The sequence below is a fragment of the Alexandromys fortis genome, unplaced genomic scaffold (genome assembly GCF_014885135.2).
Source record: "Alexandromys fortis isolate MF-2015 unplaced genomic scaffold, M_Fortis_MF-2015_v1.1 scaffold_263, whole genome shotgun sequence".
Lineage (NCBI taxonomy): Eukaryota > Metazoa > Chordata > Mammalia > Rodentia > Cricetidae > Alexandromys > Alexandromys fortis.
In genome coordinates, this window is record NW_026068165.1 from 279,472 (window position 1) to 350,566 (window position 71,095).

General features: G+C 39.2%; 6 protein-coding genes and 1 pseudogene across 6 annotated transcripts; 3 read left to right on the forward strand and 4 right to left on the reverse strand.

Annotated features, from left to right (window-relative positions):
* Positions 1–4,565: 4,565 nt before the first annotated feature.
* Positions 4,566–5,504, reverse strand: LOC126492022 (olfactory receptor 6C3-like). Its single transcript, XM_050128116.1, has one exon. It carries the CDS (start codon positions 5,502–5,504, stop codon positions 4,566–4,568), a length of 939 nt encoding a protein of 312 aa, XP_049984073.1.
* Positions 5,505–9,899: 4,395 nt separating this feature from the next.
* LOC126492081 (40S ribosomal protein S27-like) lies at positions 9,900–10,158 on the forward strand (annotated as a pseudogene).
* Positions 10,159–22,040: 11,882 nt separating this feature from the next.
* On the forward strand, positions 22,041–22,976 carry LOC126492050 (olfactory receptor 6C2-like). The gene has a single exon (XM_050128154.1). The coding sequence runs from the start codon at positions 22,041–22,043 to the stop codon at positions 22,974–22,976; it is 936 nt and encodes a 311-aa protein (XP_049984111.1).
* A 6,463-nt stretch (positions 22,977–29,439) lies between these two features.
* LOC126492044 (olfactory receptor 6C2-like) lies at positions 29,440–30,393 on the forward strand. Its single transcript, XM_050128147.1, has one exon. It carries the CDS (start codon positions 29,440–29,442, stop codon positions 30,391–30,393), a length of 954 nt encoding a protein of 317 aa, XP_049984104.1.
* Positions 30,394–34,891: 4,498 nt separating this feature from the next.
* Positions 34,892–39,256, reverse strand: LOC126492045 (olfactory receptor 6C4-like). Its single transcript, XM_050128149.1, has 2 exons — positions 38,345–39,256; positions 34,892–34,912 (listed from the first exon to the last, which is right to left on the reverse strand). The coding sequence occupies exons 1-2, from the start codon at positions 39,254–39,256 to the stop codon at positions 34,892–34,894; spliced, it is 933 nt and encodes a 310-aa protein (XP_049984106.1).
* An 11,684-nt stretch (positions 39,257–50,940) lies between these two features.
* LOC126492017 (olfactory receptor 6C2-like) lies at positions 50,941–55,534 on the reverse strand. Its single transcript, XM_050128109.1, has 2 exons — positions 55,508–55,534; positions 50,941–51,885 (listed from the first exon to the last, which is right to left on the reverse strand). Exon 2 carries the CDS (start codon positions 51,877–51,879, stop codon positions 50,941–50,943), a length of 939 nt encoding a protein of 312 aa, XP_049984066.1. The 5' UTR covers positions 51,880–51,885; positions 55,508–55,534.
* Positions 55,535–62,193: 6,659 nt separating this feature from the next.
* Positions 62,194–63,129, reverse strand: LOC126492052 (olfactory receptor 6C2-like). The gene has a single exon (XM_050128157.1). It carries the CDS (start codon positions 63,127–63,129, stop codon positions 62,194–62,196), a length of 936 nt encoding a protein of 311 aa, XP_049984114.1.
* Between the last annotated feature and the right edge of the window lie 7,966 nt (positions 63,130–71,095).

Here is a 71,095-nt window from a genome sequence, read left to right on the forward strand (position 1 = left end):
CCCTATCCTATAGCAATACTGACGAATATCTTCCATATCACCATAGAACCTTCATCTGGTGATGGATGGAGACAGAGACAGAGACCCACACTGGAGCACTGGACTGAGCTCCCAAGGTCCCAATGAGGAGCGGATGGAGGGAGAACACGAGCAAGGATGTCAGGACCACTGATCTATTAGGAGCTCACCAAGGCCAGCTGGACTGTGACTGAAAAAGCATGGGATAAAACCGGACTCTCTGATCATGGCGAACAATGAGGGCTGAAGAGAAGCCAAGGACAATGGCACGGGGTTTTGATCCTACTTCATGTTCCGCCTTGGTGGGAGCCTAGCCAGTTTGGACGTTCACCTTCCTAGACATGGACTGCTCTTTGGACTGGAGAGGCAGGGGGAGAGGAGTGGGGGAGGGGGAGAAGGGTGGGAGGAGGCGGAGGGAAATGGGAGGCTGGGAGGAGGTGGAAACTTTTTTTTCCTTTTCTCAATAAAAAAAAAAACGGAATATGGCAAAACAAACAAATGGAACAAAAAGCTAAAAATAAAAAACTTCAAGAAACACATATAGATGGAGGGACACACATGTTCACACAGAGAGAAATGTTTAGCATTCCTGGTTCCTCTAGTATTTATCTATAAATACAAGGACTTCTACAGGGCCTACCTGGTACTGTGGACAGTGTGAGATCCCAGGGAAGACTATGGAACTAATGATCCTTGATGGGAACCTATTTTCTTGAATTTTCATATTACTTACATTTTTGCTATGGGGTCTGGGCATCTGGAGTTAAGTTAATGTTTGTGTCTTTTGATAAGATTTTAAGCCTACTCAGTTGTACCCCCAAAGATGAAGCTACAGACTTGGGATCTTTTATAAAGTCCATAGGAAATTAAGCTGAAGAGAGCAGGTCTATCCAGAACCACATGGGCAACTAGAGAGTGTCCAGAGGGTGTATAGTGGTCTGGGACGTTTGGATGAATCCCCAGGGAGTGGGACAGAGTGAAGTAAGCCTCTTATCACCCACGTGTACATCTACAGATAGTTCCAAGGTACAGTGGTAGGGTGAGTATCTTCAGATTATCCATAGGGGAAATATCTGTGGGAAGCAGTTCTCCCACTGACGTAAACTATATGGACTAGGTACATAGAAAATATCCTGAGTCAAAGATGTCTAGAGATAAGAGTGAAGCCTTGTCTGGCCTCTTTCTAGGAGCCAACCATGAGAGCTGGGCACTGCCTAGAGAATCAACAGTATTAACAAGTATGGAGTCCTGGTGAAGGAAAATGAGGTCACGCACAGCCTAGGGAAAAGAAAAGAGAGGACCCTATCCAGCAGTATAGCATGATCAGCACAAGATCTGGGAAAGGCAATCTTTTGCAGCCTAGAGAGGAAAAAAGAGAGAGTCCTACCAGTCTTTGCAGGATCACTAAATGACAGGCTAGGTCTCAGTGGCCTAGGTAGGAGAATAAGGAAGGAAGGGCCAACCTGGTACTGTGGGTAGGGTGGGATCCTAGAAAATTTGGGTGGGATCTTGGGTGGATGAGAGAGAAAAAGGTGAGGACTCTACCTGAAAGCATGGCTAGCATGGTGTGCTAATGTCCAAATGGTTAGGTATTTAAAAACTGGGTCTCTAGTTGGTAGCACTGCTGGAAGGCTTCGGAAATGAAACCTTGCTGGAGGATGCATTTGAGAGTATATGGCAACTTTGAGAGTATATGGCTCTTCCCTACTTCCAGTTTGTACTCTCCTTCGTTCACATGGTAGAATATGTGAGTTCTCAGCTAACTGCTTAGACCATGACGCCTGCCTGCTGTCCTGTCTCCCAGCCATAATATACTCTTTACCCTCCAGAGCTAAGCTACTTTTGGTTATGTGATTTGTGACAGCAACAGAGAAAGAAATTAATATGCATGCATGGTGTGGGAGGTGTTTCTGTCTATGTGTTTCTTTTGTAGGTTAATGAATAAAGAAACTGCCTTGGCCTGTTGACAGGGCAGAATTTAGGTAAGTGGGAAAAACAGAACTGAATGCTGGGAGAAAGAAGGGCGGAGCTAGAGAAGCCATGGATCTGCTGCTGGAGGTAGACAGGCTGAGACTTTGCTGGTAGGCCACGAGCTCGTGGTGATACACAGATTAATAGAAATGGGTTAAAGTAATATGTAAGAGTTAGTCAATAAGAAGCTAGAGCTGAGACAAGCAGTGATTTAATGAATACAATTTCTGTGTGGTTATTTTGGGGCTAAACTAGCCAGGTGGCCAGGACAAACAAGCAGGCCCTCCTACACATGCGGTCTGGGGAAAGACGCACAGGATCCAGTAAGGCCTGGAGAGAGGGGGAAAGAATCCCTAAACAGCCCTGTGGTCAATATGAAGTCCTGTTAAGAACAAATGCGATCTTGGGCATCTAAAGGGGAAAAAGAAGAGGACTCTGTCTGGAAAGGAAGTACAGTGGGTACACTGTGAAAGAAAAACAGGATCTTTAGGATCCTAGGGAGTTAAGAGAGAGGGTCCCATCCAGCGATGTCATCTTTACAAGGCCCTGAGGACTCTAGGTTTAGTCTTGGTGAGCCTAGGGAGCAGAAAGGAAAGTCATATTGTCTCTTCATTGTTTTCCCAAGTAGAATGAGCTCTCATGACTTCCATTTAAACATTCTGATCTTAATAACACTCACTCTGCCAGTCATGGAACAAAATGTGTGATTCCTTCAATCTTTGAGTATATCTACCCCAAGTATGCATTCTGGGACTTGGGAAATAATCATGAGATGAATTTGGGGAGCACACTGCACTATCTGTGTTTTGGTCCTGGAATAAAAGTCCAAATAGATCCCCTGAGTGCCACAAGCACTTGCTTTCACTGGAAGGCCATAAGGCTGTCTGAAATCTCCAAGAATCAATGTCACTCTAGAGACAACAATGGGCCCTGAAGAGTCTGACTATTCCATTTTCCCCAATATAAAGGTCCATTAAGAAAGATGGGAGGTGGGTGGTCCTTGGACTTCCCACAGGGCAGGGACCCTGATTGATCTTTGGGCTGATGAGGGAGGGGGCTTGTTTGGGGGAGGGGGAGGGAAATGGGAGGCAGTGGCGGGAAAGAGACAGAAATCTTCAATAAATAAATAAATAAATTTAAAAAAAAGAAAGATGGGACAGGCAGTAATAGAAAAATAGAGGGGAAGTGCCACGATCTGGACAGCTTACTACGGACTGATGGGAGAAGGGGAATTAGAATCTCTCAGGGATGTTCCATATCGGTGGTCCAATTCAGACAGATCAGCCTTGAACACATAAACAACAAAAGTGGACTCATCAGGTTCTACTTATATATATTCATACATAAACACACATATATGTATGTATATATATAGATAGATATATCAAGTATAATCAAAGAAAATGAGGCTAAAACTTAAGAGGGGTCATTGGAGTGGTTTGAGAGAGTGTGTCTAGGAGTATCTGGAGGGAAGAAAGGGAAGGAGAAGTGATATAGTACTACTTCAGTTAAAAATATTAAGAAATATTATTCTATAGGTACAGGCAAATATCCTAGGTACTGCAAATTTGCAGTGAAGTGGGCATGGAAAGATGGCTCAGTGGTTAAGATTGCTTGATGCACAGTCAGGAGGTGAAGATGTTGGCTATAAGTAAACACATAAAATCTGGGCATAATTCCCTCAATGTCTATAACCCAAGAACTGAAGGGTACATCAACAAGTGGATCACTGGGACTTGTTGATGGTAAACCGAGCCGAACTTCAGGTTGATGAAATATTCTGCCTCAAAGGAACAAGACAAGAGTAGAAGGGGACACCCAGCACTGACCACCATACACACCAGCATGCACGTTCACACACACACATGTGCAAACTCCCAAATATGCACACCATCCCAAATGGACACACAGAAAGGAATAGCCATAATAGGATGTACAATCAAAATGAATATAAAACATAATAACATTTGTATCAAGGTTAGAAAGGGAAGATTGAAAAACTGTGCCCAATGAAATAGAGAAGAAAACAAGTAAACAATGAAACATGTGAAAGCATTTTACCATCGGTATCATATTTTTGTCGACAGAGACAGCAACAAAAAACAGGTTCTTATTCCACAATAATGATGACTATCAAATGTTCCATAACATTTTACAGTAATCCCCCATCCTCCAGGGTGGAATGTTTCAATGCAGATGAAATGTTGGACAATACCCACACAGGTTTAATGGAAGACAAGACATAGTAACTTGAAAATTAAAAAGAAGGTTGAGGGAATGGAGAGATGGCTCATAGGTTAAAAGTTATTGCTGTCCTTTCTGAGTACACTTGGTGCAATTCCCAGAACCCACATGGTGGCTCACTACCATCTGTACTCTACTTCCAAGGGACCCAATGCCCTCCTCTGGTCTCTGTGGATATCAGGCTTACAATAGGTACACAGGTATACAGACAGGCAAAACACCCAAACACACAAAATACTTAGTTAAAAAGATGGAACCAATGAGCTCATACTGTAAAGTTTCATTCATCCTATTTTGAAAAGGTCCAATGATATTCATGTTAACAATGGCTTTCATTTGTTTCTATGAAACATTACTTTATTAATCAAATCATTGAAGGCTTGTTTGACTTGTTGATTTCTCAACGTGTAAATAAAAGGGTTCAACATGGGAGCAATTGAAGTGTTGAGAACAGCCACCCCTTTGGTCAGCGATGCCCTTTCATTGGCAGAAGGTTTAACGTACATGAAGATGCAGCTTCCATAAGAGATGGAGATGACAATCATGTGAGAGGAGCAGGTGGAGAAAGCCTTCTTCCTCTGGCTGGCAGATGGGAACCTCAGGATGGTGCTGATGATGCAGATGTATGACAAGATCACTAGGGCCAGTGTGAACAACAAAGTGATAAAAGCAAAATAAAAACCAATTGTTTCTAAAAACCATGTATCTGAGCATGACAGCTGTAAAATGGGGAAGTAGTCACAGCAGAAATGGTCAATGACATTCGAAGCACAAAAGTCTAACTTGAGGAATAACATGAGCAGTGGGAAGATGGTCAGAAACCCTCCCAGCCACGAGGTGAGGACAAGAAGGGCACAGACTTTCTGACTCATAATGACGGTGTAATGCAGTGGCTTGCAGATGGCCACATAGCGATCATAGGACATAGCGGTTAGAAGAAAGAACTCAGACACTCCCATGGAGATGAAGAAAAATAACTGAGCAAAACAGTTGTTGTAAGAGATTGTCTTGACTTGAGTAACTATTGACTCCAAAAATCTAGGAATGGAAACACTGGTAAATATAATTTCTAAGAAGGAGAAATTCCGGAGGAAGAAATACATAGGCGTCTTTAACTGAGAGTCAAGCAAGGTGAGGGTGATGATGGTTAGGTTTCCACACACACTTAATATGTAAGCAATGAATAAAAAGAAAAAAATTACAGCCTGAAGCTCTGGTGTGTCTGAAATGCCCAAGAGCACAAACTCGGTAATCATAGAGTGATTTCTCATAATGATTTATTGTTCATAGAATCTATTGATAAAAAAGTGCAAATTTAATGTTGATGAATTAAAGTTTAAATATTGGTATTACTACATCCAGTAAAATGAAACAATATCTTTTCATTCCTATTAAACAATGAAAACATCTTTTTGAAAGAAAACATTTTTAAATGGGTTATAAAGCTCCCTTCAACAATTATACACAAAACCTTTACATACAGTCATAATTTCTATATGTGTAGAGTGCTTTTGAACTATAGATTTCTGCAACAATATTTTAATATTGTCTTCGTTTCCAATATAAAACATTACTTTCTGGTTTCATACATGATATGCTTTCATAACTGAATACATAATTTTTAATTTCAACTATAATACTGTTTTCCAAACTTCTGTAATTTATTGGTAGAAACTGAGCACCTAATCATATTTACTAAACCTAAATGCTGTCATGGTTATTTTCAAACTTAATATATGTTATTTTAAAATGACCAGAAAAACAAATGTGTTTGTGAACACTGAAATTGTCAGAGACCAGCTTTGACAAAAATACCACTTACCAGGGTAGGGGAATGTGGGTTAGAAAAGTAAATAAAGAGAATGAAATCACAAGTGAAAATAATAAAACAGAAAATATAGAATAGCGCCAGCAGGGAGTTCCAATGAATGCTGAAATTCGCCTGCCTTTAATTTTACATACACTTTTATAACCCAGTATGACAGGTGGAAGAAGACAAAAGACTGCTTTAACACGGTACAAAGGACAATTAGAATAGTTACTTCCTTTGATATTTAGAGCCATGAAGCCATTAATCCATGGGAAAGCCATTCTGTTGTTTAGGCAGTGAACTAACCTAGACCAAGTATCCTGAAGGCAGTCACTCCCTAGGTCAAACCACCTATTTCAAAAAAAGGAGCAGAAGTATGCAGAGTGACGTGGATGGATCTGTATGGGACGTCTTAATGCCCAAAACACAAGAAACCACACCTTGGGTCAGGATGTTTAACCGTACTTGTTATCAAAAACTTTGAGTGAGCTGAAACTCTCTGACCTTCAGATAAGATGAAAATAGGCTCACATTTTTGGGCCTCCACAAGAAATGAGGCTGGATTTTCTATTATTATAATTTGTGGGAATTAAAACAATAGCAAGGAAAAATAATTTAAGCAAAGCCAGAGGTCAATAACTACTTTCTATGAATTTTAAGTCACTTACAACATTTCAACATCTTCTTTTTACTCAGTTCACTTTGTAATCTTATCTTTAAACATTCTTGAGGACAAAAAGAAGATTTTTTTTACGTCAAAGCAAAATAGTGCCTCCCTTCTCAAAGAATCAACAGAATAAATAACAATATCTGTAGGATTTCCTTCATCAAACCACATCCTCTACACTGTTATCTCCCATCAGTCCTACTCTCTCCTGAGAGCTGACAGACAGCACAGGATGTGTGGTGATCACAGTGTGATGGGCTACTTTCTAGGCAGGGAGTCAGCAAGGGATAAGTACCAAAGCTGATAATGGGCACTATCCATCTTTTTCTGTCTTATTTTCTGAGTATCTGTGATTTTTCTCTTTAGGAATAGACATATATTTTTCATCATTATGTCATCAAAATGGACAGATAACTGTTATATGGTTTACATGATATTTTAAAATATAAATAAATTCAATGTTAATAGTAATAAACGTACTTAAGTGATAATTCGGGGATCCTTGCATTTTTCCAGTAAAGTAAATCTTCCAATGATAGATAAAAATTCATTTCTTAACAAATGTGAAATACAGTTTTGTGTATATGATAATACCAGTTAGATACAAAACCCTACAGTCTACAAATATGACTTAATTTCTGCCACTTAAAACACAAAATTATATTAATAATATTCTCCAAAAGTTTTTCTTATTCAGGTCGCTCTTGACTAAATTTTGCACTGAATCCTGTCACATTAAAAACTTCACACTGAATTGCTTGTGAAATTGCTAATGGCCTCAGTGTTTGAAATCTGCACAAACATAAATACAGCCTTACCCTTTCTGGCCAGAGTGTAAATCCCTGATACACTCAGCTAAAGAAGAGAAAGATGCACACAGAAGCTCAAGACGTGTGTGGAGATGTCGTGACTCCTCTTTCTTGAAAACCAAACACTATAGAGAGAAAGAGAAAAAGTGAACCCTCAACTGATAACATTCGACCTGGCTTCCCTTTGGTCAAGTAATTTTCCTAATAAGTGCATGGACTTGGTCTATGCTCAGGGGATGATTCTTTCTCTATTCACTTGGGATTAAACTCAGGACTAACCTGTCCTACAATGGGCTCCTCATTGACATTCTTCATGATAGTTTACTAATTAGTAAATTCTGCCAGTGCAGAGGAGAATAGAGAACTAAAAATAAAAATTACTTTAATATCTCCAAAAGTTAGGATTATATCTTTTCTTGATTTTTATTTTTCCACAATATGAGACCTAGAGGCACAGCAGTGTATGGGGACCTATCCTCTCCTTACCCTTGCATTTCCTTCAAACCTTTTTATTAGTCAAAAGAAGATATACCATAACAAATCAAATTGTTTCTATGTATCACATAAACACATTCACAGGTTCAGTTACTGTGTTGTATTTTTATATTTTATTGTATTTTACATATTCTAAAAACACAGACATTGTGAGATTTTACTGTACAAAATGTTCTATAACTTTCCTATCCTGTTTTCTTTCAGTTAACACTGAGAAATGGATGTTATTTTTGTCAAGTTCTCTAGAATAAAATCCATCCTTTTATATCAATTACATGAGGTGCCCAAGGAGACTTGTACAATAATTTATTAATTTGATGGTTGGTTAAGATTAAGGTTGGAACCAGGTGGTGGTGGTGCATGCCTTTAATCCCAGCACTTGGAAGGCTGAGGCAGGTGAATCTGTACTTTCTCTTGTGCTAGAGAGGATGTGGAGCAAGGGGAACACTCCTCCACTGCTGGTAGGAGTACAAACTTGTACAGTCACTTTAGAAATCAATATGGCAGTTTCTCAGAAAACTGGGAATCAAACTACCTCAAAACCTAGCTATACCACTCTTGGACATATATCCAAAGGATGCACAATCATATGACAAGGACACTTGCTCAACTATATTCATAGCATTATTTGTAATAGGCAGAACCTGAAAACAACCTAGATGTCCCTCAACTGAAGAACGGGGTAAAGAAAATGTGTATATTTACACAATGGAGTGTTGCTCAACTGTTAAAAACAATGGCGTCTTGAAATTTGCAGGCAAATGGATGGAACTTAAAAAAAATAATTCTGCATGAGGTAACCTAGAACCAAAAAGAAAACATGATATGTTCTCACTTATATGTGGATATTAGCTGTAAAGTAAAACATTGCCCTGGTCTTCAAACCCAGACAGGCTTTAAACCCAAAGAGGAATTAGAGAGGAATGGATGGATCTCACTGGGAAGGGGAAATAGGTTTTTGAGGGTGAATTGGAGGCAGGTGGAGTTGGGAACTGAAGAAAAAGCGGTTGATCTTAGTGTCCTCTGGAACATAAGGGAGCTAGGTCCTGTTTGAGTTACCATATATGAGTGGGTTTCTTGAACTGGAAGAGTAAAAGGTTTAAGATGAGACAGGTGAATCCAATGTGGGAGGCCCTTGAGCTTGGCAGCTGTGGGAATTACAAGAATTACTATAAAGGGCCCCTGCCATTTAGGGGAAAAAGGTAAGGGGCGTTGGTCTGGGGAGGGCGGAGAGAATAGTATCTGATCTCCTATTTTTATTTTATTTACTTATCTATTTTAATTTATTAGATTTTTTAAAAATACCAATCCAAGTTCCCACTCCCTCCTCCAATTCCCTCACACACCCTCCCACCCCACCCCCATCCAACCCTCAGAGAGTATAAGGCACATTGCTTTGGGGAAGGTCCAAGGCCCCTCCCTACTATATCTATGCTGAGCAAGGTATACTTCCAAAGAGAATAGGATCCCAAAAAGCCAGTACATGCAGCAGTGATAAATCCTGGTGCCACACCAGTAGCCCCTCAGTCTGCCCCAGCAATTTAAGAGTCAACAACTTTCAGAGGGACTAGTTTGGTCCTATGCTTGTTACTTCCCAGTCTGGCTGGAGTTGGTGAGCTCCTATTAGCTCATGTAAACTGTTTCAGTGGGTAAACCATTCATGCTCTTGACTTTTTTGCTCATATTCTCATTCCTTCCACTCTTCAACTGGAAATTGGGAGCTCAGTTCAGAGCTCCAATGTGTGTCTCTGCCTCTATATCCATCAGTTGCTAGATGAAGAGTCTATGGTGATATTTAAGATATTCATCAGTCTGGAGCCGAGCACTCGCCAGCAAGCACCTCACCTCAGAGATCTGGAGCATTGGTGCTGGCCGAGCCGTCACCATGCCTCTGGCTAGAGATCTTACACACACCCTTCCTTGGAAGATGAAAAGAAAAAACATAAGAAGAAATGGCTGGTTCAGAGCCCAAATTCTTACTTCCTGGATGTGAAATGTCCAGGCTGCTACAAGATCACTACAGTTTTCAGCCATGCTCAGACAGTGGTTATTTGTGTAGGTTGTTCAACAGTCTTGTGCCAGCCCACAGGAGGAAAAGCCAGGCTCACAGAAGGCTGTTCATTTAGAAGAAAGCAACACTAATCATCTATACAAGTTCCCGAGTTTGCGTTTTTCACAGAAAGCCTTATCAAGTTTAGTGACTCTACCAAGACAATGTAACTGTTTGATTTTATAAAGTATACAACAGTGACCTCCTATTTTGGTGTCAGTTTTTCAATAAAGTTTTAATTATAAAAAAAAAGATATTCATCAGTCTGACTACAGGGCAAATCAAGATCAGGCCCCCTCTCCTCTATTGCTTAGGGTCTTAGTTGGGGTCATCCTTATGGATTCCTGGGAAATTTTCTAGAGCCAGGTTTCTGCTAACCCTATAATGGCTCCCTCAATCAAGATATCTCTTTCCTTGCTCTCATCTCTTTCCTTCTTCCATCTCAACCATCCCATTTCCTCAAGTTCTCAACCCTCCTCTTCTCCCCTCCTCTTCTTTTTCTACCCTCCCATCCTCATGCTTCCAATATTATCAGGTGATCTTGCCTGTTTCCAATTTCCAGGTAGATGTATATATGTTTTTCTTTGGATTCACCTTATTACTTAACCTCTCTAGGATTATGAACTATAGGCACAATGTACTTTGTTTAAAGCTAGAATTGACTTATGAGTGAGTACATACCTTATTCATCTTTTGGGGACTGGGTTACCGCACTCACTCAGGATAGTGTTTTCTTTTTTCAATAAATTTTTAAGATTTTATTTATTTATTATGTATACAGTGTTCTACCTCCATGTATGCCTACAGGCTAGAAGAGGGCACCAGATCTCATTGCAGGTGGTTGTGATCCACCATATGGTTGCTGGGGATTGAACTTAGGAGCTCTGGAAAAGCAGCCAGTGCTCTTAATTGCTGAGCCATCTCTCCAGCCCCCAGGATAGTGTTTTCTAATTCTATCCATTTGCATGCAAAATTCAAGATGTCATTTGTTGAGAGGAGCTGTGGGCCTCTTCCCACAGCCCGGCTCCTGGCCGCTTGGCTAGCTTATTCCCCAAAATAACAACACACAAATTGTATTCTTTTAAACAGTGCCTGGCCAATTAGTTTCAGCCTCTTAACCCATTTCTAATAATCTATGTAGCACCACGAGATGCGCTTACCAGGAAAGATTCAGCATGTCTGACCTGGTGGCTGGCTACATTGCGTCTGCCCTGGAGAGAGCTGCATAGCGTCTGAGCTCACTTCCTCTTTCTCCCATCATTCTGTTCTGTTTACTCCGCCTATCTAAATTTTAACCTATCAGGGCCAAGGCAGTTTCTTTATTTAACCAATGACCTTCCTCCATCAGTCATTGGTTTTTACCACTGAGTAGTACTCTAATGTGTGGATTGCCACAATTTCTTTATCCATTCTTCCGTTGAGGGGCATCTAGGTTGTTTCCAGGTTCTGGCTATTACAAATAATGCTTCTATGAACATAGTTGAACAAATGCTTTTGTAGTATGATTGAGCATCTTTTGAGTATTTTTCCCAAGAGTGGTATTGCTGGATCCTGAGGTAGGTTGACTCCCAATTTCCTGAAAAACCACCACACTGATTTCCAAAGTGGTTGCACAAGTTTGCATTCCCACCAGTAATGGATGAGTGTTCCACTTACTCCACATCTTCTCCAGCATAAGCTATCATTAGTGTTTTTGATTTTAGACATTCTGACAGGTGTAAGATGGTATCTCAGAGCTGTTTTGATTTGCATTTCCCTGATCGCTAAGGATGTTGAACATGTGCTTAAGTATCTTTTGGAATTTGAGATTCTTCTGATGAAAATTCTCTGTTTAGAGCTGGAGAGATGGTTCAGTGGTTAAGAGCATTGACTGCTCTTCCAAATGACCTGAGTTCAATTCCTAGCACCCACATGGCAGCTCCCAACTGTCTGTCTCACTCCAGTTCCAGGGGATCTGACACCTTTACACTGATGCACATAAAATGAATCTAAATAAATTGTTTTAAAAAAAAAGAAAAATAAAGAAAATTCTCTGTTTAGTTCCATACCCCATTTTTAATTGGGTTATTTAGAACTTTAATGTCTAATTTCTTCAGTTCTTTATATATTTTGGAGATTAGTCCTTTTTCTGATGTGGGCTTGGTGAAGATCCCACTTAGTAGGCTGCCTTTTTATCTTATTGACTATATCCTTTGCTTTACAGAAACTTTTCAGTTTAAGGAGGTCCTATTTATTTATTGTTACCCTTATTATCTGTGGTACTGGGGTTATACTTAGGAAGACTACTTTCCACTTTTCTATCAGGTTTAGTGTGTTCAGATATTGTGGTCTTTAATCCATTTGGACTTGAGTTTTGTGCATGGCAATAGATATGGATCTATTTTTATTTTCTACATGTTATGCCAACACTATTTGTTGAAGATACTTCCTTTTTTCATTGTATAATTTTAGCTTCTTTGTCAAAAATCAGGTGTTCATAGGTATGTGGATTATTATCTGGGTCTTTGATTCGATTCCATTGGTCAACGTCTCTGTTTTTATGCCAGTACCAAGCTGTTTTCATTACTGTAGCTCTGTGATAGAGTTTGAAGTCAGGGATGGTAATGCCTCCAGAAGATCCTTTATTGTATAGGAATGTTTTGGCTATCCTGGGTTTTTTGTTTTTCTGTATAAAGTTGATTATTGTTCTTTCAAGGTCTGTGAAGAATTGTGTTGGGATTTTGATGGGATTGCATTGAATCTATAGATTGTTTTTGGTAGGATTGTCATTTTTACTATGTTGTTCCTACCTAGCCAAGAGCATGGGAGGTCTTTTCATTTTCTGATATCTTCATCAACTTCTTTCTTCAAAGACTTAAAGTTCTTGTCAAATAGGTCTTTCACTTCTTTGGTTAGTATTACCCCCAAGATATTTTAAGTTATTTGTGGCTATCATAAAAAGTGATGTTTCTCTGATTTTCCTCTCAGCTTCTTTGTCCTTTGTATCTAGTAGAGCTACTGATTTTTATTTCAGTTGATCTTGTATCCTGCCACATCACCAAAGGTATTTATTTATCAGCTGTATGAGTTCTCTGGTAGAGTTTTTGGGGTCACTTATATACACTATCTTATCATCTGCAAATAATGAAATTTTGACTTCTTCCTTTCAAATTTGAATCTCCTTGATCTCTTTTTTGTTGAAATAGGAGCGGCGGCAGGGCTGCGTCCCCGGCACCCGGCCACCCACCCGCATGGCTAGCTTATGCCCAAAATAATTACACGGAAACTGTATTCTTTCAAACACTGCCTGGCCAATTATCTGTAGTCTCTTATTGGCTAGTTTTTACATATTGCTCTAACCCATTTCTAATATTCTGTGTAGCCCACGAGCTGGCTTACCAGGGAGGATCTTAACCTGCGTCTGTCTGGAGCGGGAGAATCATGGCGACTCCTCCACTAAGCTTCTTTCTCCCAGAATTCTCTTCTGTATACTCCGCCTACCTAATTTTCTATCCAATGAGGGCCGAGGCAGTTTCTTTATTATTAAGAAATCACTCCCACATCATTTCCCCTTTTTCTGTTTAAACAAAAAAGAAAGGCTTTAACTTTAACATAGTAAAATTACATATAACAAAACAGTTATCAAGTAAGAATTACAGTTACAATATTTATATCTATTTTATCTCTTATCATAACTAAGGAAAACTATAACTAACCATTCTTCAACTCCATCAAAGACTCCAGAAGGATATAATATTACCTATCAAACAAGAAATAAGAAAACTCTAGAAATGACAGAGACATCTCGCTGCCTGGACAGTCACCCAAAGTTCCTCTGTACCGTTGGGGCATCCATCTTCGGCCTACAGGCCCATAGTATCCAGCAGACATTCTCATCAAGCAAGAAATTCCAAAGACAGTTCAGTCACTTTTTGCTGTGTCCTGCAGAATGTCTCACAGACTCTTTCATGAAGCAGGAACCCCAAAAGGTCATCTCACCTTTAGGCAAGTTCAGCAGTCCTCTCTCTGCGGGTTCTCTGTGTCCAGTTTATGCAACAGTCCAGGCAAGAGCAGTTTCTTGCCCAAATGGCTATCAAACTCCATAAGGATTCTCTTCGATGCCCATCTTCCTCTTGAAATAGATTGGTGCTGCCAGGAGCAAATGTGTCTCATTGTCATGAAAAACCCTAAGTTATTAAAATATCTTAAATGCCATATTCTGCAGCCTTTGAAAGATATGAAGAATGCCTATCTAACTAAAATATCTCTCTATATATCTAGAAAATCTAACTAACATGACTACAAGCTTAAGTATTAGCGATGATTATCCATTAACAACCTATATTTCCTAATTATACATTACATTTTTAAATGAACTACACAATCACAATACCTTAATCAAGATCAAAAATACATATACATATAACAAAATTGACCATAAAATCCATACCAATGCAAATTATTCATATCTATATCATATCCCCCTTTAAATGTAAAAGAACATTTATAAACAATATTTGGGAACATGGGCGTAGTTTTTTCTCTACAAACTGCTTCCTGCTGAATAGGGGCGTCGTTAATTAGGTTGTTCATGATATAACCTGTATGCTAGTTTCATCTCAGTTGGCAATTGAGCGAAGCAATTTTTTGAGGGTATTCACAGCAACCTTTCAGGAGGGCGTGGTCTATCATACCAAATCGGAATAGATGCAATCCACAGGGTCTCATCCTCTGCAAAAACAAAAGAAGACCCTCTCCAAAGCATCATATCCTTAGACCCAAATTCTGAAATCATAATACCCTTATATCCATTTTGGTTTAGATTGGCAGCCCATGTAATGAAATGTCTCTCTGTACTTAGCTCCTTCACAGTCAAAAATTTTAAAGAAAACACAATGTACATAATCCAGACTCTCTGTGAATTTTCCATTTTTACGTGGCTTATATTTCTTTATTTCTTTTAATCTATAACTCTCTGTACTTCTGTACTCTGTCTCTTTAAAGACTTTACCCTTTTTCTTTTTAAGACATTAACTTTATTCTTTATATTCTTTTTCTTCTCTTTCCCAAGCCTACGTACATTTATCCAACAGTGTCTGAATCTGTTTTATTGTGAATCTGTAATTTCTTTACTATACAGGAGCATTTCTTAAAATGTTAAGCATTTCTTAAAAACTTAAGTTGCACCATTTACAGGTAATACGGTACTGCCTGTGTCCTGCCCAGTCTAAACCTTAACTGCACGGTTTTAAGGTAATTACGGTAGTTCCTGCCTGAGATCAGCACAGTTCAGCATGGAGCAGCCGCTCCTGCCTCAGAGTCATTTGGTGCCCCTGAACCATTCACAGTTTCAGGCACACAGCAAGTCCACATTGGAGCCGCACTCAGCAGTTTAACTCTGAGACTGAGTGTGCAGCACAGAAACTCTTTTCATCCAAGTTACAGCCAAATCTGACATGCAGAGCACTGCGCAGTCTGAAAATGCGTCTCTGTATAGCGGCAGGAATCCGCCATGCTCTTCCGCCTGCCTAAGCCTGATTCTGCCTTCTGCCCAGGTGCAGGCGGGGAGCTCTGAGCCATCTGCACGGTCTCAGAGCACTCTCCTCCGATCCCAAGCGGAACACAAACATCCAGTCCCATAAAAGCCTTGAAATGCTTTAAAGCCAGAGTTCATGCTGGCAGCACAGCCCCCAGGAAGCCGCGCTTTAAAATGATGTAGCTTATTTTTCTGCTGTTGTAGCTGAATCAGGAATCTCTCTACAGCACGCCACCAACAAAACAGCAAAAATCTGTGTTAAACTCTCTCTCCCTTATTTTTAAGCCTTCTCAGGTTTTTAAGTGGATTTAGCCCATCACGTCTGGGCGCCATCTGTTGAAATAGGAGCGGCAGGGCTGCGTCCCCGGCACCCGGCCGCCCGCATGGCTAGCTTATACCCAGAAATAATTACACGGAAACTGTATTCTTTCAAACACTGCCTGGCCCGGATAGTTCCAGTTCCTTATGGCTAGCTCTTACATATTGTTCTAACCCATTTCTAATATTCTGTGTAGCCCACGAGCTGGCTTACCAGGGAGGATCTTAACCTGCGTCTGTCTGGAGCGGGAGAATCATGGCGACTCCTCCACTAAGCTTCTTTCTCCCAGAATTCTCTTCTGTATACTCCGCCTACCTAATTTTCTATCCAATGAGGGCCGAGGCAGTTTCTTTATTATTAAGAAATCACTCCCACATCACTTTTTGATGTCTTATTGCTATTGCTGAAACTTCAAGAACTATGTTGAAGAGTTATGGAGAGAGTGGACAGCCTTGTCTTGTTTCTGATTTTAGTGGAATCACTTTGAGTTTCTCTCCATTTAATTTGATATTGACTTTTGGCTTGCTATATATTGCTTTTATTATATTTGGATATGTTCCTTACATCACTGATCTCTCCAAGACCTTTATCATGAATGGGTATTGGTTTTATCAAATGCTTTTCAGCATCTATTGAGATGATCATATGGTTCTTTTTTCTTGATGGATTACATCGATAGATTTTCATATGTTGAACCAGCCCTGCATCTCTGGGATGAAACCTACTTGATCGTAATGGATAATTTTTTAATGTGTTCTTGCATTCCGTTTGCCTGTATTTTAGTGATTATTTTTGCATCTATGTTCATTAGTGAGATTAGTTTGTAATTTTCTTTTTTTGGTTGAGTCTTTGTGTGGTTTTGGTTCAGGGTGGCTGTAGCCTCATAAAAAAGAGTTTGGCAATGTTCCTTCTGTTTCTATTATGTGGAACTCTATGAGGAGTATAGGTATTCGCTCTTCTTGGAAGTTCTGGTAGAATTATGGACTAAAACCATCCGGCCCTGGGCTTTTTTTGGTTGTGAGGTTTTGATGACAGCTTCTATTTCTTGTAGTTCATAGGTATATTTAAATTGCTCTCAAAAAAAATTTTAAAAAAAAATTGCTCTCCTGGTCTTGATTTAATTTTTGTATATGGTATCTATCTAAAAAAAATTGCCCATTTTCATTTACATTTTCCAATTTTGTGGACTATAGGTTTTGTAGTATGATCTAATGATTCTCTAAATTTCCTGTGTCTTTTGTTATGTCTCCCTTTTTATTTCTGATTGTGTTCATTTGGATGTTCTCTCGCTGCCTTATGATTAGTTTGGATACAGATTTATCTTGTTGATTTTCTCAAAGAACCAGTTCTTTGTTTTATTGAGTCTTTGGATTGTTTTCTTTGTTTCTATTTTGGTGATTTCAGCTCTCAATTTGATTATTTCCTGTCTTCTACTTGTCCTGGTTGAGTCTGCTTCTTTTTGTTCTATAGCAGATGGAGGCCATCACAGAAAACGGCAACAGGACACAGTGCAAGAATAAGCGATTGTAGAGAGCTCATCTCCAGTGGACACATCCACATCACAGCTCTCGTGTCTCAGGAACACCATGGAAGATGGAGCAGAAAGAGTGTAAAAGTCAGAATACTGTAGCTCAGCTGTGAAACAGTCTCTCCTAAAAATGTAAGCATACACAAGATTGGGAAAATGGCAATATCAAGGGACAAGTTACATGTGGAAGGGGGAAAATTTCATGGGTCCCATCCATAGAAAAAAATCTGTATGCAGCTAGAGACTGCTGGGAGGATAATCAGCCTTTCCCAGGGATGAGCCCCCTCACTGGTTGTCCAATGTAGAGTCGTCAGCCCCTAAACAATATACACAGAAAACAGATTCAGGAGATTTATTTTTATATATTCATGAATATGAATACGTACAGCTATACATATGTAACAATAATCAAAGAAAAAGTGGCTACCAACTTAAAAGGGAGCCGTAGGAGAGGTTCAAATGAGGGTTACTGGGCTGGGTTAGAGGCAAGAAAGGGAAGGGGAAGTTATATAATTCTATTTTAATTAAAATCTTATTAAAAATAACTTCCAGCCTTCAAAAATGTTAATAAACAAAAATTCAAAATGTGGTACATGAGTTTTTTTTAATCATATCAATTGATATTTTTCCTTGGTGGGATGGATTTTGAACTCTTTGCCTCTTTGTGATGTTTCGTGGAAAGAACTGCATTGATGGGAAAAGACACCACTTGCAGTCCTGGTTCAAACCTGTGAAAAAGCAAATCTACAGTTTGTGTTGCTCCAAAGGAGTTTAGACCACCTTTGGGGGCGTTTTACTCACAGCTACATTGAGTTTAGCTATGCAGTTCAATTTCCTACAGTTCAGCAGCTCTGTATTAGGAAAGACAGGGTTGGATCCTTGCCGTAGTTTCCTAACTTTGTCAGAGAACTTAAAGTGCAAAGCTATCTCAGCCCTCAGACTCATAGCTCTGTCCCCTTACTCTTTCTCCCAAGTCATTGGCTCTGCCCAGCTTTGGGCTCTGCAGAACGTCTCTCCAAATGGTGTTCATCTGAGCAAGTTGTGGGGGCAGGGATAGGAGCCCTCCCTCATCCCTGTCACCCTCACCCATCAGCCTTAAGAGAGTTTGCCACCAGCTCCCCGTTTCACATATCAGTCCCATTTCTATCTGTCCATGGAGGGTTTCCAATGTCCATAGGGCCATTGATCTGCTGGGTACAGACTCTACTCTCGCTCCTCTCTCAGTGCTAGTGTGGAGAGGGAAGAGAGGGTATAAGCCAATGTCGGACCATTCCTCCTGACCTTAACAAAATGAGTTTTGCCAAAGTCTTTAGCTTCCAGGCATCCCCACCAAATATGTATCCAGGCCTTGGTCATCCAGCTAACTATTAAATGAAGCGTTTCTTATAATTCCCCTGATCTCCACCAAGCCACTGGTGGCAGCTGGATACTGTCCACAGCCCCTCTCGTCTGTTTCCTGAAAAAAAAAAAAGGGAAAAAAAAGAAAAGGAAGGAAGGAAGGAAGGAAGGAAGGAAGGAAGGAAGGAAGGAAGGAGAAAAGGAAGAAATCTCATCTGGGGCTGATAAATTCACTTACAACTATCATTTCTTTCAGGGATAAAAATTTCTATGTGTATCAATCATCCTGCCTGTTTTCTTTCACCAAATCAAATGGATGTGATTTCTAAATGCCTTTTTACCCAGAGGTCTTTGAGTATTTTTTAGGCAGTACTTAAAATCATGGTTATACAACTGTAGAACAAAATCTGAAATAGTCACCACTATAATAAAATCAGCAATTAATTATTTAATTTTCTGTATTTTCTCCGTTTTCCTTAAACCATTAAAATTTCTCAAATATAATAAGTTATTCATATAACAAGCTTTAATAATGTTTTATTAGGTGTACCCATAGATTTAATTTCAGTTTAATGTATTATATGTTTGTTTCTGTATTTATGTATTATGTCTAAGTCTACAGATTAGTCTATAATAAGATTCTTCTACAGTCTTAATAGACTTTATTCAATACTGTATCCTTCTGTCTCCATAGACACTGTCTCTAAAGAAGCAGAACTCGGTATACTTTGTAAACCTGAAATTAGGTAACTCGGAAGGTTCATTAGTGAATGTACATCACTAGGGATTTGCTTATTTAGTTCATTGCATTTTTATTAACAAAGTCAAATGTCACCAATGCTCATTGTTCTAAGTCAGAGCAACAACGATCGTAAGTGGAGATGATTGCTGTCAGCTTTGTTTGTTTTTTCAGGAAGGAGGCTAAAGTAGTACAATAGGGAAGCCCAAGAAATAGGATAAAGATAGATTCTACTGAGGTGTGTATGCATCCTCAAGCTGTTATGAACTTGACAGTGGCAAAAGTGGCTATAAGTTGATATGAGAATCTTCATCTCAATTATCATTTTAATTTAGAAATTTTAAGACATCAAATTTAAACAACCATTAAAATCTATGTTGATAGTCACAATGGTAAGCAAATCAATTTTCTTGTTTTTACTATATCTACTTTGTTTGATCTCAGTTTTGTATACCTTGGAAAAGATTACCTCTTAAAATGGGAAATAAATATGAGTGAAAATTTCTATATTTTCAAAGCACTCCTTTTTTCTATAGAACATAGCTTCTTTTCATATATAAAAATATAAATTTATAACAATATATAAGTATATGCATAAAATGGAGAGATTTTATGTACAAGAATATATTTGCACTTAAGTGTTCAACTCAGCTGATGGCACATGCCTATAATCTCAATGCCAGGAAGGCTCAAAAGAAGCAATAAATGAATGTTAAAATCTGATGACGGTTGAGAAATCTATTAACTACATTGAGAACCAAACATGAAACAAATAAGATCTATGTGCACACGCTTAGGTAAATACCTGGTCATTCAAAGAAAGACAAATTGTGAACATTGAGGAATCATTAGAAATCTCTGTCCTCATTTGATTTTGAAAATAAACAAAAATCAGTTAGCTACACTGATAGCACTAACAGCCAATGGTGACAACACTGATTAACCTTACTCAGAAGACCGATCTCTGTGTCACCTCTGAGACTCGAGGTAGAGCTGGGAGAAGGAATTTTTGAGGACATCTGGGGAAAAGAAGGCAATTTCTCTGTTGTGACCTATGAATATAGACAGAGCAAAATATTAGTCTCTTTAAGAACCAAAGTATCCATTTGTAGTGAAACATGTTTATAATCTCAATAGGAGGCTGAGACAGGAGGATTGAGGTTTGAAGTATCCTGGATTATGTACCAAGATCCTGTCTACAAACAAAACAATTTTAATCAAAAAATATACTTAATCATCAATTCATATAAAATGTAGTTATACAAAGTCAATATGGAAATGCTTTGCTTTAGAAGTCCATTTAAACAGGAAAATACCTTTATAGACAACTGATTGGAAAACATGTAATAGATAAATACACTTAGAAGCATTTGATAAACAACCAGTTGCATGTGGGTTTGACTGAGTTGTGCCAATAGTGAAAAAAGGTTTCCGTTCCAAGATTTCTGAATGAGTGTCCTTCCTTGTATATTAATCCCCATAATGTTCTCAAAGGTTGCAGAGATGGGGGTTACCAGTACCATATTTTAAACACAGGAACTGTTGAAAATACTGTAATTTTCTTAAGTAAAGGACGATAAAGGAAACACCAATTTCGATAATTTTGTCAATGGTTTAAAACATAAAAAATTCAAATTGACTTTTGCGACCTCAGAATTTGTAGAAAAGCCATAGTTTCTAAATAAATACATACTTATTGAAATTTAGCTACCACTGTTTATTTATGTAAATGTCCTCAAACAAGTTACAATCTTTCTCCTAGACTGGATTAGCCATTCTCCTTATTCTTTTATTCCATTTTTTATATTGAGGTTGAGACTGGTCTGTGCGGGAAAAGCAAACTAAAATGTGATGTGCATGGGATGATAGAGGATCATCACAGTCAGGCTCTTGGAAATATATCTATCAACATACATGTTGATATGAATGTATGTTCTCTGTATAATTATATCCTGCTCTAAGACCTTCTGTGTCGTGTACCACCCTGAATTGCTAAGTGGTAGCTAAGGGACAAAGAAACCCAATAAAGAGGCAGTATCAAGGGAACAACTAGGGAAGTGTGTGTGTGTGTGTCTGTGTGTGTCTGTGTGTGCACATAGCTGAGCTGATATCTCTGCGTACACTGTACATTCATGATTGCTAAGTCTGGAAGTCTTCAGGATGAAAACACACACTGCAGCAGACAAAATGTAAAGGTTTTAGCTCTAGAGTTGGGACAGAGACCGGAAGTGATTACCATGCATAGCCATCCCAGGTGGTCTGACTTGCGTCGGCACTTCACAAAGGAACCGTATGCTTGGGAAGTGCGTCACAAAATTCCAGGCAATTCTGATAATTCTTGAGCCAAAAGATACCTTTGCTTCCCATGAAATAGCAGAACCACAGGACATAGAAGTCCTTATACACTAGGCATTTAAAGCGTAATTGTTTTTAAAGCTAGAATAAATAAGAGAACTCTGGCAGATTTAAAACTAGGAATCTATAACAAAATATCTCTGAATGTTCTGTGCAGATCTAAGAGAGACCAGGAATCAGTAATGAGGAACCACACCATCACAACTTTCATCTTACTGGGACTGACAGATGACCAGCAGCTGCAGGTTCTTGTCTTTGTCTTTCTCTTCTTTACCTACTCACTGAGCATAACTGGAAATCTGACCATCATTTCCCTCATCTTAGTGGACCCTCGCCTTAAAACAGCCATGTACTATTTCCTGAGAAGCTTTGCTCTCTTGGAGATCTCATTCACATCTGCCAGCATCCCCAGATACTTGTATAGCATAGCAACGGGTGACAAAATTATTACCTATAATGCCTGTGTCGGCCAAGTATTTTTCACTGACCTTTTTGGTGTGACTGAATTCTTCCTTCTAGCTGCCATGTCCTATGACCGCTACGCGGCCATCTGCAGGCCACTGCACTATGTGACTATCATGAACCCCACAGTCTGCAGGAGTCTTGTATTCTGTTCTTTGGTAGCTGGCTTACTTATTTTAATCCCTCCACTTAGCCTTGGCCTAAAGCTGGAGTTCTGTGATTCTAATATCATTGATCATTTCATCTGTGACGCTTTCCCTCTCCTCAAAATCGCGTGTTCAGACACGTGGTCCATGGAGCAGACAGTCCTCATCTGCGCTGTGTTGACTCTCATCATAACACTGGTGTGTGTTGTTCTCTCCTACATTTATATTATCAAGACAGTTCTTAGATTCCCTTCTGCCCAACAAAAGAGAAAAGCCTACTCTACCAGCTCTTCCCACATGATTGTGGTTTCCATCACCTACGGCAGCTGCATCTTCATCTACATCAAGCCTTCGGCTAAGGAGGAGGTGGCCATTAACAAGGGTGTGACAGTTCTCACTACTTCCATTGCCCCTGTGCTGAACCCTTTCATCTACACACTTCGGAACAAGCAAGTCAAGCAAGCCTTCTGGGACTCAATAAAAAGAACTGTAATAGTTCCCAAGAAATAAGATGGTGAAACCTAGCGAACATGGGTGGTAAACTTCCCAAACTTCTGGGTCAGGTTAATGTTTTCTGGACTTTTGCTCATTGTGGTCACCTGCGACTCCAGCCCCCGTGAACCTCTTTTAAGATCACATCCTTCCAGGTGTCCTTCCAGGTGTGTTAAAAGCTTTCAGAACTCATTACCCCCTCTTCCACTTGAAAACTAAGAATACCCACAAAATAACAAAATAATGCAAAACAATAGAGAAGCAATTGCCAAGAGAGTTTTACATCTTCAGCAAAAATTAAGTCACAATTGTTTCTTCTAATCCATAACTTTCAATTGGTTTATTCACTAATTCATTTAATGGATATCAGATCAATATGTTCTTTCTTTAAGGCAGGCACTGTTTGGGCCCTGAAAACAGAAGAAGACACACACAAAAAAAAAATCTACCCCATCCCATATGTACTCTCAGTGATAGAACAGAGAATGGGAACAGGCTAATGAGTGGCTAACCAAAATGTTGTACGTGCACAGCAGGAAATGCTTTTAATCATAAAACAGGATGAAATTCTATCATTTGTGATAGAGGTGGGATAGGACAATTGTGCTGAAGTAAATCAGGCACAGACAGGCAAGTATTTCCCTCTTATGTGGGTTATAGAAGGGCTGACCTCAGAGAAGTGGGGAACCAGAAGGTATTTATCAGGAGCAGGGAGGAAGAGAATGCTGGGGAATGTTTAACTAAATTGAGGACGGGCAGAAGTCAGATGCTCCAGTTACTGCATACACGATTGCTGCAGAGATAATGGTACCGAACAATATCATTCAAAAGCCTGACAATAAATTCTGAATGTTTTTATCATACAGAAATTATTAATGTTTGAAGAAATTAAATTTGTATCTTGTGTGTTCTTGTATCAAGACATCATGTGATACTTCATAAATATGCACACTTGTTATGTTTTAAGACATGTCTAAAAATTAATATGTAATAACTTTAAAAAGAAAAACTTATTCTGAAATAAATGTTTGCCATGAATGAGAATGATGTCTTTTGATCTCATTAAATCTATCAAAAATGCTCATATATATAAAAAAATCATCATTATTATCTGGGCATAGTGGCACACACCTTTAACTCCAGCCCTTGGGAGGCAATGGTCATCCTGGTCTACAGAGCATGTTCTAGGGCAGTGAGGGCTACACAGAAAAGCTCAAAAAAATTAATATTATTAACTATAGTGTTTGGTAGGGGAGGGTAGGACAGAACATTTATTCATTTCTTCCAACAACCTTATTTCTTCCCTTCTTTTTTAAAACTATTTCCCCTTTATTGAGAAGATTCTTCTCACACACTATTTTGGGATTATGGTTCCCCTCCCTCTGCTACTCCCAGTTCTTCCCCTTTAGATCTACTCCCTTTCGGTCTTTCATTAGAAAAGAACAGACTTCTAAGAGATAACAGCTAAAAATGACAAAATAAATATAATAAAATGAAGCAAAAACCATCATATCAAAGATGGACAAGACAACCCCAAAGAAGGAAAAGAGATCCCAAGAGCAGACCCAAGAATGAATCAGAGACCCTCATTCTCACACTCAGGAGTGCCACAAAAATACTAAGCTAAAAGTTATAATACATATGCAGACCAATATCGGCCCCGTGTTTGCTTCTTCAGTCTCTGAGTTCATATGAGCTTTTCTCAGTTGATTTAGAGGGTCTTATTCTCTCTCTGCATAATATCTGGCTGACCCAAGTGTACATGATGAGAGGCTATGGAATGTGCAGCCCCAGGAGATCATTTTGGAAACAGGGATGGATTCTAAGAGCCTTAGATGGTGGACGACTACAAGGAAATGGTGTTTCCTGGTTTTGTCATGACACTTACATGTACGAATTCAGCATCCAACACTACTCAAGACTTACGCAGGCTCAGGCAGATAGAATTCCAACATGGAAAGTTAGTTTCCTTTATGGGTTCAGTCTTTAGTGACCTTACCGCCCTCCAGTGAAAACCACACATCCAAGAGTGTATGGACAGCCCAAATTGTACATTGTGAGTTTCAAAAAAGAGACACAAAGTTGGGTGGGTATAGAAAGGGGAGGATAAAGGGTAAATCTGATTAAAATATGTTGTATAAAATTCTTAAAGAACTAATAAAATGAGGCAAACTAAGAGTGGTTTAAAAATAAATAGAAGTTGAAAAGCATATAGTGTGCATTATAATATATGATCTTGGTCAATTTGTTATAACAGCTTAAATTAAGTGAAAAAGGAATTTATTTCAGTAAATAATAGAAAAACATAGTTCTAAGATTTTAAATTTTTGCAGCCATTTACAATAAAATATTAAGTGGAAACTTCCTTCAAGTTTGACACTTTTGTGTTATCAACTTAATGCCTGATAAAAAAATAGAAGTTACAATATATTTAATCTTTCATCTTTCATTAATGGTGAGGGGAAAACACAAGCTGGTTCTTGACCATCTGAATTTTTCCTTTTCTTTCGTGTCTCGGCCTGTTCCTGTTGCTATGGCTGCATCTTTGGGTCTCTAAGGACAATGCCCCCACTGCAGCATCTTTCAGGACTTTTAGCTCAAGTTCATTACAGAGACTAATTAGTGATGTCTGAACACAGGTCACTGAGGACTCAGACATTTATTTATTTAGTTTCAGGTTGAAAAATAAAATAAATGCAAATTGTAGCAGAATACCCAAAGAAATCATCATGTCTATGGTTTGAAAAAAAGAAGAGGACAACATTTGTGGCTACATTTTATTTTCAACCAAAGAAATCGAGAATGTGTGTCTAGGATAAAAGAGAACAAAATTCCAGGGTGTTAGAGATGAAAGAATCTTGAGGGACTCTAGGGCTTGACCTTCCCACAGTACAAGAGAGAAAGTGGGTATGGGTGCACTGAAACGAGAAAGTTCTACATGAGCCTTTGCTGGTAGGGTCTCTGCATCAAAATAGACTCCAGGACACTTGCTGAAGAATCCGCTGAAGCTGCTGGTAGCTCTCAACAGAGTAAGTACGGTGGCTACTTCATTCAACTTCATGTCTGGCGATGATTTTCTCTGGTAAACATATTCGGCCTCGCATAAATCAACTGCAAATCAAACAAAATCATCTGTAATTATTTATATAAATTGTTGTATAAAATGCACAGGTAGTTCTGGGTTGTGTTTTTGGGTGCTGCTTTTCATCAAAACCTAACTATAATGTAAATTTTTACAGATGGACAGTGCTGTGATTCATAACCTCACTCTCCTGTTTTAAGAGGAAAGGTGTATGCATTAAAAAGATCACCCAGCATGATAACTTATCCAGATGTGAACAAAATTGGTTCTCTGGATATTTTTAATAAAAAGATGTCTTTGGAAAATGCAATTTTTTTAAAACTTTGCCTCTTGAAAGTTAGGATTATTGCTGTAATAGAATAAATCAAGGTCGTTTTGTAGCCAGGGCTCTCACACAGCAGTAGAAGAACAAGCGAGTTACCACAAACTAACTCCAGGAGCATACACTAGGGGATCTGGGTTGGCAGCTGAGGGAGGCTGAAAAGAATGCATTCCGTTGACCAACATCATCCAGTCTCTAAAGTACCCAGGAATGTCATGGATCTTCAAAAGCCACTGCTGGCTCTCGTTCAGAATGCTGGTGACAGTAAGCCGGCCATGTAATTAAGAGGAGATGTAGCCCTCATTTCTTGATGCAGAGACTGGTTTAAAGGCAAAACAGCAACTGTTCACATAGCATGGGATTTTGTTAAGAAAATGGAAACAAAATTGCTTTCTTTTCAAGAGTAACTCAAACACTGGAGATGGTCATTCAAGCATCAAAATACACTTGGTTAAATGGGCTGCTGATACGAAGTGTCACCTGAGAAAAACAATAGTGCAGCTGTTACTTTAAATCAAAAATTAGTGAATCCCTAACTCTTATTTTCATACACCATTGAAATATCCACTAAAGAAAATATAAGGTAGAAAATGGTAATGAAATCCTAAAATAGAAACTGAAATGCTGAATGTTCCACGATGTAATTTTCTGAATGGAAACCTGATAGGACAGAACCTATATCAAACAAAACCGCCAAAAATCTTAAAGAAAAAAAAAACAAAACAGACGTGGTGGTATTCATCATTAATCCCAGCACAAGGGAGACAGAAACAGGCAGATCTCTGTGAGTTCAAGGACAGTCCAGCAGGCATATATAGTGAGTTCCAGGCCAGTCAGGCGTACATAATAAGATTGTGTAAAAAAAAATAATCTTGAAAAAAAGGTATAATAAACATATTTACTGTGTTAATTCGATAACTGTTCTGTGACAGGGCCACACTGAAAGGTCAAGGAAAAGTTAAGTAAAGGTCATTCGAAGACAACATCCTGGTAGACAAAGGTACGAAATAAATGAAGCTTTTATTCATAAAGGTGACATTTCTAAGAATTAGATAACTGTGCAAAAATGTAAATAGACTTTGCAGACATTTTAACAGTCGCAGAAAATAAAGAGATATGTAATAGAATATAGGAAGTTGTTTTAAAGGCTGGCAAACATTCCTGTTGTTTTTAATAAAGGTGAAACTTTGAAATGTTAACAGTTTATAAAACTAGAGAGAGTTCTGAGCTTTTAACACAAGTGTAGTGTGGTGAGTTAAGTGGACTTCAGTGCATTTATGGAGATGTAAAAATATTTGCTCCATATCACTATGTAAATAGCATGTGAAAGTATGTATTAAGGTATGTGAATTCCTTGATTGAATACATTACTGGCAGATGTCTCAAGAAAACTAAAAACTTTCCAGTAACAAAGTTATAATGACAGCTTACATAGGGAGGAGAGGCTACGTAGCACTTTGAACAGCATGGAAAGCAGCAATGACTTTATTCACTAGTAACTAACTCTTTTGGTTCAAATGCAAATATATATATAATAGAAAAACACAAAATTTTGAAAATGCACTGCATGACAGGTGCTGTGTTAATGGCTCTGTCAGTGAGGACCCAGTACAGATTCCCAGCAACTACATAAGTAGCTGGTGCGGTGGTATATGCCTGCAATCCTTAGGAAGACCACTGGAGTTCACTAGCCGGCCAGCTTTGCCAAATCAGCAAGCCCCAGTTCTGTGAAAGACCTTGTTTCAGAAGGCAAAATGGAGAGCAATAGAGGAGGTACCTGGTGTGGACCTGTGGCCTCCAGATGCATGTGCATTCAGATAAATACCTAAACACCTGCAAATACACACATGTGCACAGATAAATACCTGAACACCTGCAAATACACACATGTGCATTCAGATAAATACCTGAACACCTGCAAATACACACATGTGCACACACCAAACACACAAAGAAAAGTTTAAATCAGTCACCAAACAGTTTGATGATGAAGCCCAGAAAGAGGATAATGCCCCCTTCAGTGTGGAAGCCCATGGTATAGATTTGTATATTCTGCTAAACTATTTCTTACACCTTGATTACTATGTAGAACTGTGTTGGTTCCATCCTGGTTAAAAAGAGTAGAGCTATCCCTGATCTCAGTATGTTTGCATTCTAGGAGAGAGTGTGAAGCAGACACAGGAGACAAATGAGCAATACAAACGACGGACTTTTAGGCTGCTCTTAGTAAAGTGACATTCAAACTAAACGTCAAAAGTAAGTAGTTACTCAGAGTCAGCACATAGAAAGCCTTGTATTATTTTAAACTTGATTTTAAACTCAATAGTAGTGATAAGTTTTTAAAGTATTTTCCATCCTCAATACACTGAAAGCATAAAGGATATTTTTTTCTCAGCTTGGAAGAAACATTTCCTATATATAATCGATTGTGTATTCCAGTAAACAATGAGTATCAACTCCACACTAATGAAGAAATATAAAAATAATCAGAGACATTATAGACCAATGAAGAAATTTCAACTTAAAACAGAAAACATACATCATAAATGCATACTTAATCATCAGGGCATAATATAAAATACAAGTTACAGTTGATGGAACACAGCCTGTTCATGGAATCCAGATGAGTTGTTATATGTTTACATTTTATCGAGGATCAAGTATTCTAGGAAAGGCATGATTGCATTTGAATGTGAACCTTTCAAATGCAGAAGAAATAGACATACGAAGACAATGCTTTCATTGAATCAGAACACATTGTGATTAAAATAGAACACCATAGGAAGATCCAGTTAGATACAGACTACAAACATAAAAATGAAGAATATTAATGTTGCAACAGTTATTTATTTTTTCCTTAAAAATGTATCACAAACTGCCAAACCAATTGACTAAAGTAAGTTGTTGAATAACTAAGCTCACAGGAATATTGACAGTATCAGCTACGACTTACAGAAGAAAGTACACATGAATAAGTTTACTAGAACACTCTCTGCTCACTGCTTTCTGGCTTTGCTACTTTTCAAGTGAGACATCTCTAACTTTTTCATGAAGACTGAATAATTCAGTAGTCAGGGATGAAAAACAACACAGTAACCACCTTCATTCTGTTGGGACTAACAGATGACCCTCAGCTTCAGGTTCCAATTTTTGTGCTTCTATTTTTTGCCTACATGTTGAGTGTAACTGGGAATCTGACAATCATATCCCTCACTATATTAGATTCCCACCTTAAAACACCCATGTACTTTTTTCTACAAAATTTCTCCATATTAGAAATTTCATTTACATCTGCCTGTATCCCTAGATATTTGTACAACATAGCAACAGGAGACAGGTCCATCACTTATAATATTTGTATCATTCAAGTGTTTTTTACTGATGTTTTTGGAGTAATTGAATTTTTTCTTCTGGCCATTATGTCCTATGATCGCTATGTGGCCATCTGCAAACCCCTGCATTATGTAACCATCATGAGCAGCAAGGTGTGTCAGAAGCTTGTCGTCTGCTGCTGGCTGGCTGGCCTGCTGATCATATTCCCACCACTGACCCTGTTCCTAAATTTGAGATTCTGTGACTCAAATGTTATTGATTATTTTTTCTGTGATGCATCTCCTATCTTGAAGATCTCATGCTCAGACACTTGGCTCCTAGAGCAGCTGGTGATTGTCTGTGCGGTGCTGACCTTCATTCTGACCCTCGTGTGTGTTGTTCTGTCCTACGGACACATCATCAAGACCATTCTGAGATTCCCCTCTGCCCAGCAAAGGAAAAAGGCCTTTTCCACCTGTTCTTCTCACATGATTGTAGTTTCAATCACCTATGGAAGTTGTATTTTCATTTACATCAACCCTTCAGCAAAGGAATCTGTGGCTATCAATAAAGGTGTGGCAGTTTTAATGACATCAGTTGCTCCTATGTTGAACCCTTTCATTTATACTCTGAGAAATAAGCAAGTGAGACAAGCCTTCAGTGATTCCTTCAAAAAATTTGCCATGATCTCAATGAATAAAAAGAAAGTTCAAATATAGAAATAAAATATTAATTTAGAATAAACCATTAAAGTCCATATATGTTTGCCTCTTCTTGATTTGATCTGTGTTTGGATGAACTTTCTTATGAATTTTTGAGAAACAGCAGAACATATGTTATATAAAAAACAGAAGTGATGAAGCTGGAGAGCTGGCTCAGAGGTTAAGAACACTGCTTTACTCTTCCAGAGGTCCTGAGTTCAATTCCCAGGAACCACATTTTGGCTCACAACCATCTGTAATGAGATCTGGTGCCTTCTTCTGGCATGCAGGCATACATGCAGACAGAATACTGTATTTATAATAGATAGATAGATGATTGATTGATAGATAGATAGATAGATAGATAGATAGATAGATAGATAGATGAGAGAGAGAGATAGAGAGATAGAGAGATAGAGAGATAGAGAGATAGAGAGATAGAGAGATAGATAAGATTTATAATGGGAGTCAAAAAAAGAAAATAGAGGTGATCAGTAGTATGATGCAGGCTTAAGTGAGAATAAGGACTGGGTCTAGGGGAGAGGAGATCATGAGAAGAGGGTTAATAACAATGATGTGTAAAGAGCATTATGGAAACCACTACTTGGTAAACTAGTTAAAAAATATTTTAAATGAAATTGAACATATGTACTATAAATGGCAGGGGTGGGGGTTATACTGTTCCCAGAAGCTACAAGATATGAAATGAAAATTCCAGTGCCAAACATGGGGTACCTCCCTATGTCTTTTTTATTAGGACAACCCCAAAGACCTCCAAACAGTAGGATACTGCCCCTGCTCTTGGCTGGCAATCATAACTTATAACCTTATTGTTGAAGACACCACATGGTTTGGTTATATGACATAGGATAAATCAGCCAGGAACTGTACTGGAAGCTTCCTCCCTGCTGGCTAGCTTTCCTTGTACCAGAAGATGCCATGCAGGGTGCTAGGGGGAAAGATATCAATTTCCTAACCACCAGTGAGCCTTCCATGCTAAAATAATATTGATATCCATGCAAGAGGTACTGACTGGTGCTATAAAGTCACATTGGCTACAGGAGTAACCAATTACTTTCCAAGTGAATTTGAGACGCTCCCTACTGGCAAAAATTTATGCCTGGTAATACAAATGTGGTATGATTATAAAGAGATCGTGGACCCTAGGTGGGGAAGCTGCTCCTGTCATTTTGCTAATGCGCATGTCTAATGCACCTCTAAATATCTGTGTTTATCCCCATAAATAGTGCTATCTTCAAAACTGGTCAGAGCAACTTCTTTTTGAAGGTCAAAGACTCATAACTGGTAAAAGTGTTGAGACCAAATTGAGTGATCGACCCTAATGAAGACAGTTATCACCGTGAGACTATGAAAACCTCAAGGAGATCATAGGGAACAAAAGCAAGGCTGGTCAGAGCAACTTCTTTTTGAAGAAGCAAAGACTCATAACTGGTAAAAGTGTTGATACTAAGTTGAATGATTGACCCTAATGAAGACAGTTATCACCATGAGGTTCAGAAAACCTCAAGCAGATCATAGAGAAAAAATTCAAGGCTAGAATGCAGAATAGAGCTGTGCAGTGCGGTCTTCGGAACATGGCAGAATGGCAGCGCTCGTGGACTCACACAGCTGTGATGTGCACAGAACAGAGACCATCAGTACTCCAGCAAGGATGTGGGAGGAGCATATGAGGAGCCACCCCCTTATATTTTACTTTTTTATTTCATTTTACATTCCATCCACAGTTCCCCCACCTCTCCTCCCACCCACCCCTGTCTATCCCCCAGCCTACCCCATCCACTCCTCTCAATGGGTAAAAGGTCCCATGGGAAGTCAACAAAGTTTGGCATCCTAAGTTGGGGCAGGACTAAGCCCCTCCCCCATGCATTAAGGCCGAGCATGGCATCCCACCATAATGGACTCCAACAAGCTAGCTCATGCACCAGGGATAGATTCTGCTCCTACTGCCAGGTACCTCAAAGATAATCCAAGCTTCACCATTTTCTCCCACACATGGAAGGCCTAGTTTGGTCTCATGAAGGCTCCACAGCTATTGGTCTAGAGTTCCTGAGTTTCCACGAGCTTGGTTCAGCTGTCCATGTAGATTTCTCCTCATGACCTTGACCTCCCTCGCTCATATATTCTCTCCTCCCTCTCTTCAATTTGATTCCTGGTGCTTGGTTGTGGATCTCTGTATCTGATTCCATCAGTTGCTGAATGAAGGTTGTAGTTTTGTCAGTTGGGGTACTCACCAATCTGATTACAGGGAACACTAGTTAGGGCTCCCTCTTCACTATTGCTAGGAGTCTTAGCTGGGGCCATTCTTGTGTATTTTAGGGAAATTACTTAGTACCAGGTTTTTCCTTAATCCCATAGTGACTCTGTCAAGATCTCTCTTTCATTACTCTTCCACTTTGTCCCTCTCCCCCCCTTGACCATCACATTCCCTCAAGTTCTTATCTCACATTCTGGATTTTTTTATGACAGCTTCTATTTCCTCATGACTTATAGGTCAATTTAAATTGTTCACCTGGTCTTGATTTAATTGTGGTATATGGTATTTATCTAAAACCAAGTCCATTTTTTTTACATTTTCCAACTTTTTCGCATATAGGCCTTTGTAGTAAGACCTAATGATTCTCTGAATTTCCTCAGTGTCTGTTGTTATGTCCCCCTTTTCATTTCTGATCTTGTTAATTTGCACGTTCTCTCTTGGCCTTTTGATTAGTTTGGATAAGGGTTTGTCAATCTTGTTGATTTTCTCAAAGAACCAGCTCTTTGTTTCATTGATTCTTTGGATTGTTTTCTGTGTTTCTATTTTGTTGATTTCAGCCCTCAGTTTGATTATTTCCAGTCTTCTACTCCTCCTGGGTGAATCTGCTTCTTTTTTTTCTAGAGCTTTCAGCTGTGCTGTTAAGTCTCTAATGTGAGCTTTTCTGTTTTTTAATGTGGACACTTAGTGCTATAAACTTTCCTCTTAGCACTTGATGTGGGAAGGACATTGGTTAATTAATAGATAAACTGCTTGGCCTCATAGGTTAGAACATAGGTGGGTGGAGTAAACAGAACAGATGTCTGTAAAGTCCATTTGATTAATTACATCTGTTAGTTCTCTTATTTAACATAGCCATTGGTGAGAGAGGGGTGTTGAAATCTCCTACTGTTATTATGTGGGGTTTGATGTGTGATTTGAGTTCTAGTAATGTTTCTTTTACATATGTGGGTGCTTTTATATTGGGGGAAAAGATATTCAAGATTGAGATTTCATCCTGATGAATTGTTTCCGTTATAAGTATAAAGTCTCCATATCCATCTCTTCTGATTGATTTTAGTTTGAAATCAATTTTGTTAGATATTAGTATAGCCACATCCACTTCTTTCTCAGGTCCATTTGATTGGAAAACCTATTCCCAACCCTTTACCCTAAGGTAGTGTCTGTCTTTGAGGTTGAGGTGTGTTTCTTGTAAGCAGCAGAATGTTGGATCCTGTTTTTGTAATCATTCTCTTAACCTGTGCCTTTTTATAGGTGAATTGAGTCCATTGATATTAAGCAATATTAATGACCGGTGGTTGTTAACTCCAGCTATTTTTTGGTGGTAGTGTTTTGTGTGTTTCCCTTCTTTGAGTTGTGTTGGTGGAGGGTTGTCAGATGTCTGTGCTATTGTGGGTGTTGTTGGCTTCCTTGAGTTGAGGTTTTCCTTTCAGTACTTTCTGTAAGGCTGGGTTTGTGGATATGTTTTGTTTAAATCTGTTTTTGTCATGAAATATCTTGTTTTTCCCATCGATGGTGAGAGAAAGCTTTGCTGAGTATATTAGTCTGGGCTTGCATCCATGGTCTTTTAGTGTCTGCAACACAATCAAGACCTTCTGGCTTTCATAGTTTCCATTGAGAAGTCAGGTGTAATTCTGATAGGTTTACCTTTATATGTTACTTGACCTTTTTCCTTTGCCACTATTAATATTCTTTCTTTATTCTGTATGTTTTGTGTTTTGATTAGTATATGGAGAGGGGACTTTTTTGATCCAGTCTATTTGGTGTTTTGTAAGCTTCTTGTACCTTCAAAGCAATATACTGCTTTAGGTTGGGAAAGTTTTCTTCTAAATTTTGTTGAATATAGTTTCTGGGGCTTTGAGCTGGAATTCTTCTTCTTCTACAACTATTATTCTTAGGTTTGGTCTTTTCATGGTGTCCCAGATTTCCTGGATGTTTTCTGTTAAGAATTTGTTCGATTTTGTTTTCTTTGATCAATGAGTCTATTTTCTCTATATTATCTTCAGCGCCTGGGATTCTTTCTTCTATCTCTTGTATTCTGTATACGTGTATACTTGTACACTTGTATACTTGTCTCTGTAGTTCCTGTTCATTTACCCGGATTTTCCATATCCAGCCATCCCTCGGTTTGTGTTTTCTTTATTTCCTCCATTTTGCTCTTCAAGTCTTGAACTATTTCCTTTACCTGTTTGATTACTTTTTCTTGGTTTTATTGGATATCTTTGAAAGATTTATTAATTTCTTCTAACTTTTTGTTTGTCTTCTCTTCCATTTCTTTAAGGGAGTTTTTTCACTTCCTGTTTAAGGGTCTCCATCATTTTCATAAGGTTACATTTAAAGTTGATTTCTTTACTTCTTCTGGGTTAGGATGTTCAAGTCTTCCTGTTATGTGTTCACTGGTGTCTGGTGTTATCGTATTATTTTTCAGGATGTTGGAGAATTCTTGCATTGGTTCCTGCCCATCTCTTCCTTCAAATGAGGCCAGCAGAGTCTTGGCTTTTTGGTCCAATCTTTGCTGTGGCTGACTGTGTACTTGGGAGTTTTTCTTGCTCTGTCCTCTTTTAAGTCTCCTCAGCACTGGAGCAGGCTCTCAGATTCCCTCTGCCCTAAAGCAGGCTGTGCTAGGGGATATAAGGACCTTGCAGGTGAAAAGGATTGCTTTGGAACTGGGTGGATTGGGGTGAAGCCAGTAGCCGGGAACACACACTGATGGACAATCAGAAAAGCTTAGGGAATTGGAGGGAGCCTGGACTCAGATTCCTGGGACCGTCCGGCCACGTGGCCACTCACTCACCTCTCCAGATCCCCTCAGCACGGGAGCAGGGCCTCTTGCTGGGTCTAAAGGACTTTGCAGACAAGAAGGCAGGCTTGGGGGGCAGGGTGGGATGGTACAAAGAAGCCCCAGCATCAGGAGTACTCCTCGCTGGCTCTCCGGACCCCTCAGCTCTGAAGCAGGCTGTCCCTACATGTTATTTTAACCCATCTCTATTAATCTGTGCATCACCACGAGGTCATGGCCTACCTGCAAAGTTTCAACATGTCTGACTCTGGTAGAGGCTCCATGGCTTCTTTTACTCTGTTCTTCTTTCTCCCAGCATTCAGCCCAGCTTTGTCCACCTACCTCAGTTCCCTGCTCAGGCCCAAGACAGTTCTTTATTCATTAACCAATAAACCAATAAATAAAAGCAACACATAAAAATAAGGACCTCCCACACCACTGTCCTTGTCCAAACTGAGACTATAATGTGGCACAAACAGCACTTGTTTAACCTAGCTTACCAGTCATGTTGCTGGGTTAGGGAAAAGGAAAACATGTTGAAAAGAGAGTGAGAAAGAGAGACATACCCAGACCTGCAGAGAGGAAGGGAGGCTGAGGCAGATTATGCTTCTGTAGAGAAATTTCTTAATTTTAGGGGTTTTTTGTCCCTGTGAATGATGTCCAGGAATTCCCATCAGAGGTTGTAAACGTTTCTGGGTGATTTTAAAGTTTTATTTCATAAAGAAAAATGCAGATTAAGAAACGAAATAAAAGGAGTCCCCTCGGGACAGGATCCCACACCGCTGTATTTCCAACTTGTAAGAAGAAATCAGAGGAAAGCTTAGAGAGGCCATTGTGGGGAGGTGTGCCGCTGAACCCTCAATTGCCTTGGAGACCCCAAGATGCTGGAGATGACAGAGCTGTGGGACACCTGCTGAGAAGAGTAGCTATCAGGCAGTGGAAACAGCCCAAGAGAGAGAGGTGTGTTGTAGTCAACAAAGCTGAAAGGAATTGGAGACCTGAAGTTTATTATTATTATTTTTTTATGACATCAAACATGGAGATGCAGAGTTGGAGTTTGCCCAGTTGATTTTCAGTCTAATTTTACTCCAGCATTTCCTCACTATGCTCCCTGCCCCATGTTTTGGAATAGTCATGTATATGCTGTGTGATTGTATGTTGGAAGTATGTGATCTGTTTTTGATTTTGATTTTATAGGGGATTACAGTGAAAAGATCACAAGACTCTCAGGAAAGACTTTGATCTTTGGACTTTTAGACATTGTTGAGACTATGATAGATGCTGGGGACTGTCTTAGCTTGGATTTTTATTGCTACGAAAAGACACCATGACCACAGCAACTCTTTTTTAAATTAATTTATTTAAAAAATATTTTCTCATTTTACAAATCAATCCCAGTTCCCACTTCCACCCCTTCTCCCACTCCCTTCATCTTCCCTTCCCACGCCCTTCCATTCCTCAGAAAGGATGAGGCTTCACGTGGGAAGTCACCAAAGTCTGGCACATTGCTTTGAGGCAGGAACAAGGCCGAGCAAGGTGTCTCTCCAAAGAGAATGGGCTCCAGAAAGCCAGTACAAGTAGTAGGGATAATTGCTGGTGCCACTACCAGTGGCCCTGTAGTCTGTCCCAGCCAGACAACTGACACCCACATTCAAAGGACCTAGTTTGATCCTATGCTTGTTCCTCTATTGTCAGGTCAGAGTCAGTGAGCTCCCATTGGCTCAAGTAAACTGTTTCAGTGGGAATTCTTTGCTCATATTCTTGCTATTCCCTCTCTCTGTGTGTTATATGTAGTGTGTGTCTGCGTGAGGGTGTGTATTTTATGTGTCTCTTTGTTTCATATGTTCGTATGTGTGTGTTTTATGTGGTGTGTATATGTGTGAGGGCGTGTGCTTTGTGTGTCTGTGTATGTGTGTTGTATGTGGTGTGCATGTATGTGTAAGGGTGTATGTTTTATGTGTCTCTGTGGTGTGTGTGTGTGCTTGTGTGTGTGTGTGTGCACTTGCTTTTCTATGAGAGTGTGGAGGTCAGATGTTGACATCTGGGGTCTTTCCTCAATTGCTTGCCACCTTACTATTTGACACGGAATTTCTCACTGAATCTGTGGCTTACCTTTTAGATTCTATATAAGGAATATCTAGAATCAGCTCATCTTTGACCCCATCTTGTATGTTATGGTTACTGGTGCAAGTCAACATGCCCAGTTAGTACATCAGTGCTGGGAATCTGCATCCAGGTCCTCATGTTTTTAAAGCAAACACTTTATCTGTGGAGTCATCTCCTCAGGCAGAGAGGCAATCTGAAGAATTATCAGAGTAAGAAACTCGAGAAATAGAATTGTTTAAGCCCAAAGAAAAGCAACCCACAAAGAAATATTCAAGTTGTGCAGTGGTGGTGCACACCTCTAATCCCAGCATTTGAGAGGCAGAGGCAGGCGGATCTCTATGAGTTCGAGGCCAGCCTGGTGAGCAGGAGCTACTTACAGGAGAGGCTCCAAAGCTAACAGAGAAACCCTGTCTTAAAAAAAAAGAATTTTGTACATAGTATAATAATCCCTTCTGAGAAAGAGGTAGGAATTTCTGACACAGTGTGTTTATGCTTTTGATAATTATCGATCGAAGAGTTAAGAGATGATAATGAGAATAATATGGTGCAGTCATTAGACTGATCCCCCAATTTATGACAAGCAAAAGAGTTTAACTAGATGTATTCTGTATACAGTCTACCAAAATAATTTTCTGCCTCTTTCATCAAAGGTAGATACCAGAAAGGTCTTGAACTAGTTTGAAACAGACTGCTGACACCAGCCATACCCAGCTTACCTGGGAAGTCACTTCAGGAGAAAGGAGGAAGATCCTGAACATCACCCCACATTTTCATTCTTTATCAGGCCACTAAAGGGAGTGGAGATGCAGTACTTTTCTGACAGCATCACTGAAGGCTTGTTTCACTTGCTTATTCCTTAGGGTGTAAATGAATGGGTTAAGTAAAGGGGCAACTGAGTTATTGAGCACAGCCACACCCTTGTTGAAGGCAACTCCTTCTGTTGCTGAAGGCTTTATGTACATGAAGATACAGCTCCCGTAAGAAAGGAAGATGACAATCATGTGGGAAGAACATGTGGAAAAGGCCTTCTTTCTCTGCTGTGCAGAAGGGATCTTCAGAATGGTCCTGATGATGTGGGTGTAGGAGAGAATGACCAGCACCAGGGTGACTATCAAGGTCATGGCCGCTAAGACAAATTCAATGAGCCTCAGCAACCTTGTGTCTGAACAAGCGATTTCTATGAGGGGCCCATAGTCACAGTAATAATGATTGAGCACATTGGATGCGCAGAAATCCAGCTGACTGGTCAAGATGATTAAGAATAAGATGATCAGGAAGCCACTCAGCCAAGAGCAGAGGACCAACAGGGAGCAGACCCTGTTGTTCATGATGGTGGTGTAGTGCAGGGGTTTGCAGATGGCCACATAGCGGTCATAGGACATGGCCGTCAGAAGGTAAAACTCAGTGGCTCCAAACAAGATAGCAAAGAAGTACTGCGTGAAGCAGCCAGCAAAGCTGATGGTCTTAATTCCCGTAGAGATGCTGAAGAGTATCCGGGGAGTAAACGTGGATGTGAAGGAGATCTCCAGGAAGGAGAAGTTCCTGAGGAAGAAGTACATGGGTGTCTGGAGGTGGGGATCCAGCAGTGTGAGGAGGATGATGGTGAGATTCCCCACAATGCTGAGGATGTACGTGAGCAGGAGAAACAGGAAAACACAGACCTGAAGCTCTGGGGCATCTGTGAGTCCCAGCAGAATGAATTCAGTCAGAGTTTGATTTTTCATCACCGACTTTTGTGCCTCGTGAAGCTGAAAAAGAGAGAAACGGGTGATGACGGCGAGCAGAGCCCAGCGCTGCAGTCAGGAGGTCTCAGAGTTCCCCTGAAAATCTGTCTTTAGGGAATCCATCTGTTCTGCATCATGCAGACGCAATGGCTGCTGGCTTCAAACTTGCCCTTCCTATGTACGTCCTATGACATTGTTGCAAGCAGTCCCATGACCAACTGGGCTTTCCTGGGTGCAGCTTTTCAATTTTAATTTTTATGCTTTTTTCTTACTTCAAACCTCAGAGGATGTAGTAGCACGTGCCATCTTCCCCAGCCTCACGTCTCGATGATCCACTCTATTGTTGTCATCTCAACACATTCACCACCTGCTTCATTCTGTTTCTCCACCTGCTAACACCCACAGTGCAGTGCAGGGTTGGTTCCCCTCCCCCCTTTAGGTTTTGTGCCTAGGACAGAGCTCAAAAAAGCCTTCAAATACTGAATTCTGTATATCTATATATCTATATCTATACCTCTCTCTCTCTATATATATGTCTGTAATTGGATTGTTATTCCATAATGTCAATATTTTCAGGAAGGGGCTCCTGGGCTCCCCCAGATTCTCTTTCAGTGTTAACTAAGTCTGTTAGAGGAGACTTGGAAGAGGTTTTCTTGTCTAGCTGGGTTTCTGGAACACTTTCTGCCCATTAACATTCAGTTTCTGGAGATTTCACTGCTTTGTCTTCCAAATTTATGTTCCTATCCAACACAACACAAGCACCCATGGATCATTGTGCAAATATTTTCATTTCATCATTGCAATAATAAAACATTGGAAACAATAAAATTACATGAGTATGCAAAGAACAAAATTATAGTTATTTCTATTGTGGAATAATATGGGGAATTTATATTTTATGACTTAGATAAGACTATGATATATGCTGATGCCCTGCTTCCCAACAGTGTGATTTTAACTTTGTGTGCACAGACTAGCATTTGGAAGAATTCCAGTGGCCAGGAATGTTTTTTCTGTGTGAAGGATGGAAGACTTTCTTTATCCTTCACGTTAAAAATGTTCAAAACAAGCCAAAGTGTGTTTTTTAATATCAAAAGTTGCAGAAAGGGTAGTAGACAGCCCTTAGACAGGATGGACAGACTCACTTTTTGACAGAGAGAAGGAGCTGAGGGATTTGCCTCTGGATGTTAGGTGGGGTGAGTCAGATGGAGATGTTGGACAGACTGGAATTTGGGACAGTACCTAACACAAAAACAGGTTTTAATACTAACCTGTACCCTGATTGGTCACAAAACGCAGATGCAGGCTTGTGGATTCTTGGTGCTGTGAGTCAGAGTGGAGAGTAAATACGGATGGAACCTGACACAGTGGGTCATTCCTATCTGGATCCTCCCACAGGCCCCCTTTTCTCACAAAGCTCAGATGCAGGCTTCTGTGGAGGTTGTCTGAACGTTTCTAGTTTTCCTCATCTTTAACCAATCACTTACTGCCCCTTTCATGGGTTCATATAGACCCAACCTGTAATTCCTGAGGGTGCTGCCTTACTCAAAGCAACTGGATATAGGAACAGTCAGCTGAAAGCCCTACTGCTTGTATGTGGTCTAAAGTGTGGTCTTGGGCCTTTTTCCAACTTTATATAAGGTTCAGGGAAAGACTATTTTGTTTAATTGACTCATCAGAGACCATTGGAGGATAAGTGATTGCCCTGAGACTCAGGTCCAGGAAATGTTAGTTAGTCTCTCTCAAAAAGAGTACTGGGGATTAAATTTAACAGGTAGCTAAGGACGATGCTCCAAACAGACCCATGAGAAAGATGCCTCCATGTAGGAGTTGGAGTAATAGCCTTGTGGAAACTGAAGCGATAATCATGGCAGGGGGAAGGAAGTGAAGTGTTTACTCAGGGTTCTCTACAGGAACAGAACTGATAGTTGTGTGTGTGTGTGTGTACATGATTCATATGCGTACATATACACATACATAGTGGATTTATTATAATGGCTTAAGGGCTGTGGTTGGACTGGTCCAACAATATTGTCTCCCAATAGAAAGGTCAAGAATCATGATGCTTAATGTCTACTGGAATCTTAAAGATGTATATTGTTTTTTTACTGTGTTTTTCTTTCATTAAACATATATTCTTTTATCATTTTCTCATATCAGAGAATTTTGAATACAGTGTCCCTCTCTCTACTTCTGTCTGTTCCTACCTATCCCCTCTCACATCTGAATTCATTCCCTTTCTATCTCTCATTAGAAAATAACAGGCTTCTAAGATAATAACAACACAATATAAGGAAAAATAAAATATAATAAGATAAAATCCTTATATTGAAGTTGGACAAGACAAGACAACAGAAAAATAAAGGAACCACAAGAGAAGGCACATGCATCGGAGACCCACTTGTTCACACATTCAGTAGTCCCCCAATAAAGTGTCAAACTGAAAGCTATAGTTTAAATGTAGGGGACCTGGTGCAGACCCATGGAGGTCCTCTGATTGCTTCTCCAGTCTTTCTGAGTACATATGACCTTTGCTCGGTTGTTTTAGAGGGCTTTGTTCTTCTGACATCCTCCATCCTTTCTGTCTCCCCACTCCTTCTGGTTCCTCTTCCATGGGATTCTCTCTTAGGGGAGGGATTTGGGGGAAACATCTCATTTAGAGCTGTGTGTTCTAAGGTCGGGCAACAATCTACACTCTGAGTCATCTCTCCAGCTCTGAAGTGACATCTTGCTTTAAACTTTATTTTATTAAATAAAAATATTGTCTCTTCACAGAATTAAAAATATTTGTGTATATAATGTGTACATAAAAGCATGTATGGTACTTCTAAAGTGTTATTTTGGGCTTACGATGACAAGAATTGGGGAACAAAAATTAATTGTATGTCTCTCCTAAAAGATCAGTATAGAGCTTTGTTCTTTTTTTATGGATAAATCTTCCTGCTAATCTAGTCAAGGGCATAATTTATTAATGAGCAACCCCCATGAACCTGATTAACATAACACAGTCAGTAGAATATAGTGGATGTTAGATGTTGACACACATGGTCACAATAAAGTTGATATCACACTGTGAGAGTAAAGACAGATAATATTTCGATTACAGCATGTCTGTTATTGTGAGAGACATAGTGGGTATCAGCGTATGATAGTTTCTCTGTTTGTTTTGACAGTCACGTCAATCCACTTCATCACTAAATGTATTGTATTGTGGCCATGCTGTTATTTCCAGACACATTTCTTAGAATAATGCCTGGCAACACTGGATAACACTAATGGATTTCCCTTGTGATGTCAGTGATTCATGCGACACTTCAGAGTGTCACCCATGCTGTTGGTAACCATTCACAGTTGTACATTTCAGTGACTGTCTCATTGCCTCGGGAAATTTCCTTCTTTTACATTTTCTATGCTATACAGCAAAATGTCAAACAATTTTTCAAATATTCATTAACTTGTGAATGACATACCAGAGGACTCTTGGGCTCTCTCTGTTCTTGGGGGAGATGATGATTAGAGCAGAGTGTGTGTTAGATTTTTGGAGATTTTTAAATATCCACAGTGGCATTTTTTTCCCCGTCTTCAGAACAGGCACTACGGGATCAATTGTGCTAACAAACAATATGTTCCCTGGAGGTCTTGATACTGGAGATTAATAATAACCTTTTGTTGTGATAGTAAAGAACAAAGGTTTAAAAGATTTTTAAAGAAGGCATCCTGGAGAGACACGTGAGGAGGTTGCAAGGGGAGTGTTAAGCATAGGTCATCATCAGGCTGGAGAGAAGAGCCTCAGGGATGGAGTAATGGGGTTGGATGTCATCCTTGTACGGAGTGGCCTGCAAAAGAGATCATTTCTTTACTAGCATGTATCAATTATACAAAGCGATGATCTTCATATGACATTCCAGACAAGCTTATATTGTAGTACCAGAGGTATATTTAAGTTGTCTTCAAGTCATTTGGAAAGCCACGGGTCTTTTTTAGGTAGAGAAAATAGGTATGCAACTTATGAATTGTAGTTCTCTTGAGCAGACCCCTTTAAAGATTTTTCATACATATTATGGTTTTTTGTGTTTATATGGGATCTGGGTGCAAAGTGTGTGTCTCTGCATCTATGTGCATTTCTTGCACCTTTTTCTCTGGCTCTTTTACTTCTATTTTTATCCTATTCCATTTGTTTTTGTTTTATCTTATGCTATTATTTTTTAAATGCCTACTTTCTAATGAGAAAGAGAAACAAAGGGTGTGATTTAGATAGGAAGGGAGGTAGAGAGGTTCTGGGAGGAGAAATTCCAATCAGAGTACATAAAATTATGAAAAGAATCTATTTTCAATAAAAAATGTAAGAAAACATTTTAGATTACAGAGCCATCAAGACAACCACACGGTAGAGTCTTATTGCATGTCCCGTGCTCAGTGTCTCCTATTAATAACTCCTTACATCATTCTGATGCCTTTTTATAACTAATCAATTGTACTGATAGGTTATTGTTAAACAAATTCAATCATTTATTCATATTTTTAGAAACATTTACCTAGTTGCCTTCTGCACTTCATGATCTTACCCAGAGTGATCGTGTTGAATTGCTGTGTATCTTTAGTCTCCTCTTGTCTGTGATGGGGTCTCTAACATTCCTTGCTTTCAACAATCTTGCTAGCTTTGAGGAGCCATGGTCAGATAGTTTGTAGGATGATCCAAAATTGGAATTTGTCCGAGGTTCCAGGGAAGAAGCCCAAAGAGGGACAGTACCATTTTAAATACATTGTGCCAGAAAATCTGAAGATCAACTTCTGATCAATTAGTGAGCTTTTCAAACTTGTAAGCTAGAAGGTTCTGTAGAGTTTAAGAAAACAGTATTTAAGGATGATAAAGCCCATGCATAAGGGTGAGTAATATTGAGAAAAAAATTAGAAGAAGGATATCTTTAGGCAGCTTTCTGCCTAGAATGCTAACTGAGAGATTAAAACTTTAGGTTAGTACTCTAGCAACCTTGACAGGAATATGAGACCTGGGTGAGACAGTGTTCTCTCTCCATGGATCTTCCACCAAGAAATAACTATTGTTTAAACGATTTTCCTTGTTTTGTTTATTTTTTAAAAAAAATATAATTTTTTATTGAAAAAAAAATTTCCGCCTCCTCCCCGCCTCCCATTTCCCTCCCCGTCTCCCTTTTCCCCCCCTCCTCCCTCTCCTCTCTCCCTCCCCCCACTCCTCTCCCCCTCTCTCTCCAGTCTGAAGGGCAGTCAGGGTTCCCTGTCCTGTGGAAACTTGACACATTTTTTATGAGGCATTAATTTATTTCAGTTACATAATGGAGAAAATGCAGAGATACCCATTAAGATTAAAAAAAGGCAGGAATGTCTACAGTTCTGCTATTTAGCTTTGAACTACAGCATCTATTAATGATGTTCTCATTATAAAAAGATACAGATATTGAAATAAAAGAATAGTAAATTTAAAGATTCATGAACTTGAAATTGTAATGGACAGAGATCAGGAAAGTAAATGATGAAGACAAAATTCTGGTGATCATTCAAAACTATAATAAGGCTCTTGTTGTCAGAGTTCTTTCTTCAATATCTTAATTTTCAATCTACTGTAAAGTAAGACAGTAATATCTTACTGTAATTTTTAATTTCTAAGTTTTAGTCTTACTGTAATTTCTAATTTTCAACCTTACTGTCGAGTAAGATAGCAATATCATATATGCATTTATGTATATATGTATCTCTCTATTAATTAAGTTGATATGTAAGAGTTAGCCAATAAGAAGCTAGAGCTAATGGGCCAAGCAGTGATTTAACTAATATAGTTTCTGTGTGATTATTTTGGATTTAAGCTAGCCAGGTGGCCAGGAACTAACAAACAGCTCTTCCTCAAACAATCTAGATCTATCTATCAATTTATTTTCCTACCTACCTACTAACCAACCTACCTACCTATTTGCGGCAGGATCTGGCTGGATTACTACTTATTATGTAGAAAAGACTGACCTTGAATTAGCAGCAATAATCTTGCTTCAGTCCCTATTGCATTGAGATAAAAGGGGTTCTCCACAGTGCCAACACTGGTTGTTTTTAAAATGTCTTATTTATCACATTTTGTGTTAAATGTGGTGTGCAAATTTTTAGCTTTAGATTTCATTTTAAAAGTCTTAGGTTCAACACAGATAAGACTGTGAAACAGTGTATACATTGTATTCACTTCTTTTCCCTAGTCTGTTATCCATGTTCCAGAGAGTACTCTTTTTCTATCTTGCTAAAATTCCCAGATAATTCTCTATTAGTGTGTTTTCGTGTGTGTGTATTTGTTCGTATGCCATAGTGCAGCATTGGAGGTCAGAGGACAAGTTCTATAATTTATTTTCTCCTTCCACCTTGGAGGCCACAGGGTAGAACTCACATCATCAGATTTGACTGAAAGACCTTTTACCCACTCAGGCATCTTGATAACTTCGCCTTTTATTCATTTATTTCTTCCCATTAAACTAATACATTAAGTAACATGGTATGTGCTTCTTTTACATTGATAAATACAGATACCTAGTAAACATATAAAAAGAGATTGCATACTGGAGTCTTAGGGCATAGCTTTCATGCTGAAATGGGTTAGCTCACTAGTAAATTGACTGTCAGAGTTTCGAAATTATCTGCATATATGATTATGTATGAATATTGTATCTATATTTGTGATTATATGTTTATACATTATATGTGAGTGTCATATTAGCTTAAATTATGAAACATTTCATAATACATTATAATTATCATAAAGATGGTATGTAATAAAATGCATCTAGCAGGTATTTGGAGAGCTCTCAATTAGGGAGTGATGTTAATTTAAAATGTAATTCTGTATATTGTGTTAAGTTTTTATGGTCAAATTTTATTAAACAAATGCACAAAGTTGTTTATTTAAGCTCTAAATGCTTAGCTTTCCAAATTTTCTATAAATCACCACTCTGGAAGACCCTGCTGTATATGTCTATGAAACAGCACAGAGAAAAGTCCATGAATATTAATAATGCTAATAATTTAGTAAGCACTTTCAAGTCGTAAATCAATTCTAATATATTTCAATTGACATGCCAATATAACACTCGAATAGGAAAATTTTTCAATTATTTTTACTTAAATTTCATAGAATATTTTTATTTAAATAATTAAAAATACAGATTAACATATAGTAAATACATGATGATAAAATGCATATTATTGTATTTTGGTTCTAAATTCTGTTTTGTAAATGAATTATGACTGTGGGCTCTTTTGCAAGCTCCCTACTTTGTAGTGAATATAGCATCTTACGTAAAGCAAACCCAGGATGATTTTCCATACTGTGATTTTTTTTTTTTTTGAAACTGGCCTTAAACTAAGTTTCCTGCCTCTTTCTTAAAAGGGGTGCATTTGCTACTCTGAGGTGGGTTCTCTGGATGACGAATGAAGAAAAGTAGAACATCAGGTTGTCTATAGCGATGTTTCTAGAATGACTCTCCTCATGGCTTCATCTGCACTCTCTGCTGTGAATTGAAAACACATTATTAAATCCACATTAATAAGAATTTTGAGTACCAGGAGCTATAGGTCATATTTCCCATCTAAAAGGGCAGTATTACTTACTTCTAAGGCTGGAGAGACACAGTTGCCTGCTCTCCGGGCTTGCTTACACCTTATAAGGAGAAAGATTCTAAATTATCTTCAAAGGAACATGAGTGTTTTGATGATGGCTTAGATCTTGGGAGAAATTTCTGTAACTTCTTGAGAGTGGTAGCAGTTTCCAGGTAAGCAGCCACCCCATCCCATTTCCTCTCTGCAGAATACGATTTGATGTGATTCTTCCTTGCTTTCCATTACGCAGCAAGTTCAAATGCATTCTTTATCATTTTTAATTTATTAACTGTGCTTTTATTGTTTTTCTTTTTGGTTTTTATATTTTTAATACAATGTATTTTGATCATGTTTCCCCTCCCCCATTTTTTCTCACATCCTCCCAGCCTCTCTATCCCCCCTCCACCTTCATGTTCATTCTTGTGCTCTTTCTTTGTTCCAATGAAAGATTTTATTTCAGAACTCGATACAGAGGTTCTGTTTTCTGACAAATCATACATAAATGGCTGAAGTACATTTATCTCCATAAAAAGGCTTGTTTTCTGTCATAAAAAAATTTAGACGCTTGTTTTCTAGGAACATTTGGATGTAGTGACTGCAAAAGTATTCTGTAACTTTAAAATTATATTCATTAAATTTATATGAATACCCCTTTATAAGAAATATGTATAGGAGCTGAGTGGTGGTGACACATGCCTTTAATCCCAGCAGCACACAAGAGTCAGAGGCAGCCAGATCTTTGTGAGTTTGAGGCCAGCCTGGTCTACAAGAGCAAGTTCAAGGTCAGACTCCAAACTACAGAGAAACCCTTTAAAAAAAAAACTAAAGTGAAAGAAAAGAAATATGTATAATAATTAGTTTTTAATAACACTACATGTAATGTTAAATTCTATAATTATGAATTGTTTTATGTGATAAAATGTTTTATATTTCATTTTTCCAAACATTAAATGTTTGTGAAACTCATTAGTAAATGTTGTCAAAATCAAGGAAAATACACAAATCTATTTCTTATGCTAAAAGCCCACCATAGAAGTAACCTTGAAACCTCAAGTGGCATATCCTCAGCTAGACTCTGAAATCACCCAGAGTCTAGAAAACACAGATTAATATAAAGAAAAGAGGGAACAGAAGCAAAGAAAATTAGTTTTGAAAATACTTAATGTGCAGTTGTCTGTTTTAAAGCCACTTTTCTCTCCGAACTAGACTGCCTTTGTCTGAACATTTTGTTGTGGAAAAAGTTCTTTATTTTTAAGTTGTTTGGGATAGATTTCCTAAATTTCAAAAGAGTGACCTTGCTGACTGAATATTTTGTTAATCTTTTAAAATAGATTTGTCTCTCCTCTTTCCTTTATACTTTAATTTTATCATTTGGTTTTTAGTAGCATACCCATTAAAAAATTTAAACATTTTAAAGACACTAGGAATTTTAAACATTTTAAAGACACTAGAAATACCAGATTGTATTTTTCCCATTATTTTTATTTTTATCGACTGTTTAGATTTATTTAATTTTTTGTTTTTATTTTTTTTATTCNAGTTTGGATGCTCACCTTACTAGACCTGGATGGAGGTGGGTGGTCCTTGGACTTCCCACAGGGCAGGGAACCCTGATTGCTCTTTGGGCTGACAAGGGAGGGGGACTTGATTGGGGGAGGCGGCGGTGGGGAAGAGACAGAAATCTTAATAAATAAATAAATAAATAAGAAAAAGAAAAAAATAAACTCAAAAAAAAAATAAAGGAGACTGTAATAGAAAAAGCAGGGGTCCTTCTCCTCTCGAGGCTGAGGGACATCTGCCGCAGCAGCAACATAAAAATTCCTCTTGCTATTGCAAAAAAAAAAGAAAAGAAAAGAAGGGTTATACCTTTAATATGTCTATGATCTTACTTGGAATATACCTGAGCGATTAGAAGATGTTTGGTAGGAATAAATAATAGCTGTGTGCACACTATTAAGGCACAAAACTTTATTTCCACGATTAGAAAACACATAAACAATGAGAAGACTTTATCACTTTATAGCATTTTAACAATTTGATCTGAGTTATTTTCATGATGATTACTGGTTCTCATCTCACCTTCCCAAACCTAGCCATGATTTTCAGTTTCCCCAGAAAAAAAAATAAGAATACTAGTATTCCACCACAGAAAATGCTTACATGAGGCACAGGCTTCAGGAATTAAAGATAGGAACACGTCAAGTTGTTTTCTTCATAGACCACTTTGCATGTGATGATGCAGTATTCTGAAAATACCTCTTGCATCCTCAGAGCCTGGAACTTTTGCTAGACCTCACAGCTAGGGTTAATAATAGAACTTGAAGTAGCTTAAGACTTAAGACTGTTATCCTTCTGTGTGCTCAAACTGTTTGATTAAACTGCCTTTGAGAGAACAATGTAAGACCAACCGTACTTGCTTGGATTTTCTATGCAGTTGACTTTTACAACCTAAGCTAATGCATAGTTGCAATTTTAAGCCATGTACTCGCCTATGCCCCTGACCCAGATAACGCATGTGTATCATTTTCTGAAAACAGCAAACATAAGTTGTAAACAAACTTCCTGAAATCTACCATTAAGTTTGAAAGCAGCCATTTATGGATATTGATTATAAACAATATTACGTGGGTTGGTTGGGATCAGATGGAGCCAGTGACTTAATCCCTTTAAACCTCAGCTAAAATTTTCTGGAAAGTATCCCATTCCTTCCCCATGCGATGTTTCTGTGTTGTTCAATAAATTCAGAGTGAAGCCCTCTGTTAGGACGGACAGACAGACAGACATATAACAGACACACACAGCATATACAGGAACACAGCTCCTCTCTCTCTCACACACACACACACACAGAGAGAGAGAGAGAGAGAGAGAGACAGAGACAGAGACAGAGAGAGAGACAGAGAGAGACAGAGAGACAGAGAACCACACAGACACAGAGACACATACAGAAAGAAACAGACAGCACACAGGCAGACAGACAGACACACACACACAGGGACAGACACAGATACTGGTGCAGACACAGATGTATACCAATGTAACTGACAGACAGACAATGGAAGATACAGGGAGTGTGATGTGGAGAGTTCAGATTTGAACTTGTTCTCGTCTACATGACAAGGGAAAGTGTTTCTATTTCTTCCCTTAATCTGACACCAGTGCATTGTTGGTAACTCCGAGTTAATCACTAATGCACATAATCCTCACACACATCTAAGCAAGTACCTTGATCTTTCATCTTTATTCCCACATATTCAATAACACGCATCTTTGTCGCCAAGATAGCTCAACTAAAGGTCCATCTCAAAAGATTGTTCAGGTCCCTGCTTTCTCCTTCCTTATAAATTTTCAGCAAAACTAACTGAATAGTCTCATTTCCTTTTGCTTTTAAATAAGGTGTTTAGATCGAGAACACCACCTTGCACATTGGGGCTCTTCAGAGGAGCACACCACACAGATACACATGAACTTCTCAGATACTGATAGACTGGTAGCACCAGATAAAACATCCCTAAAATGCCTCCGTTCTTTGATTGTGGCCAGTTTGTTATAGATGAGATGACAGGAGGGAAAGATGTTTGGTATTCGGGGGATGGGTAACACAGGTACACTCCAGGCAGTGGTAGGTTTGTCAGCATACAAACCAGCGAAATATCAACATCTGAAAGCTGCTACCCCTTAGCATTGGGACTTTGATCGTATTGAAACATGGTATAGGTTTTTAAAGAAGAGTCTTTAATGACCCTTGCTGAGTCAAGGGCAGAGGTTAAAGTATTCCCAAGAAGTGAGACATGTGTGTTTAGATCCCACCAGAGACACAACTCTTACTTGTATGTCTTTTGTATGGCATTGGTAATTTGTGTAATCTAATCTTTGAAGAAAACACTAATTGGAGAAACCATTCTAAGTAAAATAAACTTAAAAGAAGGTGAAACAATTTACATGATTTTCATTTTTGGATTATAAGAGAAAACTATCAAAGCAAAATTATCTCGATGAATCTATGTGATGAGAGGAAGACACACACTGTCAGGGCCGCCGGTTACTTAGATTAAATTTTGGTTCGCCTGAGGAACTTACTTCTTTGTGAGAAATACAATTCGTTTTACGGTGTCTTTGAAAGCTGCTTTGACTTGCTTGTTTCGAAGTGTATAAATGAACGGGTTAAGCAGAGGGGCCACTGATGTTGTGAGCACAGACACAACCTTATTGATGGCCACCCCTTCCTTTGCTGAAGGCTTGATGTAGATGAAGATGCAACTGCCGTAGGTGATGGAAACCACAATCATGTGGGAAGAGCAAGTGGAAAAGGCTTTCTTCCTCTGCTGGGCAGAAGGGAACTTTAAAATGGTCTTGATGATGTGTGTGTAGGACAGAACAACACACGTTAGAGTGAAGATGAGTGTCAGTATGGCCAACGCCAGGACCATTTTCTCTAGAAACGCCGTGTCTGAGCAGGTTATCTGCAGAATGGGAGAGGCATCACAGCCAAAATGATCAATCACATTGGAGTCACAGAACTCCAGCTGGAGGCCTATGCCAAGAGGCGGGAGGATGACCAACAGGCCAGCACACCAACAGGAGAGGACGAGAGCTGCGCAAACTCGGTTGTTCATGATGCTGGTGTAATGCAGGGGCTTGCAGATGGCTGCATAGCGGTCATAGGACATGGCTGCCAGGAGGAAAAACTCTGTTGCTCCAAAGAAGACAATGAAAAACAACTGAGCAGCGCAGGCATTGTAAGTAATGGTATTGTCTCCAGAAGCCATCATGTACAGGAACCTGGGGATACATACAGTGGTGAACGAGACTTCTAAGAAAGAAAAGTTTCGGAGAAAAAAGTACATGGGCGTTTTAAGATGAGGACCCAAGAGCGTGAGAGCGATAATGGTGAGGTTCCCAGCCACGCTCAACACGTAGGTGAGGAACAAAAACAGAAAAAGGAGAACTTGTAGTTTAGGATCATGTGTCAGCCCCAGCAAGATGAATGTTGTTATTGCCGTATGATTTCTCATCCCTGTCTTGTGCCAAGTCATGAGTGTTCGGACCTGACGAGAGAAGGGTTAGAAGAAGCTGGCAGCGGAACCTAAAGACTCCCCAGCCAGGGAGCCTGCATGCGCACTCTTTCCTCTCACTTGACAATGTTTGGTAAGACAGAGAAATACCACTGGTGTCCTGCTTCATGGCCTCTGTGAAAATATCTGTATTGTTCTTATGTATAAAATTTTCTGACTTTTCTATATTCTCTACATTTCTAAAGATGCCAAATAGAACCCAAACCAAACATAAATCATGCGCATGTACAACATGCAACTTCTCAGTTTCATTGTCTCAAGATATAGATTTATTCCTCCTAAAAGAAGTCTTGACAATGCGTTTTTTAATCCCCTTTCATCTTTTTAATTTTTTATTCATCCCCACCATTCTGAAATGCTCTAGATTACAGAATTAATTAGCCTAATTAGGATTTTATGTTGATCCTATTACATTGTTGTCATTAATTTTAACAGTATCATTTCACTTTAAGGGGACAACTTTGCTGTTTGAATTTCAGATTAACCCTAAATAGGAGATTCAAAGTGTAAAACACAAGGTTGTGCCTCTGGTTTACCATTCCTGTATTTGGCAGTGAGGAGTATTTCTTTAGTAAGTTTTGGGACTTTTTCGGTAGAAGGTTTTTTGAGATCTCTGAAGCAGTGTAAGGAAACAAGTTCTAGAATTGGAGCATAAAACTGATGTAGTCCTATTGTAATGTTTTAGGTAAAGGGTGGAGCTAGTAGAGTGGTCTGCATGACATGACCTGACAACCCTGCCCTCTTAGTTATTGCTCCTTAGATCATTCTTCCCACTACCCCATCAACCATTTCCTAATGTTTTTGCTGTTTTCTGGTTTTTTAAACTAGCATCTATCTATGTATCTATCTATCTATGTATCTATCTATCTATGTATCTATCTATATATCTATGTATCTATCTAGCTATGTATCTATCTTTCTATCTATCTTTCTATCTATCTATCTTTCTATCTATCATTTATCTATCTACCATCTGTCATCTATCACCTAACTATAGGATATCATCTACCATCTATCCATCTGTCTGTCATCTATCTATCTATGATCTATCACCTACCTATACAATATCATCTGCCACCTATTCATCTATCTGTTTGCCTGCCTACCTACCCACCTTCCTGCCTAGTTGAAGCAAACATATAAGAACCTTGAGCTTTTTTAAATCAGTCTTTGTAAACAAATTACACCAACACCATACCTTTCTCTTTGGCATGCATTACTGTCCATTTTCTCACTTCCAAGCAGTCCAAGTGTTCCTTTACTCAAACTCATATTTTTCAGAAATGTCAGTATGATATTGGTTCGGCCAAGTCTCCCTTTCTTTATGTCAAAACTTAACATTCATTGAAATTTGTTTTCAGCAACTTTTCTCAGATGTCTACCCTGCAAAAGAAAATACCAGGCTTTCTTGGACTGCCATACCCCCAAATCATGACACAGAGACTTATTATTAATTATGCGTGCTCAACCTTAGCTTTAGGCTTGTTTCTAGCTAGCTTTTTTCTTTTTAACTTAAATTAATCCATTTCTATTCATCTATGTGCTGCCCCTAAGCTCATTTATTTCATCTATCTATCCTGCTTTCTTGCTTCCTCCGTGTCTGTCTGTCTGGCCCCTGGCTGACTGAGCTAGCTGGCTCCCCCTTTCACTCTGCCTGCCAGCCCTGCCTACCCCTCCTCTGCTTAGCTATTGGCAACTTTTTGTTATCAGCTTTTTATTAGATCAATCACGTGCCTTAGGCAGGCAAGGAGAAACGCAACATATCTTTACACAGTTAAACAAATTCGGCATAAAAAGCAACACACCTTTCCACAGTTACACAAATTCAGCATAAAAAGCAACATATTTTTACATAATTAAGCAAATGCAGCATAAACAAATGCAATACATCTTTAACACCATAGTTAAGCAACTATTCCATAGCACATACATCTTTACAGTTAATAGAATATTAAACAAATACTCTATTCCACAATAAGAAAATGTGATGAATTATCATAAGAATAACAGTAGTTCATAATAAATCATATGCTATTTTTAGTTTTCTTTGTGTTATTAGTAGGAAATAATTATTCAATGAACATTTTTTAATTTATTCAAGGGCTTACTGATAACTCCTACAAACTTCTATATTAGAGGAGAAAAATTAATTCTTATATTTTAAAACATCCACCCCAGTTGTACCAAATGTGTGCCTTTACAGTTGAACATCAAAGATATTGTAGATTTCTTGTTTTTATTATTGTTCAGATAAATATCCAACATCTATTCACTCATATAAATACTTAACAAGCACCCAGTATTTACAGAACATAACACTGGGAATAGGAGCAAGTTATTCCCAAAAGGATCTTATAGGCTATAACAGGAGCAGATAATATTTCCTTTTTTTGTGACATAGCAACACAAGATTGCAGCAAAACCTTTGGATTTAGGGTAACAATGATCCCATGCTCGTTGCTTGACACTTGTTCTTAATGACCCTGGTAGCTATTCATAATTTATTCCATTCATTCAAACTGATTTTCTACCGAAGTTGGCAATCAACACTGTCACCAAAATCTGAGTAAGACACAGTGCTCAGTGTTTAGAGGCATGATATTTGAAACACGAAAACGTGCCCCTCTCCTTAACGGGTTAACGGGAGAGAGAGTATCTTGATACCTATTTGCTCAAGGGAGACTGACAGACTGAACACAGCGCCATACCAGCGTCTCTTTTTAATTTTCTTTCTTCTCTCCTTTCCTTCTTCACTTCCTGTCTCCATCTAATTGTAGAATGTTTAAAAACTTTATAACAGCCTTTGGCACCCTCATTCCAGCCCCCCGTCCCCCACAACATTCCTTTCTTCCTACCAGGACTTCTGTTTTTCCTTTGCTAGGAGTGGATTATGACCACAGAGGTATTGGATGCCTATTAGTTTAACATTGAAAATGTTTGGCATAGTAATGAGTCAGATTTCAGGATTGTGTTTTAGTACATGATGCTTGTTAAACTGATACCGCTTTTGACAATGCTGTGAAGAATTGTAGTGGTGGATCCTTTGACCTCACTTTATATACTAGCAAGCACACCCACGGTCTGTGTTAGGCTAGAAAAAAAATTTTCTGAGAGATGGAGAGTTATTTATTTTTGCAGTTTGAATCAAATTTATCTTGAAACAATTTTATTCAATAAATAATATTTGCCTCTCCTCTGTAAATGTCTCAATTAACAGTAACAGGTATTTCCCAGTGATTTAACTTATGCAAAACTACATTATCAGTTTGGGAGTTCTAGGAATGTTTAAGACTCAGTCTCTTTCCTTCATAGATTCTGTACTTACTGAGTTTTAAAATATATTTAAGATATTTTATCTTATCTACAAACATAAGAATAATTGTTTAGGCTCTAGAAGAGTTTGAATGCTGCATCTCCCCGCAAAAGTGCTAAAATGATTTTAGAACCTGGGGTGGGAGGTACTGGATTATTTCTCACATGGATATTGTTTGGATTCTTTGACAATACTAGTTTTGGGGACAGTGGTGAGTGTTTTCCTATAGTTTTCATGCTCCTGTTAAGTAGTAACTGTCTTATTAACTGTCCTTACAGCCAGGAGAAGGAAAGAGCGGCCACCGCAGGAAGATTCCAGCTTCGTGTTCCCCCAGACTAACGGTTTATCAGAAATGATTGCCAATTGCTTTTTTCCCCTTTCTGAAGTATCACCTGTAATGAAGTAAGTTCCAAAATTTAACTCTATTTACTCTCTGCATACATTTTTGAGAATGTAGAAAAAATATATCACAACAATCATATCATACTTGCTCTTTGATGGCTATTCATCGGTCCTTGAGAGAAGCAAGATTTGTGGAGCAATAGCTGATGAGGAAGCTTGCGTGTGTTCTGTCCCCGTTATATCTCACCATTTCACATCAGTCTCCACATAAGCATACAACTGTCTCTCTCCTGACGCTAAGCTAGACTTCTGTTGCTCCTTCTCTAATGAGATCAATCTTAGTCCCCTTCCTTCCTGCCACATCTAAAGTTACACTAGATTTCCCAGCACTTTCCCTGTTCAAAGAATGGGCAGTCTTAAGGAACAGGAAAATTTCTAGCCTGTCAGAGATTCTCAATGCTCACGGTAGGGCTGGGGGCCGGGGAGGGAGAAGGGCAGCTTCTCTGTAATTTCCTTAGCAGCAGCCTTTGTTTTAACAGTCTTCAGTGATGCAGTCTCAGGAGCCACTGACAAGTTGATGGTGGTGTAATCAACACTGAAAATTCTTAGAGCAAAGGGACCATGTCCTCTGTGACCCTGAGAGTGGTTTAATGTCATATGAATTCTGTTTTGGTTTCTCCACTGACTACATATTTCTCCTAGGATTATCTTCTTACTATATAGCTAAGGATGACCTCAAATTTATGAGTCTGCCTCCATCTCTGAGTGCTTGCGATTGGAGGCAGACTCTGCCATGCCCAGTTTCTATTATATATTATTCATACTTGACACAAACCTAATACGAAATGAAATGTTTACTCTCAAATAAAATAAAGAAAATCATCTTTTATAGATGTAAATATTAAAAATCAGAGAACTGGTCAGTCCGAATGCCTTGCAACTCTGAGGAAGGATGAAAGTTAAGATTCCCTATCCTTGGCCACACCATGACTTTCCCCCAATACTTAAGAGGCTTGTGGTCATTCAGACTTCACACTTGGTGGTTCCTTCATGCTACCCAGGTTGAATTTTCATAATATCCCATCCTGCTTGTATTTTTTAGATAAACAGCAAAATTACTTTAGATCTTTGAAGTCACAGAGTTTTTCTCCTCAAGACTAAAATTGCTTGGTGTGAGAGTGTTTGCCCTACTACATAACGAAGGTGGATAAAGTTTATCTTCTTTAACTGTCTCTCTGCTTCTCACATTGGTCCTCATGTCAAAGAACGGAGCAGCTGCTCTAGCGTGCTCCTGCTGCCCCAAGTTTACTCGGTACTGCTCCTACGGACAGTTTTCACATGAGCCAACTGCACCACATTGCTCCCGGCTTCCTGCGTTTGGAAGACACTGATTGAAATGTTTTCTGGAGAAAGGGTTAGGCTGTAAAAAGAAAAGAAAAATGAGATACTTCTTTATTAAGCAAAATTTTAATGGGCTGTGACTGAGGCTGATAATTTTCTGAATGACATTCTTTGTCTGATTTGATCCTAAGTTATTGAATGCTAATTTTATTGATTGTGGTAAAGTGTTCTGATAGAGCACTATCAATCTCCCTTATAGATGACATGGCTGTGTGACTAAGGTCAAGACTAATGGCATCTCTATAATTATTTTAATCGTCATGTTGTGGAGTCATACACATCTCTACTAAAGCTACTCCAGCAGCATTTCCTACACTACCCACAAATACTGACGATTTTCTAGATACACCTTACAGAAATCCATCTTTTCCTAGACATTTATTAGCTTTAGTAAGTGTATAAAATACCGTTTCTTTGTGGTATTTCACACATGTGTGCCATTGCACTTTGCTGTGTTTCTTCGTGGTGTTTCACGCATATGTGCCCTTGTGCTTTGCTGTGTTTCTTTGCTTCATTTTTAAAAAAAAAAAATAAAACAAATTATCTTTTTTTCATTATACGTACCAATCCAAGTTCCCATTCCCTTCTCTCCTCCCATTCCCTCCACTTACGCCCCTACAACACCCCCATTCACTCCACAGAGAGGGTAAGGCACATTGCTTGGGGGAAGGTTCAAGGCCCTCCCTACTATATCTAGGATGAGCAAGGTATCCATCCAAAGAGAATAGGTTCCCAAAAGCCAGTACAAGCAGTAGGGATAAGTTCTGGTGCCACTGCCAGTGGCCTCTTAGTTTGACCTAGCCATGCAACTGTCAGCCACATTCAGAGGGACTAGTTTGGCCCTATGCTGGTTTCTTCCTTGTCTGGCTGGAGCTGGTGAGCTCCCATTAGCTCAGGTAAACTGTTTCAGTGGGTGAACCCATCATGGTCTTGACTGCATTGCTCATATTCTCACTCCTTCTACTCTTCATTCAACCTGACTTTGGGAGCTCAGTCCAGTGCTCCAATGTGGTTCTCTGCCTCTGTTTCCACCAGTGGCTGGATGAAGGTTCTATGGTGATATTTAAGATACTCATCAGTCGGACTACAGGGCAAGGCCAGTTTAGGGTCTTAGCTGGGGTCATCCTTGTGGATTCCTGGAACTTTCTTTAGAGCCAGGTTTCTTGCTAGCCCCATAATGGCTCCTTCAATCTAGCTATCTCTTTCTTTGCTCTCATCTCTGTCCTTCCTCCATCTCGACTATTCTGCTCCCTCAAGTTCTCCTCCCCACTCCCCTTCTCCCCTCTTATTACCCTCCCACCTTCTGTCCACCCCCCCACATCAACATGCTCCCAATTTTGTCAGGCAATCTTGTGTATTTCGACTTTCCAGGTGGATCTATATGTTTTGCTTAGGGTTCATTTTGTTACATAGCTTTTCTAGGATCATGAGCTATAGACTCAGTATCCTTTGTTTACAGCTACTATCCACTTATGAGTGAGGATTTACCATATTCATCTTTCAGGATGGTGTTTCTAGTTCCATTCATTTGCATGCAAAATTCAAGATGTTATTTTTTTCTGATGAGTAAATGTGTCACGTTTTCTTTATCCATTCTTTGGTTGAGGGGCATCTAGGTTGTTTCCAAGTTCCAGCTATTACAAATAATACATGCCAGAGGAGGGCACCAGATCTCATTACAGATGGTTGTGAGCCACCGTGTGGTTGCTGGAAATAGAACTCAGGACCTCTGAAAGAGCAGCCAGTGCTCTTAACCTCTGAGCCATCTCTCCACCCCCTCTTTGATGTTTTTGATAAAGAGGCATTACTATAATCAAGGTTGGTCTTGAACTCATGATTCTCTAGTCTGCTTCCAAAATACCAGGGTCATAGCTCTATGTCACTATGACTAGCTGTAGTTTGCAAACCCATTCTTTAGGTTGACTTTTAATATGTTGGTTGTTTTTCTTGGTATGTGAAGTTTCTTAGTCAACATAAAGCTATTTGTCTGTTTGCTCTCTTCAGATCCAAAAAAAATCATGACCAGCATTAAAATTTTGTGTGCTTTTTTCTAGTAGTTTTATGACTTCAGCTCTATTCAAATCCTTAATCCATTTTAATTTAATTCTCACAAGTGATAAAAGATAGAGTGTGCTGGTTAGTTTTTAAGTTATCTTAGTCTTTAATGTGTATAAGTACTTTTACGTACGCATGTCTATGCACCATGTGATACCAGGTGTCCTTGGAGGCCAGAAAGGATGTCTGATCCCCTGGGATTGGAGTTACAGATGATGCAAGCAACCATGTGGGTTTCTAGAAATCAAACCTGGGTTCTCTGACATCTAGTGATGTTAACCACTGAGCCAATTTGAAGCCCTTGATGATTAGTTTTTGTTGACTTGACACAAACCTAGACATATCTGAGAAGAGGGAAACTCAGTTGAGAAATTGCCTCAGCTGGTTCAGGGAGAATGTCTGTGGGGGCATTTCCTTGATTAATGATTGATGTGGGAGGGCCCAGCCCTCTGTGGGTGGTACCACTTGGGCAGGTGGTCCTTGGTTGTATAAGAACACAAGCTGAACAAGCCATGGGAAGCAAGCCAGTAATAATTTGAGCTTTCTGCTTATTTTTTGTCCAGATGACCTATCTATTGGAAAGAGTAGGGTGTTGAAGTCACCTACTATTATTGGGTTTGTGTTAATCTGTGTCTTTAATTCCATTTGTGCATTGGTGAATAATTAATATTGTGATATTTTCTTGATTAATTGATCCCTTGATTAGAACAAAGTGCCCTTCTTTGCCTCTATTGACTAGTTTCAGTTTGAAGTTTATTTTTGTCATATTTAGGATGATGATAGTACTTGCTTGGACTGTGCTTTTCCATCTTTTCACAGTAAGGTTGTGCTTATCTTTAAAGTTAAGATAAATTTCTGATAGACAAGAAAAAGATAGGTTTTGTTTCTTAACTCATTAGGTTAATCTATGTATTTTGATTGACAAGTTGAAGCTATGAATATTTAAATTTATTTGTGAAAAATGTATACTGATTTCTATCTCTTTTTTGCTGTGCAATTCTTAGTCGTGTTTTCTATTTGATTAATTATAGATTTATTTGTTTTGTTTCCTATACTCTGTTGGCTGCATGTAGTCTTCTCATCTGCTCAAAGTATTGCTTCCAGTAGTCTCATCATCCTTTTTTCCCCCCTTGGATGTGGATATTTTGAGTCTGCTTGTATCGTGGAAAGTTTTTTTTCCCCCACTAAGCATGACAAAGTTTTTCTGGGTACAGTAGTGTAGGTTGGTTGCCATGGCTTTTTAAAACTTATAATGCATTGCTCCAGGCTCCTTTGGCTTCCAGAGCTTCCACTGATCTTCTGGTAAGTTTTCCTTTTTATGTGACTTGTGCTTTTTCCTCTTGTATACTTCAATACTTTGATTTGTTCTCTGTTATGGTGTTTTGTCTCTGATACTCTCTAGGGAGCTTCTCTTCTGGTTTTGTCTAGTTGAGGTTCTGTTTTAATTTTATCTGTATGGATGTGCCTTTAGTTTGGGGAAGTTTTCTTTTTCTTTTCTTTCCTTTTCTTCTTCCCCCAAATAAGCCCAGACCATTAACAACTGGAAGTCCAACAAATAAGTCTTCTCCAACAGTTACTCAAAATGTACGGTTTTTCAAAGCTGATTCTGCAAGTGGGGCTGGGAACAGAAGTGGGTCGGGTAAGTGTTAAACCATGGAGAGAACTCGGGAGTCGGAGGTCAGGGTCTTGCCTGTCAGAGTGGGGCCTGTGTCCCGCACTATGCTGTCAGGTGGGGGACAAATGCTCACCACCTTCCAGAGCCAACCAGGGTCGGTGAACAAGATAAGACTAGAACAGCTCGTGGAGGTGAGGGGCCCATGAGAGGGAAACCTGCTTATTTCAAACAGGTGGCCTTTTATGCACTTCCCACAGTTAGTGGGAGGGGCCTGAGAAGCCTGGGAGTTAGTGGGGAATGAGCAAAGGGCACAGAAACCTGGAGGGCCAGGGTGGGTACTTGCATAGGTTCATGCGTGTGCAAGGGGTACATAAAAACACAGGCACCCCGCCCAGCCCGGCACTAGGCGAGGTGGTGGGGCCACAGGCAGGTCCCTGCTCCACAGACCAGGAGGCAGGGGTGAGGTCTGGGGTGATGGGCTGATAGTGTAGAGAATGCTGTGGTTTTCCATTTTTTTTTCCCTTGGAGTTGTCTTAAATGATTTTGTTGAAGATCTGGTCCATGCCACAGTCATGGGATTCTTCATCCTCATCTGTGCCTAAACTTCAAAGATTTTGTCTTTTTTTGGCACCTCACATTTCTTATATGTTCCTTTCCTGTGTTCTTAAAAAAAAACATATTCTTTGCTTATTTGGTATAGTTCAAGTTCTCACGTTCTGTCTTCTTCTTGACTCATCGTATAAGTACAGAATGTCTACCCTGAGTTCTCTAACTAGGATATTGATTTTGTAATCCATCTTCATTTCAGCTTGTGTTAACTGAAATGTTTCTGTTTCTCTATTGAATTTGGTTTTTAAATAGTGAATTATCTTTACCATTTCATTCGGCTGTGCGTTTTTATTTTCTTGGACACCAGTATAATTTTTGATTCAATGATCTGATAGTCTGAGTTTAAAAAAAAAAAACACTTCAGTAATACTTACAGTATGTATGTATTTAAATATCACTAGTTTAACTCTGATTTTTTTTGGTTATTTGATGTAAAATAGTTGCTAAGGCTTCCATATCTTTTTGGGGGGTGATTTTAGCAGTTTCTTCTTGAGTAATAATCTATATCTTAATTTTCACAAGTAGTTTGCTTTGTTGCTTTTCACTTAAACTCTCATATAAATCTTAACAATAACAGTAATGTATTTTTACATTTTAGCTATACATTTATTCTATGAATTCTTGCTACACAAGAGCAAGGTTTTTATTTTTTGCGTTTTATTTTGATTATTTAACACAGATGATATAATGGATGTATATTTAATGAGGCAAGAAGTTCGTTATAGATAGTTATGATAGAAAAACAAAAATCATTACTACTTTTTCTTATAAATATAGTAATTTATTAATAGTTATACTGAATTAAAATTTTTATTTGCAGTATACTTTTTATTAGCAGTATGTATTCATAGTAAAATATAGCATGTTTCCATGGCTAGAGATGGCTTAGGCCATCAATATCTTATGAAAGCTTGAATCATCAATTTCGGCATTCTAAGGCAAGTTTTTTGATTGAGTCATGGAAGGCCTGTTTGACTTGCTTGTTCCTCAAGGTGTAAATAAAGGGGTTCAGCATGGGAGCAATGGAAGTGGTCAGCACTATCACACCCTTGTTGACAGCCACTGAGTCCTTTGCTGATGGTTTGACGTAGATGAAGATGCAGCTGCCATAAGTGATGGACACCACAATCATGTGGGAAGAGCAGGTAGAAAAGGCCTTCTTCCTCTGCTGGGCAGAAGGGAATCTGATAATGGTCCTGATTATGTATACATAGGAAAGAACCACACAAAAAAGGGTTGTGATGAAGGTCAACACGGCACAGCCTATAACCATCTGCTCAATGACTGATGTGTCTGAGCAAGAGATCTTCAGGAAGGGAGACACGTCACAGAGAAAGCTATCAATGACATTAGAATCACAGAATTGCAGATTTTGGCTCAGGCTGAAGGGCGGGAGAATGACGAATAACCCAGTCACCCAACAGCCGAGAAGGAGCCTTCTGCAGGCGGTGTTGTTCATGATGACGGTGTAGTGCAGGGGTTTACAGATGGCCACATAGCGGTCATAGGACATGGTGGCCAGGAGAAAGAACTCAGTCACTCCGAAAAGGTCAGTGAAAAATGCTTGGCTGGCACAGGCGCCATAGGTAATGGTCTTGTCCCCTGTTGATAGGTTATACAGGTATCTAGGAATACAAGCAGACGTGAACAAGATTTCTAAGAGGGAAAAGTTTTGTAGGAAAAAGTACATTGGGGTTTTAAGGTGAGGGTCCATTAATGTAAGTAAGATAATTGCCAAATTGCCAGTTATATTTAGCAGGTAGGCAGAAAGCAGGAAAATCAAAAGCAGACTTTGAATTTGCGGATCCTCTGTTAGTCCCAGGAGAATGAATGATGTCACCGTATGATTCCTCATAGCTGATTCCCGAGTTTTAGCTGGTTTCGTAAAAAAAAAAAAAATCAGATATTCTATCAGAATATATGGAGGCTACAGTTCCACAGTTATTAACCATAAGAAGCAAACTCAGACAACTGGTTCACAAAAATGTCATCTTTGTCTTGGTAGTTAATATTTCCAATATTCTCTCGAGCTTGTAAGTTCCTGTGTTTTTACAATATTTGAAGTGATATTTCATACAGATCATTTTAACAGTTACAACATAATAATTCAAGATGCTCTACGTCTCTATTCCATTATTCAAATGTATTTTAAAATTTTTGTCTAATTTCGAACTGGTTCTCATTGATGATATATTCAGCGTTAAGAATTAATTGACTTCTCTGCACTTTTTCTGTTTTGAAGTTGAAATTAAAGTTCACTGAAAGCTTCCTGTCCTGCCTGAGTCTTCATCCCTGACCAAGCACAGCTGTATAGCAGATGACTTCCTGTCCTGCCCGTGTCTTTATCCCTAACAGAACACAGCTGTATAGCAGATGACTTGGAGTTCCTATAGAGGCTCTCCAAAATCTACCTCCAATTACAATTTCAAGCCACCCTGTATAAAACTGTACATGGTTATTTGGGGCATACTTGGTGTGGTCTGTGGTAACAAGTTTTATGATTTTTAAGTGGATTGCACTTGTGACTTTTTTATTTTTTGCAGTGTTGGGAATAGACCCAGGGTCCTGTGCATGCTAGGCAAGCATTCTATCCCTGGGTTGCATCTCAGCGCTTTCTGATAGAATCTTCATGTGATAGTCCTCCCATGTGTATCTAGCAGTGATCTTTCTTCAGAAATTCAGATTACATACAGACACATGTGCCCATATTCAACACACATACATTTTATTCCATAGACTCTGTTCTCTTCTTCTAATGTGTTCCCTCAAATAAAGCTAGGCATTGAGCCTATATGCTATACCAAGTCTCAAGTAATCAATCACTTTAAAGAAAGCACATGTTGGAAGCACTGTCCCCACCAATCTCTTCCCCTTTCTGCTGTATCTTTCTTTAAGAGTCATTGCATCGAACCCAAGAATACCAATATCCCATCAGTATTCAGCCTAAGCACTGCTTATTTCCAGAAATTCTTTTGACCCATATGACAAAAGCTGGGTATGGTGGGTGGTCCATACCTGTAATCCCAGAGATGAGGAGGCAGAAGCATGAGGATCCTAAGGCTCACTGCCCCCCCCAGCCTAGGTGAACCAGTGAATTCTGGATTCCATGACAGGCTCTGTTTCAGAAAACATGGTGGAGAGTGTTTGGAGAAGATTGCTACCTAACACCACCCTCTGGGGCTTCACACGCAGATGCATGTGTAAGCATGAGCACCCACACTCATACGCAGAAACACCACACACGTAAATTAACAGGTGAACTTTACAATAATGGATTTGGGTCACTAGCTCATTGGCAGTGTTTTACATTCCTTTATTGCAGCTTAGTTATAATATCCTTAATTTAGACATTTTGGTCAGTTCTTAGGGCTTGTTATTTTTCTTACACACCAGTGAATGAAAAATTTTCGTGAAAGACTCTAATGCAACAGAAGCAAGAGTGGATTTAACACACTGACTGGTGAAAATATTCCTCTCTGGGCTGGCTAGATGATTCAACTGGGTAAATGTGCCTAGTGTGAGCCCAATGACCTGAGTTTGCTCCTGGGGTCACACGGTACCAGGAACTGACTCCTGCAAGTTGTACTTAGTCACCCACATATACACCACACCACATAAAATAAATACAACTTACTAAAACGTTCATTTACTAAGATAAGTACAAAGCCAACTCCACTCCCAAGTCAAGTTCTCACACTTATTTCACGGTCTCAGAGAAGTGTCTTCAACCAGGATCTCAGTTCTCATGGGAACCGGCAGTGTGAATGACAGTAGAATCACCTGGGGAGTAATCTCAGTAGATCACTTGACTGGGACTAAAAAAGCATGGAATAAAACCGAACTCTCTGAACATGGCGGACAATGAGGGCTGATGAGAAGCCAAGGACAATGGCACTGGGTTTTGATCCTACTGCATGAACTGGCTTTGTGGGAGCCTAGCCTGTTTGGATGCTCACCTTCCTGTACCTGGATGGAGTGGGGAGGACCATGGACTTCCTACAGGGCAGGGAACCCTAACTGCTCTTCAGACTGGAGAGGGAGAGAGAAAGGAGTGGAGGGAGGGGGAGAGGAGTGGGAGGCGGGGAGGAGGCAGAAATTTTTTCAATAAAATAAATAAATAAAAATAAAAAAAGACACAATGGCAGCCCCTCAGGAATCTGTCTCCCTCCTCTGAATCCTTCTCTCACCAGCTCACAATCACCAAATGCTTCATCAAGGCGCTAAACTCAACCCCAAACAATTTGCGGACATTAGAGTCTAGGAATATACTTAATTTACAGCGATTGTAAATGACATCTTTCTATGAGAAAACCATTTTTGTTCTGTGCTATTAGCTTCAGGTTTTGGCAACACATAAGTGACTCTAAAGTGTGACAGATTTTTCTTTTTAAAAATTCTATTGATTTGAGAATTTTACATTACAGTAAAGGGATCTCAAACAACATGCTGCCAAACAAATTCCTCCAGTTCTAGAGTGTAAAAATGATGCTATTGCATGGCTGTGAATTGTACGACCTTGTGAGGGCCTGCTTAAATAATTGCCATGAATAACTGTAAAGGATCCAGTGGTAGTACCTTCACGCTGCTCACAGTTGACTTAATCACAGTTTCTGTTCACTGTGTGACTATAAAAAATTAGCAAGGGGGCTGGAGAGATGGCTCAGTGGTTAAGAGCATTGCCTGCTCTTCCAAAGGTCCTGAGTTCAATTCCCAGCAACCACATGGTGGCTCACAACCATCTGTAAAGAGGTCTGGCGCCCTCTTCTGGCCTTCAGGCATACAGGCAGACTATTGTATACATAATAAATAAATAAATTTTTAAAAAAAAACTAGCAAAAATACAAAATTGAACATGAAGGTGCAGTTGAGAGGTGGTTTTGTGATAAATGTTATCAAGCATCTTTACAGGAAGCCTTAGGAATTTATGGGTTTTCATCACTACTATAGAGTGTCTCCTCAGTAGATTCTTCTGTTATTATACATCTGGTTGATATTTCCTTCACTGTGCTCCTGTATCTTATCATTTCATTTTTCAGAAATGTAATGTTAGGAACAATCTCTCTGGTAAGAAAATCTACTGTGTGTGATTCTCAGAGATGCACTGCCAGTGCGACTTTTAAAACCTATAATTAAGAACCAGAAGATCTTTTATAACACAGGTTCAGAGTGAATGAGGCTGGGGAGCTAGAGCAGTTGGTAAAGAACTTGCTTACAAACAGGAGTGCCTGCATTCTGTCCTAAGAACCCATGTTAAAAATATCCTAGACTTGGTGGTGAATGCTTGCAAACCCAGTGCTGGGGAGGTGGATGATGTGGGAGTGATTTCTTATTAATAAAGAAACTGCCTAGGCCCATTTGATAGGCCAACCCTTAGGTAGGCGGAGTAAACAGAACAGAATGCTGGGAAAAAGCTTAGTGAGAGTCGCCATGGTTCTCCCGCTCCAGACAGACGCAGGTTAATGATGTGGGAATGATTTCTTACTAATAAAGAAACTGCCTTGGCCCATTTTATTGGATAGAAAATTAGGTAGGCGGAGTATACAAAAGAGAATTCTGGGAGAAAGAAGGTTAGAGGAGAGTCGCCATGATGCTCCCACTCCAGACAGACGCAGGTTAAGATCCTCTCTGGTAAGCCAGCTCATGGGCTACACAGAATATTAAAAATGGGTTAGAACAATATGTAAGAGCTAGCCAATAAGAAACTGGACCTAGCCGGGCCAGACAGTGTTTGAAAGAATACAGTTTCTGTGTAATTATTTTGGGCATAAGCTAGCCATGCGGGCGGCCGGGTGCCGGGGACGCAGCCCTGCCGCCGCTCCTATTTCAACATTAAAATGTTTTAAACCTGACACTCATCGGTCTTCAGAGAAGGAGCATGCTTCAGTGTCTTCTCTTACAGGCTGCTAGAACAAAATTTTAAAGTACAGTCAACTATTTTATGTATTTTATTATTTTATGTATTTTAAAGCAACTGGAAAGAATAATACTTCCCATTTATCTCATTATATGGATAATTTATGCAGTTGAAAATTTGGTTTATAGAAAAATGTTCTAAAATAAAATAACAAGGTAGCTAATAGTCTATATCATGCCTACACTTGCTTTCTAAAATATAACTAGATATTATAAATAACAGAAATATTAGTGTTATACACGGAACTTTTACAATTGGCTATGTAACTTATCATATGCTATTTACTTTAAAATATCACTTGAATATTTTTGATGTCTATTTGACAATGCCTAGCTTAACTGTAACATTCCAGCCAAATGATCCCCTAATAATAGCATCTTTTCCTCCCTGTTACCATGTTTACTTCTTCAACCATTCTTCCAGTGACAAGCTCATGTTTAAGGACCTCATGCTTATTCTTTCAGAATTCAATTACATTCTACTCTGAAATATTTTTAATCCTGAGCCAGCATGTGCAATGTCTGAGATTTGCTTACATACATGAGTAGAAAGAACATTCACTGTAGGTCTCAAGCAGACTATAATGTGAGCAGTTTGCATATTTTTTTCAGCTAGTACGGTAATACATGTCTTTAATCCCAATGCTTGGGAGGTAGAGGCAGGTAAACTTCTCTGAGTTTGAGGCCCACCTGATCTACACAGTAAACTACCAGAACAGCCAAGGCTATATAGAAAGAACCTGTCTCAAAACAAAACAAGACAGAACAAAAAACCCACACCCAAACCAAACAACAACCAAACAAAAATAAAAATAAAAAAACAGAAAAACAACTTTCAAGCTTTCTTCTTTTAGAATTGGGAGCAAGGGTAGCTACCCAGCTTATCTAACATCCAATAAAGCCCATGGCTACAGTCAGCATCATAGAGGAAGGGAGTTGCTTGGATTTCTGGTGGTCCAGGAAGTTCCCAGGGATTACAGGGAACAGTAGACAGAATCTGGAGGTGCTGGAAAATTGTCTCTACAGCTCACTCAGCCTCCTGCCAAGCCCTCACACTTATTCTTTGGCTTTTAGCTCAGTCTGTCGACCACACGTTTAGCCGCTCAGAATGGAATCCCTTGTTCTAAAATACCTATCTTTGTTGCCAATCCTAAAGACTCTCTTCTTATATGAAAAACAAGAGATAAAAAGCTGAAAAAAAATTTATTGGCACCAAGCCATGTTATTTTCCCCATATGTATTTGGAAGATTAAAAAGAAAGTCAATGTAGGGGACATTCAGCATGTCACCTTTTAGGTAACCAGTCACAGTCAGAAATGGTTTCTTGTGAACGGATGCTATTTTCACTGTGAAGTGAAAGTGGGTTCTCGTCCAATTACTGAAGTAACAATCTAGGCAATGCTTATTATTCCCTAAGTGACAACTAACCGAATTTACTAAATTTCCGATTTCTACAAAAGGGACAACTCCCACTTAAGCTTCCTTTACAATACTTCATAATATTGCATACACGAATGATATTGATAAATGTATATCAAATGTGCTTCTCTGAAAAATTTTTCCTAATCTTTCATAAAGAAAGGTGAGCACGACTAGGAAGTTATACTCACTCTGTGGAGAGCCAATTTCACTGGACACTAGCAACAGATTTCTTGCACTGGACTTGGGGTGGATCTTGCTAGTAAGGGCTTGTGTTGAATTTCTGGCTCTTTCTCATCCCCATTCACCTTAGGGACACTGCAATGACTTTGTCTGCTGGGATTCTCATCTCCCACATGGTGCCCTGGACATGTTTAGGGATTTCACCTATTTTTAAATGCTCCAGAACATAATATGGGGTTCTTTTTTTTTCTTTTTGATATTAGGAGTTTTCTCTGATTTTGAAAGAGAAGATATTTTGATTCTTGTGAACAGGTGAGAAGGTTTATATGACAGCAGGGTCAGTGTTTGTTTTATTTGTCAAAGCTGTAGTAAAATAGCCACCAGGGACACTGGTGACCCAGTTTTGAGATCCGCTAATGAATCTTCTGTGTAATGAACTTGGCAGAAATCCCAAAATAAATGTAGCGGGGAGGAGTGTCCTCAGAGAAAGGGAGATGCCACAGCTGCAATGAGTGTGAGCCAACATAGCATTGACGACCAGGACCCACTGCCCTGCCGACGTGTGTTCCACTCCTCCTGGGGCAGGGACAGGATCACCAGGACTTGGTTTCCTTTCATCGTAACATTGTAATTGAATGGAAGAAAAATTCAGATGTCATGGCAAGAAAATGTGTGAATATTCCCAGTTTTAGGACTGATTACTTCTACTAGTTTTACAGTTAAATGTCACAACTTAGATCATGCATGCATATCTACATATGTAAACATATTTCACACTGCCAACATATCGTGACAGAGTGCTGCCAGAGGGGTAAAGATAAGGCACTAGACATGGAGAAAGGCTGTAAACCCTTCCTACGGGCCCCACACAGTTAATGCAGTCATGATCTCACAACAGTTACTTGCCTTGAGTCAGCACAGACTCTCCCTGTCCACAGTCAGAGTGGAGGAAGGGCTCATGGGAACTGTTATGCCCAAACCCTTGAAGTCCCCCCAAAAACCAACAAGGAGACCGAGTCTAGTATGTAAAGGCAAAGAGCCTTTATTTTATGCAAGTTTGCAAACTCGGTCTCTCCGCATGTCCAACGTATTGAAATAAACAGAGAACCCTGAGCTCAGTTAGAGTTGGGTTTTTATGGTAGAAAATGTGGGGGTGAGGGATTTCTAAGGTTCAGGACTCCTGATAGGCTGACATTTGTCTGGGGGTGTCCTGGTGAATGTATGCTGGCAGGTGATCCTATCTACAATGGTTGGAACGTTAGGCATTTCCTTTGGATGGTCTGTTCTTGGGTGGAGGTCAGCTATCTTAGTTTATGGTCCTTCCTGCAACCAGGTATTGCCTCAGGGGAAACTACTGAGACTCAGACTGAGTCCAAGTCTGGCAGGTGATAATGGCTGGAAGTAAAGAACTTCCTTTGGGTGCTCTGTTTCTATTGAGCTTATCATGGCCGAGTCCTACAGGAACCTACCACAAGTATCCATGGGAGAACAGACAGCCTTTTCAATACTGAGTTCTAGCAAAACTTGATAGCCACCGTGATGAGACCAGGCTCATCACTCCCCTGCCTGCACTCCATAGTGCGTGAAGCAGTTTTTCATGCCATGCCTTACCCTAGGAGACTCATTAAAAAACAATGTTTAACTCCATTTATGGATCCATACACAGTACCATCTTCCAGGTACTGCCCATCCAACACAGACTGATAAATGATTTGTTCTTGGAAATAGAGAGGGAGCTACTCTATAAGTTTATTGGGGGGTGGATTGAGATTTTATGGACACATTAGTGTATTAAAATCATGCCAGAGATACCAATCCAAGAATTTACAGACTAGGGAAATGGCATTGATGTTGCGGCTTAGATTAATGCAGACAAATTCTGATAAGTATTTGCACAACTTTTATGGAAAACCAGACTCACGAAACCAAGGTTCCAGCAGAGTACAAGAAACAGGAAGGGACCCGCGGCTTCTGTGCACCCAATTTATCAATAAACATTCACCCGAGGCGAGCCCGCCCCCAATAGGTGGGCTTATCCCTACATCTCCCCCTTTTTGTCTAAATAAGACAGAACTAAACCAAATACAACTATAAACAATAATAACAAATAATAGATATAACAAACAATATTGAGAACAAAAGTTTTACCAGACATTCTATCTCAAGGAGTCTAAATAATGTAGAGAGTAATTACAATTATATAATCTTCAATTCTGTCAAAGATCTGAGAAGGGAATAAATATTACTTAACAAATGAGAGATATCCAAAATGTGCCATAAATGACAGAGACAACTGACTACCTGGG

Coding starts and splice junctions, on each gene's coding strand:
- LOC126492052 (XM_050128157.1), bottom strand. CDS start 63,129: ATGAGGAATCATACGGTGACATCATTCATTCTCCTGGGACTAACAGAG.
- LOC126492044 (XM_050128147.1), top strand. CDS start 29,440: ATGAAAAACAACACAGTAACCACCTTCATTCTGTTGGGACTAACAGAT.
- LOC126492022 (XM_050128116.1), bottom strand. CDS start 5,504: ATGAGAAATCACTCTATGATTACCGAGTTTGTGCTCTTGGGCATTTCA.
- LOC126492045 (XM_050128149.1), bottom strand. CDS start 39,256: ATGAAAAATCAAACTCTGACTGAATTCATTCTGCTGGGACTCACAGAT. Junction 34,913..38,344: donor TCAGTGATGCTGTCAGAAAA/GTACTGCATCTC, acceptor AAGAAATGGAAG/AGAAGACAAACAAAAAGTTA.
- LOC126492050 (XM_050128154.1), top strand. CDS start 22,041: ATGAGGAACCACACCATCACAACTTTCATCTTACTGGGACTGACAGAT.
- LOC126492017 (XM_050128109.1), bottom strand. CDS start 51,879: ATGAGAAATCATACGGCAATAACAACATTCATCTTGCTGGGGCTGACA.